General features: G+C 47.6%; 2 protein-coding genes, 1 long non-coding RNA gene and 1 pseudogene across 3 annotated transcripts; 2 read left to right on the forward strand and 2 right to left on the reverse strand.

The window, feature by feature from the left end:
* Positions 1 to 15,513: 15,513 nt before the first annotated feature.
* LOC147967301 (uncharacterized) lies at positions 15,514 to 17,196 on the forward strand (annotated as a pseudogene).
* A 176-nt stretch (positions 17,197 to 17,372) lies between these two features.
* On the forward strand, positions 17,373 to 32,160 carry LOC147967302 (uncharacterized). The gene is made up of 3 exons (XM_087522434.1): positions 17,373 to 17,772; positions 31,552 to 31,670; positions 31,771 to 32,160. The coding sequence occupies exons 1-3, from the start codon at positions 17,388 to 17,390 to the stop codon at positions 32,158 to 32,160; spliced, it is 894 nt and encodes a 297-aa protein (XP_087378560.1). The 5' UTR covers positions 17,373 to 17,387.
* A 3,206-nt stretch (positions 32,161 to 35,366) lies between these two features.
* LOC147967303 (uncharacterized) lies at positions 35,367 to 36,026 on the reverse strand. The gene has a single exon (XM_087522440.1). It carries the CDS (start codon positions 36,024 to 36,026, stop codon positions 35,367 to 35,369), a length of 660 nt encoding a protein of 219 aa, XP_087378566.1.
* Positions 36,027 to 37,303: 1,277 nt separating this feature from the next.
* LOC147967304 (uncharacterized) lies at positions 37,304 to 38,385 on the reverse strand. Its single transcript, XR_015603148.1, has 2 exons — positions 38,287 to 38,385; positions 37,304 to 37,553 (listed from the first exon to the last, which is right to left on the reverse strand). It is a non-coding gene; the product is annotated as an uncharacterized LOC147967304 (long non-coding RNA).
* Between the last annotated feature and the right edge of the window lie 33,704 nt (positions 38,386 to 72,089).

The following is a 72,089-nucleotide window of genomic DNA, read 5'->3' on the forward strand; positions in this document are numbered from 1 at the left end:
CAATTATAGGAGTATGCAATGCATCCATGTTCCGGCGGCGAAGTTCCTCCCTCTGATGCGAGGAGAGGGGTTCGGGACGGTACTCCTCGTGAACGCGCGACGGGTCGCCGTTCCCGTCGCCTCTGTCTTCATGGTTGAAGCCAGGATGGCTGCATGGTCCATTAACCATCAAGACTTCCGCCGCCGGGTCGCTGCTGTCGCACTCGGATGCGGTCTCTACGGAGCCAGTCGACAGATCGAACAAGCCGTAGAGAGTTTCGTCGAGCTCGATCGCCGTGACTTGAGGGGTGGCCGACTGGCGGGCCACCGCATGCTTCACCCACCACTGAAGCCTCGACCGACCGGAGTGTTTTCTCCGGCGGGCCGTAGGGAGGGGGAAAGCTGCTGGGGTCGACTGATACTGGGTCGACGGTTGCCGCAGGAGGACGCCGCGGATGCACGCGCGAAAGTGCGTCGCCCCACGGGCGGGGAGCGCGTCAGCGTCGACTGGTGCCTCCTAAAGCCAAGCAGAGTCGTCGGTGAGAAACACGAGCGCGCCGAGACGGATCTCGCGGCCCTTAGCCAAACCTCCGCCTCGAACCATGATGAAGGGGATCGGAAAAATTGCAACTTCTCCACCAAGTCGCTAAGACACCTGCCCAAAGGTGGGCGCCAACTGTCGTGGTTCTAAGACTGACAGTAGAATAGGGGGGTAGGAATGTAGAGGCAAGATCCTAGCTATGGAGGAGTTGTACACATGAGTTTTACGAGTTCAGGCCCTTCTCGGAGGAAGTAACAGCCCTACGCCTCGGAGCACGGAGGCGGTCGACTGAATATAGCTCCCCAATAATATTGAGAGACTTAATTGGATCGAAGACCCATACAATTTCTTTAGTTGAGTTTTAAAAAGGGGTTGCATGATGACATGATGCAATGCACATGATGCAAAGATGAATGCAATGAACAAGACAAATCACACGACGGATCTTGCAATCCATGGAAGGCATCTAGAGCGCCAGTCTTGGGGCGTCACAAGGGGAGCACGCGGATTGCGGCGGAGCATTGGTGAGAAAGCTTCCTCACGCTATTTGGCTAAAAGGGGCCTTTGTGGATACCGTCAAGACATGGCACCAGGAGTGGTTCTATATCAGCGAACCCTTTGGCACCAAGTGGGCAGCCACTCCTGCATTTAGATCTGGACCCCCCCTGCAACTCACTTCATGGACCAACAAGGGTCTTGACTAGGAATCGGACGATCAGGTGCTGATGGTGCAAAAGCGCATCAAGAGTATCATAGAGAAGAACACCCGCCTCACTGACGTGATTCAGGTGATGGTCATCCGCCGAACCCTTCCCTACCAGCGACGGCCTCTCTGTTTATGGGAGTTTAATCCGAAAGAGACACGAACCCTACAACAATTCTTCGGCACAACGCACAAAGAGATTTGGAAATTGCTTTTTAAATCTCAAAAGTCGTGGTCGGAGACATCCGAAGACGTTGGTCTTGACTGTAACCATCCGGCGCCCCTGGTAAGGGCTAAGCTTCCGCCTATAGCTTGGTTTGTTAATCCAGGGGATACGCTAACAATTTCATCCTTTAAACAGGTCTAGACAAAGAAGGTGGAGCAGATCAGGTGTCCGACCCCCCTTCCCGAAGGCTCAGCCGATTCCCTCCTAATGAGGATGCTGGTCCCGGCGCCATACCAGGTGCTGGTAAAGAAGGACAAGAACAACAGCAACAACAACAAGGAGGCCGAAAGTGGCATCCACCACGAGGGTACCTTTGACGGTATGTCCGGAGGGACCAAGGCTCCCTCCTCTCACAAGGGAGATGAAAACGAGGATGAGGAGGAGGAATAAGAAGATAACCCTCTTCTTAAAGGGAATAAAAGGGTGGCCTGCGCAGACCCGGAGGCAAGGGCGTCCAAAAGGGCAAAGTTATCCCTTTCGGATGACTCAGATTCGGACACAGAGGATATCCCCAAGCCCCACCCCCAGGCCAAGCCCCTTGCCGAATCATAAGTACCTGAGGATGCTTTACATACATCATCTCCTTTATGAATTGTGAGGATAACATTAAATCATGTGTTTCAGTCTGGCCCACGATCTCCCTCAACATTCCTCCTCGTCAGGGGATTTTTCGCCGGAGATGATGGAGAGCGAGATGCCTTTGCAAGTTTCCTCGCCCCTTAGGGCGGATGACATCGAGGTGTGATTGCAGAGGATTTCTCCAGATCGCCGAGAGGTGTAGGGGACCATCAATATGACACCGGAGGGTAATACCTTAGCCGTTGAGCACATGGGGGACGTGACCCCCGTGAAGACCGAAGATGGGGGCCCTGGATTGTTCGGTCCCTAGCCGAATACCACTCTAGAGACGGATCCGGAGCTGGGTCAGCGGCCCCCTTCAAGGGAGGGGAGCGCCTATTCTTTCGGCGACCTCCTTGAATCTGGAGGCGGCGAACATGCTGAGGGACCAACTGGGATGTGCGTCCATCTCGGAGGAGCACCGTACCTTGATGGGTACGGTGGCTGAGAAGATTCAGTCCGCTAAAAGCGGGCTGCATGAAGCCTTTATGAGCCTACTAACAGGCTTCGAGGTATGCGATGTCATGTCTTTAGCCACTTTCCATATGGAAAATATGCCTGTATATGGATAGTAGCCCCTGAGACTCAGGTCAGCCTAGGAAGAAGGGCGAACAGAGGATCTATATATGCAGGAAATAACATACCTATTTGGCTGGAAAAACAGGCTTCACTGTTAGCGGGAACCGCCCAGGCCGCGGAGGTCTACGAACTGAAACAGTAACTGAAGTAGGCTGATGAGGACATCGTCCTTATTAACAAGCGGCTCAACGAGGCACAAGGTATGCTGCGAACATCCCATTTGTGCCTATATGAATGTGCGAATGCCAAGTGGAAACTTGGACTTTGTTATGCGTGAAATTGCAGATGGCATTGCAGAGGATGAGACCCTCAGGGGTGAACTTGCCCGGGCCAAGGAGCAGGTGAGAGTGAGGAATGCGGCTGTTGATAAAGCGGCTGCAGATTTGAAGGCCGAAGAGGCCACACGGCGCCAGGTCGATGAGCGGGTATCTGTAGTAGATAAAGAGCTAAAGGACGCCGCCCGCAAGTGCAACTCCCTCGAGGAGGAGAATAAAGCCAAGGCGACCGAGCTCGCCAAGGCCCTTTAGGAAGCCAAAGAGGTGCGGTCCGAATCTAGTGTGGCTCGCGAGGAGTGTAACACCCCGGATGTAACTTTCCCAATTTGTACTCCAACTCTTGCCGTTTCCGGCGTTAAGTTAATTTATTTTCTCGGGTTCGGGTTTTTGTCTTCGTGTGTTGTTATCGTTGTCATGCATCTCATATCATGTCATCATGTGCATTGCATTTGCATACGTGTTCGTCTCATGCATTCGAGCTTTTTCCCCGTTGTCCGTTTTGCATTCCGGCGCTCTGTTCTCCTCCGGTGGTCATTTCTACCTTTCTTTCGTGTGTGGGGTTTAAACATTTCCGGATTGGACCGAGACTTTCCAAGCGGCCTTGGTTTACTACCAGTAGACCGCCTGTCAAGTTTCGTATCATTTGGACTTCGTTTGATACTCCAATGGTTAACCGAGGGACCATGTCGCATGTTGGGTTGTCTTTTATTTTGGTGCCGTAGTCGGGCCATGAGTGTTTGGATGATGTAATGTTATTTATGTACTTGATTGACGTGGTGAGTGTAAGCCAACTATGTTATCTCCCCTTTTATTATCTAATATTACATGGGATGTTGTGAAGATTGCCTAACTTGCAACATATGCCTTCAATTCGATTATGCCTCTAAGTTGTGCCTCGACACGTGGGAGATATAGTCGCATCGAGGGTGTTACAAGGAGGTCCGGCAGGCCGGACAGATAGTGGCTGATAAGCCCTTTCTTTTACAGACTGAGTTTGGTGATCAGAGATATGCCTTGGTTAATCGACCGTAGAGTTCTCCAGAGTCTTTTCCGGATCTTCCGAAGAGTGCCGCTGACGCCGCGCAATTCTTCCAGTGTTAGGAGGGACATGCGACGAAGAAGCTATTTTGGTCACAGTTTGCAGCGCAGGAACGCCCGCCGTTGCTGAACGACCAAATGGCGTAATGGGCCGAGCTGCATAAGATGTCTGGAGCGGCCATGAAGGACGTCATAGTTCGACTATGGCCAGCTGAACCCATTCTGAGCAGCTATTTTGATCGGCTGGCGCATCGACTGGTCGATGTAGTGCCCCAAATCGATGCAATCAAGCGGTCGGTGTGCATAGAAGGTGCACAGATGGCCTTCGCCCACGTCAAGATGCACTGGGCAAAGATGAAGGCTCCCAAAGTGGCTGTCGAGGGCCCTCCCGGAGGCAAGAACCACCGCACGCTGGAGCGCTATTTAGAGGACGTCCTAGAGGGTGCCCGCTTGATAGAGAGTCAATGCTCAAAGGACATTATGTTCGAATAATTGTACCCAAATTGTACGGACTTTTTATTATGTATAAAGGCTTTGTAATATAGTTGCGCCTTTGTCTGAAAGTTCTTTCATCCTGTGCGGCGTTTTTTGTATTCCTGAGAGTTTTCCAGTCATCGGCTTAGGCCCGCACGTAGATACTACGGGGGTGTTCAGAATAGCACATGATCACACTTAACCCAACGTCTTGTTCCGTGAAGGAGGTGTTAGTGCGGGAAACCAGGCAATCGGACTGTGCGGCTTTACCACTCTCACTTAGACATAGGAGTTTGATGATGGGGCTAGAAGATAGCCCCTGGTATGTACGTGGCTATCCGGATGCGGATGCATTACGTATGTGAACGGAAAAGTGGTTCTTCGTGTAATACAGAAACAATCTCTGAAGATTTTAATAAGTCACCGAGTGGCTGACCAGCTCTCGCCGCATCATGACAGTCAGTTTTCGGCTTTGTCTACTTAGGTGCTTGACCAGATAAACCATAAACACAATTTCAGTAGTTCTCCCTTTACTACCCTAGCCGAACAAACAGAATACAAGGTAGAAAACACAGGAGCCGGGCAACCCATCTATTGACCAAAGACATGATTCGGAGCCGATGCATATAATGCCAAGCTCGGGACGCCTAATTGTGCTATAAAGCTATTCAGACTTTTGGGTGGCAACACATGTGTGGCCATATAGAGCCCCTATTACTTTATGCGGAGGTGAGTGAGACAACTGATGAGACGGTATACAATCTATGAATAAAGGCGATACTAAATAAAAATTGTTTTCACTGAAATCTGATTGATACATGAGAGCATGATCTTACAGAGGGCACCATCAGCACCAAGGCCATTTTATATGCCATGGGTCTAAGGAGAAGGGGAAAAGCTCTATACAGGTTCTTGAATAAAGTTTTGGTCTACAAAATTCTTTGGACGTCCTGCCGCACGTCTGCGCCACTTTCACCTTGGAGAGATGGGTTCCTTAAGAGGAACGGTCTTCGGCTACTTTTACGAAATCGGGCTAAAAAAGAGACCTTGTAAGTCCATAGGATGAATAGGTTTTAATTCACCTATGGTAAAAGAGAAAAAATAAATAAGGAAAAGGGGAAAGCCGTATAGGGTCGAACTATACTATGTGCATGTACGTATTGTGCCTCCGTTGATGCCCAAGGTATTTTGAGTGCATAATTATGCACACGCTGGATGAATTTCACGGATTTGTGCGACGACCGGCGGAGGCGAAACTGCTAGTCCAACTCTGGAATTACCGGTCTTGTTTAATAAAGTCTGGCGGCTTGATGGCCGATGAGGTGTGCGGCTTGACAGGGCCGCTCTGTACTTCGGCTGCGATGGCCGCAGTTTGCTACTCAGTACGGAGGGACCGTGCCGTGTTTCCATTGATTGTAATGACGCCATGTGGGCCGGGCATCTTGAGCTTTAGATAAGCGTAGTGCGGGACCGCGTTAAAATGGGCGAAAGCAGTTCATCCGAGCAGTGCGTGATATCCACTACAGAAGGGGACGATATCGAAGACCAAGTCTTTGCTTAGGAAGTTATCTGACGAACCGAAGACGACTTGCAATGTTATTGAGCCCATGCAGCGGGCCTCCGCACCAGGTATTACTCCTTTAAAGGTAGTTTTAGTGGGCTTGACTCTTGATGAATCAATGCCCATTTTGCGGACAGTGTCCTTATAGATCAAGTTAAGGCTGCTACCGCCGTCCATGAGGACTCGCGTAAGGTGGAATCCATCGATAATTGGGTCGAGGACAAATGCGGCCGAGCCTCCATGACGGATACTGGTTGGATGATCCTTTCAATCGAAGGTGATCGGACAAGCCCACCATGGGTTGAATTGGGGCAACCGGCTCAACGCCATAGACGTCCCTTGACGCGCGCTTGCGCTCCCGCTTGGAGATGTGTGTGACATATACATATTCACCATTTTTACCTCGGCGGGGGGGGGGGGGGGGGGGGCATTTCTTCCGTCCCCCCCATCTTCAGTGGGCGAGGTTCTTCGTCGTTGTCCTCGCTGGGTAGCCCTTTCTCTTTAAGTTCGGCGTTAAGCTTGTCGGCCTGTTTAAAGATCCAACTGTTTCTATTGGTATGATTGGCAGGCTTATCGGGGGTGCCGTGAATCTGGCAAGGCCGATCGAGTATTCTGTCCAAACTAGATGGACCATCTCCGTTTCCTTTGAATGGCTTCTTTCATTGACCGGATTTAGAGCCGCTGAATCCAGCGTTGACCGTTGTGTCTTCGGTACCTTCGTTGTTGATTCGACACTTGTGCTTGTTGCATCGTGGTTTTCAATTGTCGTCCCTGGTTTTAGAGGTGCCGGGGTCGCTGGTGCTATTGCTTCTGTGGGCTAACCAGCTATTTTCTCCCATGCAAAAGTGGGTCATTAGTGCGGTAAGGGCTGCCATGGACTTCGGTTTTTCTTGGCCGAGGTGCCGGGCGAGACATTCGTCGCAGATGCTATGTTTAAAGGCCGTGAGGGCTTCGGTGTCTGGACAGTCAACGATTTGGTTCTTTTAAATTAAGAACCTTATCCAGAGTTTCCGGGCTGACTCTCCGGGTTGCTGGACTATGTGACTGAGGTCATCAGTGTCTGGGGGCGTACATAGGTACCTTGGAAGTTGTCTCTAAAGGCATCTTCTAAGTCTTCCCAGCTGCCGATAGAATTTTCTGGGAGGCTGTTTAACCAATGTCGTGCTGGTCCCTTAAGTTTCAAGGGGAGATATTTGATGGCATGTAGGTCGTCACCGCGAGCAGTGTGTATGTGGAGAAGAGAATCTTCAATCCAGACTGCAAGGTTCATCGTGCGGTCGTATGAGTCCATGTTTACAGGTTTAAACCCTTCTGGGAACTGGTGCTCCATTACCTCATCGGTGAAGTATAGAGGGTGTGCGGCACCTCTGTATCGGCAATGTCATGACGTAGTTTGGATGAAGTCCGTATGTCATTTTCGGCCCGGGTGAGGTTGTGCTTGCGCTTCGGGTTGCTCCTTATTGGGCATTCAAGGCCGTATTCCTCGGCTGCTAGGACGTTAGTCCATCTGTCATTGAGTAAATCCTGATCAGCTTGAAGCTACTGCTGCTTCTTTTTCATGCTTCTTGCGGTGGCGATTAGCCGGCGCTTAAAGCGCTCTTGTTCGAGGGGTTCCTCCGGCATGATGAAATCTTTGTCACCGAGGCTCACATCTTCTTTGGAGGTCGGTAGGTAGTTACTATCCTTCGAGCCCTCATTCTCGACAAGATCATTGGGGTTTATGTGCCAATCCTCCCAATCATCCTGTTCGGATGTTGGCTCTACAGGGGCTTCAGGGTCTTCGGCATTCTCCGAAGTATTATTGTCTTCAGTGCCGATATTGCCGTCTTTGTTGCGACGCGATTTTTAGCGGCGCCGCTACCATCGACGCTTCGGAGGGGCTTTGGCAGGCTTGTCCTCAACCGGATTCTCCTTGCCGCCATCGCCATCCTCTTTGGGTGTGTCCACCATGTACACAACGTATGTGGAAGTGGCCGTCCATCGTCCGAAAACGGAGGGTTTTGGCCTTGTTCGTCTCCAGCATCATCGTCCATATAGTCAATGTCTTCAGATCTGTAGTCGAGCATGTCGGTTAGATCTTCGACAGTGGCTATGAAGTGGGTGGTGGGTGGGACGTAAAATTCCCCGCTATCAGCCCCTAGTCTGGACGGGGCATAATTCGGAAGCGATCCTTCCGTAATGGCGAGCGATAGCATTAAGTCTAGAGCCTCGTTAAAAGGAGAGGGTCAGACGGAGACACGGGAGTCTATGGAGCTGTCTGGAGTTGGAGCCTCCTGGCGACGTTCGCTTGACACGGACCTCGAGAGTATGGACCTAGAGTCTGGCGGAGTGTCCGGCGCTTGTCCGGCAAAAAGCTCCATAAGTGCAGATTGTCCGGCGGGCCCTGAACTCCCGTCTTCGGATCCATTGGCCTGCTCTGGATCTAAGGCCAGAGCGGTAATCAGGGCCACGAACCCTTCAAAGATCAAATCTCCTCGGATATCAGCGACATAGTTTAGGTTCCCGAAACTGATCCGATGACTAGGGGCGTAGCTCTCGATCTGATCGGGTGGCCAATCGAATTGGCACATAGCACGAAGCTGCCGAATACAAAAATTTGGCCGGGGGGGGGGAATCTCCCCCAAAACAACATCATTATGGATGATTGAACAAGCCATCGAATCCTTTGTTGATAGCACAGAGGAACTCTCAATGAAAGCACCAATGTCGGTGTCAAAACCGGCACATCTCAGGTAGGGGGTCCCGAACTGTGCGTCTAAGGGTCGAAGGTAACAGGAGGTAGGGGACACGCGATGTTTACCCAGGTTTGGGGCCTCCTGATGGAGGTAAAACCCTACGTCCCGCTTGATTGACTTTGATGAGTATAGGGGTTACAACAGTTGATCTACCACGAGATCGTAATGGCTAAGCCCTAGATGTCTAGCCTGTGTGATTATGACTGCCCCTGCGGACTAAAGCCCTCCGGTTTATGTAGACACCAGAGGGGGCTAGGTTTTGTATAGAGTCGGTTTATGGAGAAAGGAATCTTCATATCCGAACGCCAAGCTTGCCTTCCACGCCATGGAGAGTCCCATCCGGACTCAAGGGAAAGCCCCCTATCTTGTATCTCCACAACCCACCAGTCCTGCCCATGTCACATAGCCCGAACGCCCAAGGACCCCATAATCCAGGACTCCCTCAAACATCGACCTCCCAAATGTCCTACACAGTCTCCCGGCTGCCCGGGCATCTTTCCCCATAAAATATTTGGGACTTCCACTCTCGGTGTGGCAGCTAAGGACAGTTGATTTTCAGTTCCTCGAGGATAAGGTGGCGTCCAAGTTAGTCACTTGGGATGGGAAAAACATCACCGCTATTGGACGGGCAAACCTTGTCAAGTCTGTGCTCTCTTCCCAAGTAACGTTCTTACCCCCCTTGTTGTCCCCCTGGGCACCATCCAAAGCCTTAACAAGCTTCAGCGGGCCTTTCTTTGGGCAGGCAAGGACAAAACAACGGGCGCCAAATGTAAGATGAACTGGGACACTGTTTGCCGCCCACTCGAATATGGTGGCACTACTAGGAAAAGTGCTATAGCCAATATGGACATTAATGGTGCACCATGCATGTGGTGTGCCACTGCTATATAGCAGTGGCGCACCAGATACAGGTGCGCCATTAGTGTCCTCATTACTAATGGCGCACCACACACACGGTGCGCCATTACTAGCAAATTTTTCTTTTTCATTTTTCCAAAACTATTAATGGCGCACCAGGGCACAGTGCGCCATTAATAGTTTTAACTAGTAATGGCACACCACACACACGGTGCGCCATTACTAACAATTTTTTTAGTTTTCCAAAACTAGTAATGGCGCACCAGGGTACAGTGCGCCATTACTAGTTCAAACTGGTAATGACGCACCACAATCAAGGTGCGCCACTACTAACAATTATATTTTTTTTGTTTTGCAAAACTAGTAATGATATTTCTTTTGTTCTAGTCCTCATGAATATTTATTTATGTGCTTATTCTGGTATTGAATTTCTAACTCACAAAAAGTATTGAATTTGTTAATATTTTTTGAACTCATGAATATTTTTAAATTTCATGGGCACTTTTTGAATTCATGAATATTTTTTCAAATTTGATGATGTTTTTTCATATTCATAAATGTTTTACCAATTCACAAATGAATGCAATTAAAAATCCAAAAAAACAAATTTGATGATATTTTCAAATAACAAATTTGATGATATTTTCAAATAACAAATTTGATGATATTTTCAAAAATAAAAAAAAGTTACTAATGGTGCACCCCTTGGTGGTGCGCCATTGCTATGGATGTACTTATGGCGCACCCCTGGGTGGTGCGCCATTGCTATTCTTCCCCCCTCTATCCATTTTCCCCTCGCCCCCCGCGCCAGATCCCCCTCCATCTCGATCCCCCTCGCCAGATCCCCCTCTCCGCCGACGACCCCCCGCACCCTCCCCCGCTCCACCGCCGCTGACGACCCCCCGCACCCTCCCCCGCTCCAACCTAGGTTAGGCTAGGTCGCGTCGCGCCACAACCCCATTCGCCGCAGCCACCCCACCCCACCCCACCCCACCGGCAGCTGCACCTCGTTCCACCGCCGTGACGAGGAAGCCGGAGCCCCGAGGTGGAGACTTCGGCGGGGCTACTCGCAGTCCATCGATGGCTGACAACGAATACCGACGCGACGCGACGAGGCCGGCCGACGACCACGACCACGACCGGCGTCCTCCTCCTTCTACAGTCTGCATCTCCGATGCGATGCTAACCACCGCCTCGTGAACGAATGTAAATGCTCCCTCCCTCCCTCCCTCCCTCCTCTACTCCTCTCCTCTATATAGTGTAATAATTTTTATCAATAAAAAAATAATTAAAAAAGTTACTAATGGCGCACCAGGAGAGGGTGTGCCATTGTTATCAATAAAAAAAGTTACTTATGGTGCACCCCACGGTGGTGCGCCATTGCTATGGATGTACTTATGGCGCACCCCTGGGAGGTGCGCCATTGCTATCACTTTCCCCCCTCTATCCCTTTCCCCCTCGCCCCCCCCCCCCCGCGCGCCAGATCCCTTTCCCCTTCGCCGTCGATGACCCCTTTCCAGCGCGCCCCGCCCCCACATCCAGCGCTCCTCCACCCATCACCACCGCAGCTCTTCCACCCCTCACCACCGCAAGCCGCCGCCACCCCCGAGCATCCACCGCCGCCGCCGCTCCCAAGCATCCACCACCAACGCCGCCGCCCCCAACCAACCATCTACCGGCGCCGCCACCCCTCCCCCTCCTCCCAACCATCCACCACCCTCCACTGGACCGCAAGCCACTGCCGTTGTCGCCGAGAATCGTGTGTTTCCTCCCTGAGAAGGCTTCACCGAGTACGGGTCCGCCTCCTCCAGAAGCCCCTCTGCACCTGGTGCCCACGGCGCCTCTGTCCTGAAGCTGCAGATCATCCAGTCCTCCACTCCTCCACGGTGAGCATCTAAATGGCTGCAATGTGTTCTTTTGAGAGAAAAGTGCAGAGTTGCATAAGTTACAAACTGGTCCAAGATCACTCTGCTCGCCACTAGTTCCAAGTACTATGGGATTGCTACGTTGTCTGCATTAACACCATCATTTACACTGAGTGAACACACTTAATTTGGGGAGACAGTACCCTAGCCAAAACTGAAACAAAACGCATCGAAGTTCTGAATCAAAAAACTCTTTTCAGCTCATATTTGGGCAGACAGTGGAAGGATCAGTGTGTCTTCAGATTGAGGGTACTCTGAAATGTTACACTGGTTGTTGTTTATCTTCATATTTTTTTAACTCTAGCTTTAGAGTATCATGCGAAGCTACAAGATGTGTGATCTATTGTCAGAATATTTTGTTAGATCTTTGGTGTGCTTACCAAGAACGAAATAAAAGATGATCCTTCAGATTTATTTGTTGAGACAAGCATCTCATATATGTTCAGCACCTGGGTGGGTTCTGCTTTAGTAAATCAAATCATACATAGCATCGCTGGATTGTCAGTTTTTTGAGAGAATCCTGAATGGCTGTATGTTGTGGGAGGTCGGCGCCCACGCAGCAAGTTGATTGGGCCGGGAAAGTTTTTTGAGGGAAGAAAAGGATGGGAAAGATGTACACACGGCTGACTGACTTTGGTTTTTTCTTTTATCTCTTTATTATTATTGTCACACACACGGCTAGCAAAGTTTTTGGATGGGCTGCTATGTACAGTATATATAAAATTAAACTTGTGATGATGTTGTACTTGTGATGATGCTACTTGTGATGATGTTGGCAACAGTTAGTGTTTATGAAGAAGAAGAATAAACCTGCTGCTGCTGTTATGCCTGTATTCACTGCTGCTGCTGCTGTACTTGTGATGATGCTACTTGTGATCTTCTGAAATGACACATTCGCGACTTCATTACGCGGGGATAATGATTTTGCAGGTACCCTGAGAGACCCTTGAGTTTGCCGGAATGTCGATTAACTTCCATTTCAGCAAATTCAGGTACTCCATATGTCCTATTTTCAGCAAAGGTCATGCTGAAATTTTCCATGAATTTTAGCATGACTTTGCTAAAAATAGGACATATGGGGTACTTGCGACTAATGCATGGGCCGGGGTATCTTAGTACTTAATTAAGTAGGATCAACTACCTCTTGTGTTATACATATAGAAGTGTGATATCAACTCATATTATTACTAATGTCAGTTGCTCCTCATTGATAAACCCTAATCTGGTAGGATGACCTACTAAAAAAGCCCATACCACATATTCTATTTGTATGGCCCTGCTAACCCTTGACCATAAATACTTGAGATGGATGTAGCAGGCTTAAAGAAAGAAATGTTTTTAGGCCAACTCCACTGGGCCTGGCTGAAAATGCACAAGTGTGCATGACTAACAATATTCAATTGTAAAGCTAAACAGGAAAGAGGAACCACTCATCCTAACCATTTGCTCTCAAAATTACCACTTCACTTCTTACTACTAAAAATCTTAGACCATCTCCATTCACCAATAGCTCAAACCAGTTCGAAGGGCGTGTTTTCACCACACTGTGGATTATCTTATTGGACCCAACAGATATTTGCAGAAGTAACTTCCTATTCACCTAAAGGAGTGAATTATCCAAATCTTGATTCATCCTCATTAAAGCTTTCCATCTAAATGGATTCTGCTACCTATCTATCCTCTACAAGACCCTCCACCTATGTTTCTAATTAGATACCTTTCTTTCAACTCTTAACCAGTTCCATTTCTCCATTTCTCCACCCTCCATTTCTAATTAGATACCCATCGGGCGCTATGGTTCTAGCTGTACTAGCGATGCTATTTGTATGATAGTATTCGAGGTGTATTAGTGATAATATTCGACGATGTACGGACGCAAGAGATGATGTAGTTTTGAATTATGAACGTAGGAAATGTCGTCATCGGACGACGAAAGTCTCCCGGGGGAGTGCTGCTGGTGCCACGATGATCGAGGTCTGTGCGATAGGCCTCACCTGGACGATTATCGGCGCTTCAGCATTAAGCTCAAGGAGACCTTCGAAGTTGAAACGGTACGCAACGATGACAAGTGTTTTTTTTCATAATTAAGCATGACTTCAACTATTTCAACGTGTAATTTTCATATTTTACAATTCGAGTATAGCTTATCCCATGCCATGGAAGACGCTATGTCTTGGAGAGGATGGATTTTGAAGACCATGAAAATTATTATAAAACAAAGAAAATTCACCTAAGGACTCATCATGATGTGGATTTTGAAGTAAATCTGTATAATTCTGGGAGCGTAACCCATTTTGGTTGCAAAAATTGGGAAGCATTTTGCAAGATGTATGGTTTTGATGAGGGTATGCTTGTAACCATGGATCTTGGTGATCCTGACATCGACCAAGACAATATGGACATTTGGGTCCTTGTTGATACGCCTCCAGTTCTACCGCTATGTGAGTTTCTCAAACATAGTTAATTATTAACTAATTTATATTGTTCATTTCAAAATAGTTGACATCTTATTTCCATTGAAAGCTTATTTTGATTGTTCAAACAATGTGCGGAACATGGTAGACAAAACCCACTACACCGATGGCTCCGAGTTAACTTATCAGGAGAAAAATCATCTGGTCGGATTTTGTACTGATCTTGAGAATTACAATATCTACAATCAAACTCCTCAACATTATGGTCAATACGTGCCACTAGTGCACGTGTTGAACTACGGTAACTACCATGGAGATACCCTGGTAAGATTTTTTACTATTATGACATTCATGCATCTTTTGCATACTTCTAAAACTAGTACATCATTGCTAACTATGAAGTTATTACTATTTTTTTCAACAGAGAATCCCAGAGGATTGTGTGCCTAATTTGATGTATCAGAATGGCAACCTTCGTGTTTTGAACATATATCCAGGTCATCCTACGAATCTCAATTGTCCATGCCGGATTTCTAAAAGAAGTGGAGACATGCTAATCAAAGAATGGAAAAATGTATGGACAGTCGTAAGGAGGTTCTTGGAAGCAAAAGGAAGTGCCGCGCAAGAATTGGAGACAGGATGATCTCCATTCTCCATAATTGAGAGTCAGGGTCTATATTGTTTTATGCTATTTTACCTTAAATAGGGTATTTAGGTCCTGCCTAATACTGATGATCATGTGCTAAGAACAATTAAGTAGGGTTGGTTCGATGACTATCAGGATGATGATCGTATGACTTGTTATTAATAACGAGTAGAAGTTGTATGATGATGATTAGTAGGACTTGTTATTATGATGATGCATGATGCGAGCATGAAGAGTTATTATATATCTGTGGGTGAAATGAACATGGATTGGATTGAAGTGAAGGCAACATGCATGTGGTGCATGTCGAAATTAGTACAATCCAAACTTGATCAAGTTAGGATTAGTATTGCTTTCGACATGCACCACATGTTGCCTTAGTTCAATCTAAGTCATGTTTAGGCATAGCAGTAGCAGTAGCACAGAGATAAGAGAGGACACATCTCTCAATTATCTCTGAATGCAGTATTACTTTCGACAAACTCACTACTCGCGGTCTCGAGACCAAGGAAAAAATAGGACGCTATAGCATTTCTGGAAACTAAATGCTACGCTATGCAGATTTCACTCGCTACAGCGCTATTCGCGCTAAATACGGCGATTGCGCGCTATAGCGCATATCGGTGCTATTTTTTCGACGACGTTTTTTTTCAGACGAATTTTCCATCAGCCCACTATACTTTTGGGCTTTCTGTCCCAGTAACCAAGCTTATCTTCTCCTCTAGCCGAGTGAACCCTAACAAACCTACCGAGCGAGCCCTTCCCAAATCGAACGAGGCGACGGTGGCAGCAACGGCCACCGATGCTTCACCCGTCTGCTCCGGCCATAGCTGGTCGCCTCTTGCCGCCTCCTCGGGTCGCCGCATCGCCTCCTCGGGTCACCGTCGCCTCCTCCAATCCTCTTCTCGGGTCGCTGTCGCCTCCTCTTCCTCCACAACTCGATGTCGGCATCAGCTTCAGCGGTGGCGAACCAGCAACCAGGTAAGAGTTGCTTCAATTCACAAATCTGAAATTCTTAATTAGTCAATCTTGATTCTTGATGAACACCGATCCAAAAATAGTCAATCCTAAATTCGTAATTAGTCAATCTTAAATTGTCCATGACTTGTGTAGTTGTGTCTACTATCTAGTACTCTACTTTCTAATTAAATCATCTCCATGTTAACTTTGTTATTAGTAAGCTAGTAAGTACTTGTTGATTGCTCTCAGTCTCAGACTCTCAGTGCTTGTACCTTGTAGTTAGTACAACCAAAGTTAGTACTTTCCAAATTTGGTACTAGTAAATGTAAATAAATACTTTGCTGCAATCATATGTTCCTTATTTGCAAGCCAGTTAAAATTTCTGAAATACTTTCCTGTATTCATGAATGTAGGCGGTGCTGTGTCAAGCACAACATCAACAGCTACACAGGGAGAAGGAGCACAGATTGTTCCTATATCAAAAGATCCAGCATGGAAATATTGCACATGTCCGGACATCAGCAAGAAGAACTGTCTAAGATGCATATTCTACGGTCATTTCTCCAGCAATGGCACTAGTTGAATCAAATTACACCTTGCATGCATTCCTAAGTCTGGTGTGGATCACTGTGAGAAAGTGCCAGCTGATGTCAAAGAGGAGATCCTTCAGTACTTGACAAAGAAGGGTGACAAAAAGGCAGCCAAGCTTATGGAGCAGAAGAGACGCAGAAATGGAGTTAACTTGAGCCACTCGGAGGGGGAAGAACAAGCTAAAAGTGATGAAGATGGCCTAAACCATTCGGTAATTGTGCTTAAGCCATCGAGATCAACAAGAAATAAATCTAAATCTTCAAGTGGCCATATGGACAAATACTGTGAATTAACTCCCGAAGAGCTTGTTGCCGCAAGGAAGAGGAAACGTGGTGCTGACACGATCCAGGGGAAGCTGAAAACTGAGAAGAGAGAACAAAAAAGGGCTCGTGCTTGTGAGTATATCTGCCAGTGGTTCTATGAAGCTTGCATTCCATTCAATGCAGTCACACTTCCCAACTTTGACCTCATGCTTCAGTCAATTGGACAGTATGGTGAGGACTTGGACGGTCCTACTCCTTATGAAATGGGTGGCCCAATATTGATGAAGAGGAAGAAAAGAGTTCAGGAGTCCTTCAATGCACACAGGAAGACTTGGGAGCTTACTGGATGTACAATCATGACAGATGCATGGACTGACATAAGAGGAAGAGGGGTAATGAATCTTGTAGTTCATAGTGCTCATGGTGTGGTGTTTCTTAATTCTGTGGACTATTCAGCCGTGAAGAAAGATGGGAAGTACATCTTTGAGCTTGTTGATAGATGCATAGAAGAGGTTGTTGAGAAGCATGTAGTTCAAGTTGTGACTGATCATGCAAGCGTTAATCAAGCGGCATCAACCTTGTTGAAAGCAAAGCGGCCCAACATATTTTGGAATGGTTGTGCTACCCACTCTATTGATCCGATGTTAGAGGATATTGGCAAGCTTAAAACAGTAGACTCTACTATTACACAAGCTAGAGATGTCACTGTTTTCCTTTATGCACACACTAGAGTTTTGTCACTAATGAGGGAATTCCTTGGGAAAGATATGGTGAGGGCTGGCATTACAAGGTTTGCTATCGCTTAATTGAACTTGAAAAGCATGTTGGACAACAAGAAAGAACTGCAGAAGCAATTCAGATCAGATCAGATGGATGAAATGGGTTACTTAAAAAAGGTGAAAGGGCGTTATTCAATCCGAAGTGTGCGCTCTGAAAATTTTTGGACAGGAGTAGAACGTGCTGTCAACTTCTTTGAGCCTTTGGCTAATTTGCTGCGGTGAATGGACAATGATGTACCAGCTATGGGTTTAATATATGGCGCTTTTTTGGATGCGAAGAAGGAGATTGCAGCTAGATTTGACAATGAGGAGGCTAGTATCCAGGAAGTGCTACACATTATTGATAAGAGATGGGACAACAAATTGAAGGGGCCCCTACATAGGGCTGGATACTTCTTAAACCCATACTACTACTATGAAAATAAGCTGGAGATTGAGTTGGATGGAACATTTAAAGATGGCCTTGTTGCTTGCATGGAGAAGATGGTTAGAGATGGTAAGAAGGAAGATATAATGACAGCTGAGTGTCAGGCATATCAAAATGAAGAGGGGTCGTTTGGAAGGGAGGGTGCTAAAATGCAGCGGAGAAACAAGAACTTTGATCCTGGTAAAGAACTAAATATTTACATTGTTGAAATAAGATGTGTAGGCTGCAATGCGAATTAGATGTTGTAGCTTTGTTAACTCTTTGTCGGAGTAAATAGCCATGGGTAACCTAGCCGGCTTCCCCTGGCCCTTCTGAAAAAATTACGAGCCCGTCCAGCTCTCAAGAATCCAAGACATGGGGCCGCCTTCCCCTTGCTGGCTGTCACCCAGGCCGGCTTTAGGAAGGCGGCCCGACTTTAACCCTCATGAAGAAAGCCACAGGAGGGCCGACTTCGAGAAGCCGGCCGCGAGAAGGCCGACTCCAAGAAGCCGGCTCCCATAAAGCGGTCGAGACCGTACCCTCAAAGTTTGCATCCACCTAGCGGCGATGTGACGGGGCGTGGCTACAGTGAAGCCTGCCACCCCCGAATCCCGGAGCACGCCCGGCACAGTGCGCCGTACGGAGTGGGCATGACCTGTCCGGTGCAGCACTGTTGCCATGTTGACCCTGATGTCACCCCCGATGGGCCGCCAGCGCGGCCCATAGACGGTGGGCCCCTTTGGGCAGAGAGACACCCGAAGGCGGCCACGCCTCCCCCAGTCGGCCCAAGACAGAGCCGGCTCCCCACAGCTGGCTTGCCACCTCCCTCGAAGGAGACGCCCCATTAAGGAGACAAGACGTGGTTAGACTACAGCGATCACCCGACGGGCGGTGGCACTGTAGCCGCGCCTACCACGACGAAGCCCACGTCACCAAGATGGAACAACAGTAACCAGCCACCGACCAGGTCCTGGACGGTGTGGCCTGCCTATCGACCAAGGGGCCGGCAGCCGGCGGGGCCCACCAGTCGGCGGGCCCCAGCAGCCGGCGTAGAAGCCGGCGAGCGCAGTCACAGACGGATGGGCCCCGCGCCCAGTTGGATTACCATTGTACCCCCGGGGGTAGGCCTATATAAACCCCTCGGGGCACCCATGCAAATGGTTCGACCCTCAGCTAGTTTTAGACACCACACAAGGAGAAGAAGTAAGCTAGCCATGCCCTTCTTCCTCCTCCCACCGAACAGCTCAAGGAGCATTGTGTAGCCACTTGTCCATCTAGAGATCATGCGGAGACCCCGCAGAGCAGCAGTAGGGGTGTTATCTCCACGGAGAGCCCCGAAGCTGGGTAAGATTCGCCGGCGTGCATGTCTTCGCCTCATCCCGTTTCCAGGCACCGGTGACGTCTTACTGGCTCCCACAATGATAAGCCACCCGTTGGCATATGTCGCACCTACCACCCGACATTTGGCGCCCACTGTGGGGCCAGGTGCACCGTCATCCGGAGACCTGTTCTGGACGGGAACCCTCTTCCTCCCCAGCGAGCGTAGCCAGCCCGGCACGCCCGATGGCGCTTGCCACGACGCGCTGCAAGGCGTCACCAGGATCTGCGCGGCGAGCAGCCTCGCCGATCTCCTCGACAAAACCCTCATCTCCGACGAGCTCGCCTCCGACGCGGGCACCGACCACCTCGCCAACCTCCTCGGCCAGCTCCATGTCTCCAGCGAGCCCGCTGTGGACTTGGAGTCGGTCGGCTCCACCGATCCGATGCCTGTCGACTCCGACACGGCCTCGTTCGACACCTTCCCCACCAACGTCGCGATCTACAACGACCTGCTTCCTCGGACCGACGGCCGCGATACTGTCACCGCCGAAGTGATGGTCGTCGGCCACGGCGGTGCGGCCGACGAGAGCGCCCACGACGCCCTGCACGCGGCGGCCCACGACTTGTGCACCCCCTCCCGGCTAATGCCGACGACGAAGCACTGGAGGCACGCCACCTCGCCCTCCTTGCAGAAGGCCGGAGGCTGGCTTCCGTGAGACGCCTCACAGAGGCCTACCAGCGCGAAGCTGACCGCGCCGCCTTCGGCACGCCGGCCGGGCGGGATAAGCCGGGCCGGCATTGTCAAGCGACACGGCACCGTCATCGCCGACACGCTGGGAGTCGACCGCCCGGTCTATGCCACTCCGCTCGAGAACTTGCGTGCCGCCCAGGCGGCCGTAGACAAGTTGAACGGCTTGGAGGCCGAGGACCTCCCCCACATGACCCGGCACATCCAGCAACTGATTGACGCGGCCGCACGGCGGCACGAAGCCGACGCCCGCGCGGGAAGCCCTCCCCCGCGCCGAGATCACGGCGCGACGTCCCGGACACCGACTACGAGCAATGCCCGCGCGCGGCGCGAGAAAGAGCCGGTGGCCAGCCGAAGCCAGACCCGGATCTCCATCAAGCGAGACGCGGACGGCCATCCCCGAGCCATGGAATGGCGGGGCAACCCGCCTCCGCCTCGACCCCATGGAGAGAGATATCCCACCCCGCCGCCAGTGGCGCACCCGACTCTCAGCGGCCGACTAGGTCGCCGCGAAGGAGTCGGCGAGAACGACACCCACCATCGGATCGACCGCCTGGCGCGATCCCTGGCACTAGAAGAAGACGATGCCGGCCCGCCCTGTTTCGGCCCCCGCATCCGTGACGAGCCTTTCCCCAAAGGGTTCTCGCTCCCAAGAGACACGCCCAAGTACAACGGCTCCGTGAAGCCAGAAGATTGGTTGATCGACTACTCCACGGCGGTCAGCATAGCCAATGGCAACCGGCGCGTTTCCGTGAAGTACGTGCCCCTCATGATGCAAGGCACGGCGCGGACCTGGCTCAACAGCCTCAAGCCTCTCAGCATCAACAGCTGGCTAGATTTCACCGAAGCTTTCATCCGCAACTTCACTAGCACCTACAAGCGGGCTCCCAAGCCCAGACAGCTCTCCTTGTGCGTACAAGGCCCCTCCGAGTCCACTCGTGACAACCTCACGCGTTGGGCCAAGCTCCGCAATTCTTGCGAGGGGGTGCACGAGGTGCAAGCCATGGAATACTTCACAGCTGGATGCCGAGAAGGCACCCTCCTCAAGCACAAGCTCCTCTGCGACGAGCCCACTACCCTCGACGAGCTTCTAGACATAGCAGACAAGTACGCCACCGCCGACTCCTCGATGAAGACCGAGCTTTGGGTAGACGCGTCCGGAAAAGTACTCAACCCGGCGCCCAAGACGCCGGCTGGGGACTCCGGCCGATGCCCACACTCAAACGACCACAAGCGCAAGGGCCCTGCGCCGCCTTCCGCCAGTCGGCAGGTGGCCACGATCGAAGACGCCCTGCCTGAAGGGCGACCTGCGCCCAAGAAGCCCAAGGGCGGCTGGCCGGCTTGGCAGCCGGCCTTCTCCTACGAGCAAACTCTCGATGCCCCGTGCAAATTTCATAGCGGCGTGAAGCCGTCCAACCACACAACCCGGAAGTGCCATTGGCTCACCCGAATCTCTAAAGGAGAGGGGCTCGTGCCGCCTCCGCCTGCCGGCCCGCCGCCTCCGCCTCCGCCACCTCTGGCCACTCGGCCCGCAGTCGGAGCCGTGCATGACGAATTCCCTGACGAGCAAGCAACCTACATCATCTTTACAAGCCAGCTCGAAGACCGGCGCATCAAACGCCGAGAGCACCAGGAAGTCAGCGTGGTCGCTACCAACCCCGCCGGACACATGCATTGGTCAGAAAAGCCCATCAGCTGGAGCTGGGCCGACCATCCAGAAGTGATGCCGTCGCCCGGCTCTTATGCGTTGGTCCTGGAAGCCACCCTCGCGACGGACAGACGCGCTGCCCGCTTCTCCTGCGTGCTGATAGACGGCGGGAGCAGCATCAACATCCTGTACCGTGACACCCTGGAGAAGCTAAATGTCAAGATGAAGAAGCTCATGCCGACTCGGACGGTGTTTCATGGCATCGTGCCCGCCTTATCCTGCGCCCCCATTAGCAAGATCAAGATTGATGTACTCTTTGGGGACAAGGAGCATTTCCGCCGGGAAGCAATCTGGTTTGAAGTGGTGGACCTGGAGAGCCCCTACCACGTGTTGCTTGGCCGACCCACCTTGGCCAGATTCATGGCAGTTCCCCACTACGCATACCTCAAGATGAAGATACCAAGCACCAAAGGCGTCATCACCGTAGCCGGCGATTACAAGAAGTCTTCCAAGTGTGCTGCCGCCAGCAGCCGGCTGGCCGAGTCCCTTGTGATTGCCGAAGAGAAGAAGATGTTGGACCGGGTCGTGGCCTTGGCCAGCAAGCAGCCAAACCAGTCCCCCGACCCCAAGGAGTATGATGCCCAAGGATCTTTCCAGCCGGCCAGAGAAACCAAGAAGATACCCCTTGACCCCGAGCACCCCGAGAGGTTTGCCGTCATCGGGGCAAGCCTGAACACCAAATAGGAAGGCGAGCTCGCCGATTTCCTCCGTGAGAATCGGGACATCTTTGCATGGTCCCCCAAGGACATGTCGGGTGTTCCGAAGGAATTCGCCGAGCACAAGCTAAACGTCCGAAAAGACGCGAAACTAGTCAAGAAGCCCCTCCGCCGACTTTTAGAGGAAAAGAGAAGGATTGTAGGGGAGGAGATAGCCCGGCTTCTGGCAGCCGGCTTCATCATGGAGGTGTTTTTTCCAGAGTGGCTTGCCAACCCGGTCCTCGTGTTAAAGAAGAACAACAAGTGGCGCATGTGTATAGACTACACGAGCCTCAACAAGGCCTGCCCCAAAGATCCCTTTGCCCTGCCGAGGATTGACCAAGTGATAGACTCCACGGCCGGATGCGAGCTGTTGAGTTTCTTGGATGCTTACTCAGGATATCACCAGATAAAGCTAGATCCGGACGACCGCCTGAAGACCGCCTTCATCACGCCATTTGGAGCCTTCTGCTACCTGACTATGACATTCGGCTTGAGAAATGCCGGTGCCACTTTTCAGCGTTGCAAGCAGAAGTGCCTCCTCAAGCAACTCAGCAGAAACGCTCACGTCTATGTGGACGACATTGTGGTGAAGACGGAGAAGCGCGGCACCCTGCTGGAAGACCTCAGAGAAACATTTGAGAACCTACGCCGGTTCCAAATCAAGCTCAACCCCGAGAAATGCGTGTTCGGAGTGCCAGCCGGCCAGCTCCTAGGCTTCCTGGTCTCCGAACGCGGCATCGAATGCAACCCGGTGAAGATCAAGGCCATCGAGAGAATGGTGATCCCCACCAAGCTTCGAGACATCCAAAAGTTCACCGGATGCTTGGCCTCCTTGAACCGCTTCATCAGTCGGCTCGGAGAGAAAGCTCTCCCCCTCTACCGCCTCATGAAGAAGAGCACCCACTTCGAGTGGAACGACCAGGCCGACCAAGCTTTTCACGAGCTGAAGAAGATGCTGGCCACGCCGCCTGTCCTAGCGGCGCCGACTGAGAAAGAGCCCATTCTCCTTTACATTGCCGCAACCAGCCGGGTGGTCAGCACCGTCATCGTAGTCCAACGCCCAGAAGAAGGCCGAGCCCAGCCGGTCCAGAGGCCGGTGTATTATTTGAGCGAGGTGCTGTCCGCTTCAAAGCAGAACTACCCGCACTACCAGAAGATGTGTTACGGCGTGTACTTCACCGCCAAGAAGCTGAAGCCCTATTTTCAAGAGCACCCCGTCACGGTCGTATGCACCGCCCCACTGGCCGAGATCATAGGCAGCCGGGACGCATCCGGCCGGGTGGCGAAATGGGCCATCAAGCTGGCCCCTTACACAATCTTCTACCAGCCCCGCACCGCCATCAAGTACCAAGCACTGGCTGACTTCCTCGTCGACTGGGCCGAGACCCAGTACCTGCCGCCGGCTCCCGACTCCACCCATTGGCGCATGCACTTTGACGGGTCCAAGATGCGCACCGGCTTGGGAGCCGGCGTCGTCCTTACCTCTCCCAAAGGCGACAAGCTCAGATACACGCTGCAAATTCACTTGCCGCCTCCAACAACGTGGCCGAGTACGAAGCGCTCATACACGGGCTCCGGCTTGCCAAGGAACTCGGCATTCGCCGGATCCTATGTTATGGCGACTCGGACTTGGTGGTCCAGCAATCATCCGGCGACTGGGATGCCAAGGACGCAAATATGGCGAGCTACCGCTTCCTGGTTCAACAACTCAGCGGATACTTTGAAGGATGCGAGTTCCTCCACGTACCGCGAGCCGACAACGAGCCAGCCGATGCCCTGGCTCGAATAGGCTCCACTCGGCAAGCAATACCAACAGGCGTCGCTCTACAACGCTTCCTCAAGCCGTCTATCAAGCTGTCTCTAGAGTCCGATTCCATCTTCGTACCACCTGACCCCGACGTGGCCGGGTACGGCTTGAAGAACCAAGTAGTCGGCCCGGGGACTTCGGCAACCGGCCCGGGGACTACACCAGCACAACAGCCGGCGGCCGACTCCAGCATTTCACCACCCGGCCTGCCCACCCTGGTGGCTGTAGCCACATTGGCAGTAGGAGAAGTCGCGGCTCCGTCATGGGCTCAGTCCATCCTCAACTTCCTAGTAAACCAAGATCTGCCAGCTGACGAAGCAGAGGCAAGACAAGTCCAACGTCGAGGCGGCGCATACACAATCGTCAACAGAGAGCTCGTCAAGCACAGTGTCACCGGAGTCCTCCAACGGTGCGTCGAGCAAGAGAAGGGCATTGCAATCCTCAGAGACATTCACCAAGGAGAATGCGGCCACCATGCGGCTTCAAGATCACTCGTCGCCAAAGCTTTCCGCCATAGTTTCTTCTGGCCGACTGCTTTGGATGACGCCAAAGAATTAGTTAAATATTGCAAAGGGTGCCAACTCTTCAGCTCCAAGCAACACATGCCGGCTTCGGCACTCAAGACCATTCCCCTCACCTGGCCCTTCGCCGTTTGGGGACTGGACATGGTGGGCCCATTCAAGACGGCGCGCGGCGGCATGACGCATTTGCTCGTCGCCGTGGACAAATTCACCAAGTGGATTGAGGCAAAGCCGATCAAGAGGCTGAATGGGCCGACTGCTGTGACATTCATCGCAGACATAACAACTCGGTACGGCGTGCCACACAGCATCATCACCGACAATGGCACGAATTTTGCCAAAGGAGCCTTGGCACGTTTCTGCGCAGCCCAAGGTATCCGGCTGGACTTAGCGTCCGTCGCCCACCCGCAGTCAAATGGCCAGGTCGAGCGAGCCAACAGCCTCATCCTCTCCGGCATCAAGCCCCGACTGGTTGTACCTCTGGAGCGTTCAGCCGGCTGTTGGCTCGATGAGCTGCCGGCTGTCCTCTGGAGTCTGCGCACTACACCAAACAAGTCAACCGGCTTCACCCCTTTCTTCCTTGTGTATGGTGCCGAGGCGGTCATCCCAACTGACATCGAGTTCGACTCGCCTCGAGTAACCATGTACACGGAGGCGGAGGCCAAGGAAGCACGAGAAGATGGCGTCGACCTGCTGGAAGAAGGCCGGCTGTTAGCCCTCAGCCGGTCTGCCATCTACCAGCAGGGATTGCGCCGCTACCACAGTCGGAAGGTCAGGCCAAGATCTTTCCAAGAGGGCGATCTTGTGCTCCGGCTGATCCAGCAAACAGCCGGCCAGCACAAGCTCTCGGCCCCTTGGGAAGGCCCCTTCGTCATCAGCAGAGCCTTAGGCAACGACTCCTACTACCTGATCGACGCGCAGAAGCTGAAGGCACGAAAGAGAGACGACTCTGGCAAGGAGTCCGAACGACCATGGAACGCCAACCTCCTTCGAAGATTTTACAGTTGAAATGCAGTATGTATCACGCTAACTTTTGTATTAAGTACGAGACAATAGGCCCCCCGAGAAGAGCTCGGGGACTGCCATCTCTTATCTATGAATGAAAAATATCATGCTTATGACCTTGTCATTTCATTTACTTGTTCCGTCCGGCACCGGGTTCGACTAGTCGGCCCGGGGACTGGCCGCCTGGAGTTATATTAGAAGTCCTACCCGCAGTCAGACAAGTAATGTCCCAGCTCCCAAGCCTTCTCTTGCCAAAAGTCGCAGTTCGAAGAACCGGCTGTCCAGCTGGCAAGAGCTAAGAGCAGGAACGGGCGCCCACACGAAAAATGGCCAGGGACCAATGGGCTAATATAACGAAAGCCGGTTTGCCGCCTACCACCGACCGACTACCAGAGTAGCCGGCCGGCCGGTTTCCATTCACTTCAATTCAATCCAAGAAAGCTCGGGTACTTGCCTCCCCAAAGAGGGAAGGCGGCAAAGGAAAAAGCCCAAGGATAAAAAGCATACGCGAATGGAAACCAAACATGCACGCAATAATATTTACATAGAAGACCTCCAAGAGGCCAGCATTCAACATAGTTTGGATACACCCCCAGTGGGTGGAACTGCGAAAGCTTAATAAAGATTGTTCAAAACACAACAAGCAGGAAAAATAAGAACTGCAGGTCAAGCTGGCGGAGCGACCGACGAGCCGGGCTGGCTGGCGGAGACGGTTGTGCCGGCTGAAGGAGCGGCCGGCTGGCGAACCTCGACTTGATCACCGCCTCCCGTAGAGGGCGCGCTTCCACGCGCCTCGTTGCTGGAGGCACGCTCGGCCTGAGGTCGGCCGGTTGTTCCACCAGCCGGCTCGACGTCTTCACCGTCCTCTTCTTCGTCATCCTCGCCCTCGTCGCTAGAGGCGATCTCCTCTGCCGAGTCCTTGCCTATCGCCGGGTTCAGCCCGAACCACTCCTCCGGTTGGGCAATGCCGTCATCATCAATTTCGGGTGCAAAAACGCTGATGTCGATGCACTCGGCGATCGTCAAAGCACGCTGGGCGATAGCCGGCCTCACCTCCTCCAGCTCCGCGTCGGCCTCCATCCGCCAAGTGCGCAGCTGGTCCAGGCTCAGCCCTAGGTACCAAGCCCGAACGAACTCCAACGCCCGCCCGGCTCCGAGGCGGGCCGCCGACGCCTTCCAAGCCTCAAAGCGACCGACTGCGACCTCCAGCCAGTCGGCAGTCCGGCTTGGGGTGCGGGGGATCGTCTCGCCGGGCCAGAGGGCGGCCAACACCTGCACCCGGGCACGTTGGAGCCAGCGAAGCATCCGATGAGCTGGCTGCAGCCGCGCCTGGACAGCCAAGAGCTGCTCCTAGTGCGTCCGGTTCGCGTCCGGCGCGATGTTGGCCCCCGCCTGACGGCGCACCTCGCGATGGGCCTCGATGGTTTGGGCGGCGAAGGCGGAGTATCCGGGAAAGTAGTCTGCAGAAGAAAATAGGCAGCAGCACAAGTCAAGCCAAAAACCCAAGCGGCAAGGGGCAGGAGAGGAGCGAGGAAGACGGCTTACCGTCGATCAAGTCCTCGATGCGGCCGAAGCCTTCATCCAGCGCTCGCCGGGTCTCAGCCCAGCTCGCCGCCTCGGTCTCAAACTCTGCCTTCAGGGCGGCCTCGCCATCCTGCGCTTTCTGTAGGGCCGCCTTGTGGCTCGCCTCCTGGTCAGCTAGCTTCTTGGCCAGGCGGTCACGCTCCTGGACCAAGGCAGCGTACTCAGCATCCTTGGTATGAAGGGCGGCCTGCGCTTCGCCGAGCTCCTTCCTCAAGTCGGCGTTGGCCCCTGAAGACAAAGAAAAAGAAAAACCAATAAGGAAAAAGTCGTCAAGGAAGATCCGACCCGACTGCTCAGCAGTCGGCCCGAATCTCGGGGACTACACCCAGTGCGTGCGCTGACGCGCCCCCACAGGAGACAGACAGGATACTTACTTCGGCTGTCGGCCAGGTCGTTGGTCCTCCGACCCAACTCCCGAGCCTGGGAGTTGAAGGCGGCAGCACGCGAGTTATGATATTCCTGGAGGTTCAGACAGGAAGCAAAAATAAGGTAGTCGTCAAGAAAGATCCGACCCGACTGCGCAGCAGTCGGCCCGAATCTCGGGGACTACACCCAGTGGGTGCGCTGACGCGCCCCCACGGAAGAAATCAAGAGACCAAAGCGGCCAAGAATGAAAGACTCACCTGGATGGCGGCCCGCGTCGACAAGAACTCCTGGGTGTACTGCTGCAGCAGGGCGGCCTGGGCTTGAAGCCGGCTCCGGACCTCTTGAGCCGCCACATTCAGCTCGCCAGTCCCCCCGCTGGGAGTCCACTCGGACGTGGCGGTGCTGGCCGTCTCGAGAGCCTCCGCCGACTGACCGGCGCCCGCAACTCGGCGGGACTCCGGCGGAGTGGCGCCTCCCCCTGCGTGCCGACGCGTCACCGGCTCCACCTCGAGGCCGGCTCTGTCCTCCGGCTCACCCCCGGCCGGCTCCTCTGGCGCCGCTGACGATTGGCCGCCTTGGCCCGCTCCGGTTGGCGCCGCCGGCGGCGCTCTCCCCGCGAAGACCACGGGGTCCTCCCTCCTCTCCATCAGCGGAGGGTCTTGGACGATTTCCTCCGCCAGGGGCAATGGTGTGTCGGGGGCCACGGCTCGGAGGGGAATGGCAAGCAGCGGGGGCTGGTTACGCGAACCCTTCGCCCCCGTCTCCGCGGTTGCCGCCTCCGCCCGAGCCTTGGCTGCCGCGTCGGCCTGCTCCCTCGCCGCCTGTGCGGCCGCTTTCTCTGCCGCCTCACGCTCCTCCCGCGCCTCACGGGCATTCCGCTCCGTGGCCTCCCTGAGGTCGGCACGGGGGTCCACGCGGCGGGAGTTCGAAGACCCTCCAGTCGGCCCAACTACGGAGCCGCCCGGACCCCACTCAAGGGAAAGCGGCGCCCTGTCCAGCAAGCGGGAAAAGGTTAAGAAGAATGTTCGAACAAGAGAGAACGATGAAAAGCATGCGACAAGGCAGTCAACGACTTACGCTGAGACCGCCTGAGGTTGCTTCACCGCCTTGTGGAAGCGGGCCGCTTTCGCGGCCGCCTCGTCTCATTTGGTCGCCGTGGTGGAGGCTTTGGACTTCTTCGGCCGACTGACGAAGAGGATTGACGCGGCCCGGCGCTTTTGTGCACCGCCGCTGGCAGCCGGCACGGTGGACGAGCCCGCGCCTTGATGGTCGGCCGCCGACTGGCGACGCGGGGCGACTTCGGCTTCGGCGTCATCCGGCCAGTCCTCGAAGCTGGCGGTGAGCCTTGTGCCTCCGGGCTCGGCATCGTCCCCCACGACGGCGTCTTCCATGGAGGCCGCCCCCAAATCCGGGTCGTCGATGTCGTCCGCCGTGCGGTCGGGGGCGTACTGGCGTTCTATCCCCGCTGCCCCGATCAACGGCGGGAGAAGGGGGTTTTGCTAAGAAGAACCGACCAATCAAAAGCCGGCCATCATAAAGCCGGCTACCAACGAAAAGAAGAAAGAGAGGAAAGCTTACCACTGGCGGAGGGTTGGCACGAGAATACGGCGCCTTGCCGTATCGCCAGTCCACGGCGAGCTTGCAATTGGAGATATAATTTACCATGTACGATACCTCCGCATGAGGCATCTCCCTGGTGCTCAGCCGGCTTGGGTCGAAGCGGCCGCTCATCTGACACATCATGTGGGGCCGGCTTTGGAGAGGAGATATCCGGCACTCCACGAAGGCGGCCACCAAGTCGGCCCCGCTCAGGCCTTCCGACTGGATCATCACCCGAAGCCGGGAGACGGCAGCGTTCCCGGCCTGAGACAGTGACCGGGACTGGAAACTCCATGAGGCTGCCTCCCAGCCGGCGGGCCGGCTACGTAAGCCGGCAGGTTGACGTGGTCTCCTTGCTCGGCGACGTTCTTCACGTAGAAGTACGACTTCTGCCAGATCTTCACCGACTGGATCAGGGGGATGGGCGGGAACGTGTTGTTCTCGCCCGCCCTCCTCATGGCGATGAAGGCCCCGCAGGGGGCGGGCACGCCTGCGACGACGGTGCCGAGTTTGCTCTGGAAGAATTCCCCCCAGAGCTCCAGCGTGGGGAGCAGCCCCAAGAAACCTTCGCAGAGGGAGACGAAGGCCGACAGCAGCATCACCGCATTGGGCGTGAGGTGATGCGGCTAAAGGTTGTAAAACTCGAGGAAGGAGCGCAGGAATCCACTCGCCGGAAGGCCGAAGCCGTGCAGGAAGTGCGAGCGGAAGACGACCCGCTCGCCCTCCTCCGGTGCCGGCGAAATCTCCGTCTTCGGCGCCAGGCGGACCCGCACAAGGTTGGCGTCGGGCAGGCGCCGAGTCTGGCGGAGGAACTCAACGTGGTCCTCATGGACGTTGGAGCCGTCCCACGAGCTCGACAGCGCCATGGGAGCAAGACGATGTGGCGGCGCGGCGGCGCTGAGACGGGAGGCTGCGGCGGCAACGAAAGGAAGAAAGGAGGGCGAGAAGGGGCGGAGCGAGAGAGAGCGTGCGAACCTCTGTCGCTCCCCCTCCTCCCCCTACTTATAGGCTCGCGTGGCGGAGCCGAGGAGGCGCGGCGTGGGGAAACGTGAGGATCGATCGTTCCCACTCCCCCACGTCCCGCGTTTATTGCGCCTTAACGGTGAAATAAAATCGCCACGAGAAGGTGAGCGGTCCACCTGGGCCGCAGAGGATCAGTGTTCGGGCCGAGGCCTAGGAGTGGCGGGCCCGGGCCTGCAGCGGCGTCCCGTCGTGCGCGAGCGCTGACAGAATCTCGCTGCCACGTGGCCCGCGGGAGGGCCCGCGGTCAACAAGCGGGTCGACCACTTTCCCGCCTGCCAGACGCAGGGCTCCCCGAAATCGGCATACACCCGCAAAGCCGGCTCTTCAGGATAGGAAGCTGACCAAACTTCTCGCCCCTTTGACCGCCTCGAAGCTCGATCAGCTTCGGGGACTACTGTCGGAGTAAATAGCCATGGGTAACCTAGCCGGCTTCCCCTGGCCCTTCTGAAAAAATTACGAGCCCGTCCGGCTCTCAAGAATCCAAGACATGGGGCCGCCTTCCCCTTGCTGGCTGTCACCCAGGCCGGCTTTAGGAAGGCGGCCCGACTTTAACCCTCATGAAGAAAGCCATGGGAGGGCCGACTTCGAGAAGCCGGCCGCGAGAAGGCCGACTCCAAGAAGCCGGCTCCCATAAAGCGGTCGAGACCGTACCCTCAAAGTTTGCATCCACCTAGCGGCGATGTGACGGCGCGTGGCTACAGTGAAGCCTGCCACCCCCGAATCACGGAGCACGCCTGGCACAGTGCGCCGTACGGAGTGGGCATGACCCGTCCGGCGCAGCACTGTTGCCATGTTGACCCTGATGTCACCCCCGACGGGCCGCCAGCGCGGCCCACAGACGGTGGGCCCCTTCGGGCAGAGAGACACCCGAAGGCGGCCACGCCTCCCCCAGTCGGCCCAAGACAGAGCCGGCTCCCCACAGCCGGCTTGCCGCCTCCCTCGAAGGAGACGCCCCAATAAGGAGACAAGACGTGGTGAGGCTATAGCAATCGCCCGACGGGCGGCGGCACTTTAGCCGCGCCTACCACGACGAAGCCCACGTCACCAAGATGGACCAACAGTAACCAGCCACCGACCAGGTCCTGGATGGTGGGGCCTGCCTGTCGACCAAGGGGCCGGCAGCCGGCGGGGCCCACCAGTCGGCGGGCCCCAGCAGCCGGCGCAGAAGCCGGCGAGCACAGTCACAGACGGCTGGGCCCCACGCCCAGTCGGATTACCATTGTACCCCCGGGGGGTAGGCCTATATAAAACCCCCGGGGCACCCATGCAAAGGGTTCGACCCTCAGCTAGTTTTAGACACGACACAAGGAGAAGAAGCAAGCTAGCCGTGCCCTTCTTCCTCCTCCCACCGAACAGCTCAAGGAGCATTGTGTAGCTACTTGTCCATCTAGAGATCATGCGGAGACCCCGCAGAGCAGTAGTAGGGGTGTTATCTCCACCGAGAGCCCCGAAGCTGGGTAAGATTCGCCGGCGTGCATGTCTTCGCCTCATCCCGTTTCCAGGCATCGGCGACGTCTTACTGGCTCCCACAATGATAAGCCACCCGTTGGCATATGTCGCACCTACCACCCGACACTCTTATTTGTTACTTGTTGATGCAGCTGAATGGTGGTCCAATCATGGATCAAGTGCACCAAATCTCAGGGTACTGGCTATGTGGATTTTGAGCTTGACATGCAGCTCATCAGCTTGTGAGAGAAACTTCAATGTTTTTCAGCAGGTAAGAATGTAGTACAAAGTACAAACTGTCAACATATCCTTTATATGCACATATGTTTCTTTTTCTTATTGATGTTTATTTACTTGCAATGTACAATCAGGTTCAAGGCAGCAAAAGGCGCAACAGGCTACTTCATGACAAAATGAGAGATCTTGTCTTCCTCAAGGCCAACTCCCAACTTGAACAAAAGAGAATGAACAAAGACAGGGATCCACTTGTGGACAGAACACATGCAGATGTTGTGGAAGACGAAGATAACGAGTGGATCACAAGAATTGTGCCGGTTCCAGTTGTGGATACTATAGATGAACCTAAAGAACAACCAATACCACAACCGAGAGCAAGAGTTGCTGCATCAAAAAGAAATAAAGCTCGTCAGCCTAGGAAGAAGTTGCTCCCAGTTTTTCGTGATGATGAGCTGCAATCTGTGGGTTCTTCTTCTGATTCAGATGATGATGCCATGGCAGCAAGTTCGTCTGATTCTTATTGAGCTTCTGCATCATTGTTGGCTGGCTCCTAAAGTCCTAAGTCCTTATTTTTGCAATTCTGGACCTTGCTTGTAGGCTGTTTAATTTATCCGTCTACTTTGTTTGTCTGAAATCTGAATGTATGAACTCTGAACAGTGCTATATGCCTATATCTGGACCATGCTTTGTTATCTGAACAATGTTTTAGCCTTGGTTTTAGCTGCTGAAATCTGTCATTTGTGTTGATATATCTGTCATTTGTATGCTACATGCTGAAATCTGAATAATGTTTTGTGAAACGCTATTTTGCAAAATAGCGCGCTATTAGCATGCTATTTCGTTTATAGCATTTTTTTGAAGGCTGCGGTATTTCAAATAGCGCGCTATTTTTTTCATTGCTGGAGACTTGTAATGTTCTAACTTTGTTCGGTCTTTTGAATTCAGAGACTAATATGATGAATTGTATTCGGAGACTAATCTTCTATTGTATTTGATGAATCTGCTGTTTATATGTTGTGTTGTCTATATTCTGTGTAGTAATATATTTTGTAACCTGTGCAAATATCAGAAAAGAAAAAAAATTCCTAATATTCATACTAGTGGCGCACCATACCGCACATTAGTGGCGCACCGCTATAAAAAAATACTAGTGGCGCATTATCTGTTAATGCGCCATTAGTAACCCAGAGCACAAGGTAAATATGGCCCCCTTGAGAGGCATACTAATAGCGTACCGTGTGACTTACTAATGGCGCACTGCCCGGTGCGCCACTATAGTCTAGTATACTAATGGCACACCAGGGGTGCGCCATTAGTATATGTTACTAGTGGCATGATGATAGTGGCGCACATGTAGTGTGCCATTAATGGCCAAAACAGGTGCGCCACTAATAAGCCTTTTCCTAGTAGTGTGGGCTTGGTGTGCTCAACACGGACAAGCTTGCAAGGGCACTCACGTTGCGATGGTTATGGCTTAAGTGGAAGGAGCCGGCGAAACTATGGATCGGGTTTGGTAACCCATGCGACGAAGCTGATCGTACCTTCTTCTATGACTCCACGACAATTACAGTAGGAAACGGTGCTCGCACGCCCTTCTGGGAAGCCCCTTAGGTGATGGGTCGGAAGCCCAAAGACATTGCACCGTTAATTTTCAAGGCATCCAACCGGAAAAATTGGAAAATTAGAGAGGCTTTGAAGGATGATGCTTGGATATCTAGAATCAACATGACAGCTAACTTCACCATCACGCACTTCGCGGAGTTTCTGGAGCTTTGGGCCACTCTGTGTGACTTCCAGCTTCATGAAGACATGGAGGATGACATCACCTGGAAACACACCACCAACGGGCTTTACTCGGCGACTTCCGCCTATATGGCTCAATTCCTAGGTTTGATACGGTCCCCAATGCCATGCACGGTTTGGGAGGTCTGGTCACCGCCTAAGGTCAAATTCTTTGCTTGGTTGGCAATGCAAAATTGGGTGTGGACTGCGGATAGATTGGCTAAGAGGCGGGGGCCAAACTGTAGGCTATTCCCTCTCTGCAAACAAGTGCAGGAACAGTGGATCATCTTATTTTTCAGTGCAGGTTCACGCTCATGCTCTGGGGCATGGTCAAGGTTTGGCTGCAACTGGAACACCTTGATACTTCCACATGGCTACAACTACGATCCCCGAAGGAATGGTGGATTTGCTTCTCTGACACTGTTGTTCCTAACAGGATGGCCATGGCCTTGCTTGCAATGCTAATCTCATGGGCCATTTGGAAAGAGTGGAATGTTCGCGTCTTCCACCACAAGTGCATGCCACCAATGGTCAGACTCCAGAATAGCAAGAAAGACGCGGCTCTATGGGTGGCCGCCGGTGCAAAAGTATTGGGTTCAATCATGGAGCGAGAGTAATTTTTTTGTATCTTCAACAAACTCTATTATCCTCTATTTTTTTGTATCTTTTGCCACGGTTTCAAAAAAAAATTAAAGGCAGTTCTCCAAGAATATTATGAACGTGGGCGGTAATCCACAATGAATCAAATTACTGATGAAACCACAGCAAATTAAAGATCAGGCGTCATGATTCTCATGTCTACAGCAGCGGAATAATTAACGAGTACAATAAATAACCTCAATCTGTATTCACGTAGTTCAACAAAATATATGAATTAAGAGGCCTGGTTCAGAGAGACCCCAAATCATTGGTATTTTAATCTATCGTTCACACATGTCCGACCTGAACCAAAATTCGATAACGCCGGTAGTAACATAGATAGAGTATATATATAAATACTGAGCAGAACTGAAACCAAAATAACCAACTAGCGAATTGTGGCTCAATATAATAGGCCCCACTTCCGTTGTCTTCCTTATGTTTCTTGATAATGTCTTTTAACACCTACAAACTGAACGCATTTCCAGCTCGCTCCAGGTCTGCAACAAATGGGTAGGGAAAACCGATAATTGCATCACTAGATTGTTATTATCAAAAGCTTAATTGCACAGAAGCTGTTGCGAAAAGTTAATCAGTCAATGAACATGAGGGAGCAAGGATATAAGATACATTATACGCGCACACACACATAGGGAAAAAACAAATCTAACACTGCATCAATCAGATCATGAGTGTACAAAAGTCAATTGGATGTTTCGACTGCTCAGTTTTTAAAACAAATAAATACCAACAGCATAAAGTTTCCATCACAGAAGGGAAACATACTAATTAAGATAATCCAATCAGCAGACTTGCTAAAATAATAATTTCACTTGCTAAAAGGGGCATGTAATGGCGTTTATACAGCGAGAAACATTACAGCCTTTGACGATTGCAACAAAAAGCTGGTAACGCAGTTTCAGTTGACAGAGCATTAGGTTTGTCTCCCTTTGCTTGGAGCCGATGGCACCTAAAAATACGGACTTTCACCAATTCAATATTTTAACGGTGTATGTTATATGTTAGACAACAAGCTACACGCTCACATATCCTGAGAAAGTAGGTATTTCCACAGAAATAAATAACCGGGGTAGATCTAAATTCTACATGAGCATTATGTATGTATATACTATATACACTATATACTAATGAAGTTTATTAATTAATTTTACCTAAGATTCATGGTCCCTGATTCCCCATAGCTAGCTAACAAAGAAACTAATTCTGGACAATCAACTATGAGCCCAATGCAAGCATATATAACTAGAGTTACAGAAGTTTTGTCAACTGACCTATATATATCGTGACTTCAGTCCACCAAATTGATGAGGGAGTTTGTCACCTCCTTTATGATATTACCCAGCTGTATCGATGCCTTTAATTTTGCAATGTGGTGCTGCTGAAGTTTGGCATTGAGTGTCCCGGCCTTCTCTTCAGGAAGCTTCACGAAGGGAGACTTGAACAACCCAGGATATTTCTTCTCTAGGGCCAACACCTCTTGCCCAAGGTGCTCATAAGAAACGATCTTGTCTTGGAATAGCTTCTCCACATCGCTCTTAGTCAGAGCATGCTCACCGACCACAGGTTGAATCTGAGCAACTTCAGCGACCTCGGATTGCATCCTCGGCTGCGGCGACTCGGCCATCCTCATCCTCTTTGGCTTGACAGGTTCGGCATCCACGGCCTTCCTCTTGGGTTGGGACTTGGGCGGCGACTTGTCGGACTCAGACTCGGAATCTGGGACCGTGTCGCCTTGCAGTGGCGGCGGGTGGAGGTTATTGTCGTCGGGCACCACATTCTCCTCCGAGGATTCTTCAATATCCCCGGTTTCCTCCGATTCTTCTCCGTTAGAGGAGTCGTGGTGCGCCAATGATTCGTTTAAAGGCAGCTTCACCACCTCTTGGTGGTCAGAGCCGTCGGAGGAGGTGTGTTCCTCGGATGAGCCGTAGGGGGATTGCGGGGAGGCCATGGAAGCAACCAACAGTGGTTAGGTTAGGGTACGTCTTTCGGAATCGGGTATATCCCTCTCGACAGACGGCTTTGTTTTGTTTTATTTATATATAGATAGAAGATAGATAGACAAGAGATCGTTACCTGCCCTCGTAGGAAGGGTGATAATCACGCCAGAATCCTGCCCTTCCTTGTGCGCCGATATACTACGGAGTAGTATAAGGTAACGAACCTTATTACAATCGTAAACATAATTATTCGAAAATGGTAATATCCCGAACATCAGTTTTTTGAGTTCTCGTCCCGAACTGTCTCATTGCCGTCCATCGCGGCGTACGAATCTTAAAGCCAGTTGCAGTGTCACGTCAGATGTTGTCTCGTTTACTGTAGCATCACCCTTCCCGGACGCCCACTCCCTCCGCAGGCCCCCTTCTCTCTCTCCTCCTCCTCTCCAACCAGCTGCGCTCGCAGTTTTCCCATTGCCCCCTCACTCTCGCTCGCTCTTGGCTGGTCTGCGGCGACTCCGCGGCGGAAGGGCCACGGTCGTTTATTTCCAGTCGCCGGAAGTCGGCGCCATGTAGCCATCTACTCCACCACACTGATATTTTCGTCTGCGGATGGTTTTGCCTACACTCTCCCCCCTGTCCTCCTCCACCTTTCGTTGCTAGGTTGTAGTGCTGAAACCCTCGACTTTGGGCGAGCGGTGACAATGGCGAGACGGCCAGCGTCTCTTAGGATAATGATGACTTAACCGTGCATGCACATAGTTGTGTGTACAAACTAGCTATGTGTGCCTCGACTGACTCGTGTGCGTGCGTTTGTTAGATGCATGCAGGTTGTTAGCTAGCTAGCTTTGTGGAGTGGTGCTCGTGGCCGTGGTTCTTAACTTCTTATTAGTAGTTGGTTAGTGGGGTTAGTGGCCCCGGTGATCCATTCGTGCGTGTGTTAGTGGCCGGTGTGTGGTGGTGGCCTGGTCATGCGTGCTGTGTGTGTATCGGGTATAAAAAGCTCCCCGTGTACCGCTTGAAATTGCGTAGGAATGAGCCGAGCCTTTTTTTTTTTGCGGGGAGGAATGAGCCGAGCCTAATAGAACCAGAGATGAGCGTAGTCTCCATCAGGACCGTGGTGTGTGTCTGATCGGCAGGCATAGTTTTAAATAGCCGGCTATAGCGAAGCTATAGCCCGCTCCGCTAAATGGCCGCCTTCACAAATAGTCCGCTATAACCCGGTTTAGCCCTGTCACGCCCTTAAGTGGGTCTTAGCCATAACAATCGCGACATGCTTATAAATCTCAAGTTTATATGCATGTTAGGCTACTAAACAAATTATTTTCCAGTATTTACAAGAGCCAACTTTATTAATTACTAGCTATTACAAAGGTCGTGATACTACATGCAACTTCTTTGTTTATTCCTAACCCGTAGAGCTACTCCTATTGTTCATCATTCTCATCAGCACATCCACCATTTGCTATTTTCAACAACAATAGTAAGAGTGAGTATGATCTCATACTCAGCAAGCACATTGGTACAAAAGGAACTTCTCACTGCCAAAGTGACAAAAACACAAGGGTTAGTTGTATAGAAAGCATTTGATGGAAGAGGAAGATAATGGAGATTTACTTTAAAGGAAAGAAAATAAATAACTGGCATTACATATGACAGCAAGCTTCCTGACCCGGAATTCACAAGGGTGAAAATTCACACTTTTACACTTTTAAGAGGGGTGCTCCGACATCGACAGCCTAGATTAGAACCACAGAGGCTCTAGTAGAGCAGAGCTCTTTGATCCTCTAAGAACCGATCACCCGACTTACTAGTGTTGATTGCTCCTACAAATTCATCACAGACACGCTTCCGAACGAGTGTCATTCTTAGCGAAGAACTCAGACAGTCCCATACCTGAATTGTGACCGGTACAATATGTTTGCCGTTGTGACACCAGATTTTTATAAATTCACTAGACAAGGATTAGCAAGAGTAAATACATGCAAGACCAAGAAAAATCTCTCTAGGCTTTTCACAGAACCAACCATACATGCATGAGCCATTAATCCATGTGCTCACATGCACGTGCCAAGGATTTCTCCACCGTGATCATAAACCAAAAGGTAGTACTGTGGTATGCATGCTAGCTTCAAGAGATGTACACGAATCAAATCACACGAACACTGCACATTATAGAGCTTCAGAAGTACTACTAGCTATAGAGCATGGCATGAACAGTGAGACAAACAAGGAATAGGACAGCTAGAAAGACTAGATGGAACGCATGCTTGCCTGACTCGCTGACTCGCTGCTTCCTCCGAGCGCTCTTGCCGATCAGTGTGATTCTACTCCATGCAAAGCTAGCTAGTGAACTGGTTTGTACGTTGGGATGAGTACTACAGCGTGCTCTTGCTCCTCTATTTATAGGCATGGTAGGGAATGATGGAGCCAGATAAGTATGTAACTTCGAAATATCTACAGCCTGCGTGTCCCTAAATTTTACAGCTGCTTGTACTTTTACATCACATGTGCCTAGCTGACTCAACTGAACAATAAATGCTACAGATAAGTGCAAGTTTGAGCTGCAAAATATCTTGACCACACCCACACGTGGCCCTCCTACCCGAAGGCTCTACAAGCATGTTCCTCTAATGCATATCCTTCCACACTAAGGAATTTAGTTGACTACTCTTACTTAGTACTAACCAATGATTGCTATTTATCGGCTGCAGCTCCGTGAGTGATAATTCTACTGTTTCCGGAGGAAGTTCAAACCTCTTTAAAGTGGATACATGGAACACGTTTTGTATCCCGGATAAATTTGGAGGTAATTCCAGACGATAAGCATCAGCTCCAACTTCATTACTGATTTGAAATGGCGCGACGTATCTTGGACTTAATTTCCCACGTAGGCCAAAACGTTTCGTTCCTTTCTTTGGAGAAACTTTTAGATAGACACAGTCTCCTGCCTTAAACTCAACTTCTCTGCGCTTCTTATCCGCTTGAGTCTTTTGTCGACTTTGTGCTGCCTTTAGGTGCTCACGAATAATTCATAATTTCTCCTCCGCCCGTTGAACTAAATATGGGCCTAGATATTTCCTTTCTCCTATTTCTTCCCAGCAGATTGGAGAGCGACACCTCTTGCCATATAATGCTTCATAAGGAGCCATTTTAATACTTGACTGATAACTATTATTCTATGCAAATTTGACAAGAGGAAGCGATTCATCCCTTTTTCCTTAAAGTCTAACACACTTGCTCGCAACATATCCTCCAATATATGTATAACTCGTTCTGACTGTCCATCAGATTGAGGTGTTGGGGAACGCAATATTTCAAAAAAATTCCTACGATCACGCAAGATCTATCTAGGAGATGCATAACAACGCGAGAGGAGAGTGTGTCCACGTACCCTCGTAGACCGAAAGCGGAAGCGTTTAGTAACACGGTCGATGTAGTCGAACGTCTTAACGATTCAATCGATCCAAGAACTGAACTTACGGCACCTCTGTGTTCAGCACACGTTCGATGACGTCCCTCGAGCTCTTGACCCAGTTGAGGACGAGGGAGAGTTCCGTCAGCAGGACGGCGTGGCGACGGTGATGATGATGTTACCGGCGCAGGGCTTTGCCTAAGCACTACGGAGGTGGTAAACTGTGGAGGGGGGCACCGCACATGGCTAGGAGATGTCTGTTGTGCCTTTGGGGTGCCCCCCTGATTCGTATATAAAGGGGGGGAGGTTGCCGGCCTAAGGGGGCGCGCCACTAGGGCGGAGTCCTACTTGGACTCCTAGTCCAAGTAGGATTCGCCCCTCCATCCTTCCACCAGAGAGGGAAAAGGGGAAGGGAGAGAGAGGGAGAAGGAAAGAGGGGGGCCGACCCCCTCCCCTAGTACAATTCGGTTTGGGCAAGGGGGGGCCTATCACGTGGTCTTTCTCCTATCCACCAATAAGACCCAATAGGCCCAATACTTCTCCCAGGGGTTCCGGTGACCTCCCGGTTCTCCGGAAAAATCCCCAAACCACTCGGAAGCATTCCGATATCCAAATGCAACCTTCCAATATATGAATCTTTACCTCCTGACCATTTCACGACTCCTCGTCATGTTCGTGATCTCATCCGAGTCTCCGAACAAACTTCGTTCATGAAATCACATAACTCATAATACAAATCGTCATCGAACGTTAAGCGTGTGGACCCTACGGGTTCGAGAACTATGTAGACATGACTGAGACACATCTCCGGTCAATAACCAATAGTGGAACTTGGATGCTCATATTGGTTCCTACATATTCTACGAAGATCTTTATCGGTCAAACCGCATAACAACATATGTTATTCCCTCTGTCATCGGTATGTTACTTGCCCGAGATTCGATCGTCGGTATCATTATACCTAGTTCAATCGAGTTATCGGCAAGTCCCTTTACTCATTCTGTAATGCATCATCCTGTAACTAACTCATTAGTCACATTCTCTAATGATGTGATCCCATTCATCAAATAACAACACATTTCTATGGCTAGGAAACTTAACCATCTTTGATTAACGAGCTAGTCAAGTAGAGGCATACTAGGAACACTCAGTTTTGTCTATGTATTCACACATGTACTAAGTTTCCGGTTAATACAATTCTAGAATGAATAATAAACATTTATCATGATATAAGGAAATATAAATAACAGCTTTATTATTGCCTCTAGGGCATATTTCCTTCAGTCTCCCACTTGCACTAGAGTCAATAACTCGTAGGTGACCGTGAAGGGACTGACAACCCCTTTATCGCGTTGGTTGCGAGGAGTTTATTGGTTTGTGTAGGTGCGAGGGACTCATGCGTGGCCTCATACTGGATTGATACCTTGGTTCTCAGAAACTGAGGGAAATACTTACGCTGCTCTGCTGCATCACCCTTTCCTCTTCAAGGGAAAACCAACACAGTGCTCAAGAGGTAGCAAGAAGGATTTCTGGCGCTGTTGCAGGGGAGTCTACGCAAAAGTCAACATACCAAGTACCCATCACAAACCCTTATCTCCCGCATTACATTATTTGCCATTTGCCTCTCGTTTTCCTCTCCCCCCACTTCATCCCTTGCCATTTTATTTGCCCTCTCTCTCTCCATCCTCCTCCTCTTTCTCTATTCGCCTCTTTTTGCTCGTCTCTTGTTTGCTTGTGTGTTGGTTTGCTTGCTTGTTGTTATGGCTAGTCCCCTATCTTCTCCGTTGTCTCCTGAAAATGAAGTTCTTAATTTTAAGAAAAGGGACGGAGAAAACCTAAAAGACGCTTGGTATAGAATTTGCAATGTTCAAAATAGATCTACCATGAAACAATCTACTTCTATTCTTCTCCGCAATTTTTATGTAGGTTCTATTCCTTGGCACAGATATGTCCTTGATACCATTACCAGATGGAACTTCTTGGGTAGCCACACTTTTGATTCCTATAATCCTATGATAGATTTGTTTGGCTCACCCCCACTTTTGGTTAATGGAACTATGTTAACTTTGGAGCATGTAATGCAAAAACTTGAAATTATTGAAAATAAAGTTTCTACCGTAGAGTTAATTGAAAATTTCTATAAAAAGATCCACAACCAAATTACTCAATATGGATCTAAAGTAGGAGTCACTTAGAAAAATATTAAGGAGAAGGAACCCATAGTTAATGAAAGAATAAATCATAATTCCACTAGAATCGATAAACTTGAGGGTATTATTACCAACTTGGGAACCACTTTTTCTTCCGTAAAGAATACCCCAAGTCCTCCAACTAAAATTGCCAAGATTATGTATATTCCTAAAAATAAGGGTGAATCCTCTAGCAAAGAAACTGCGGATCTCAAATCTATAAGTATTCATCCTAATCTTTTTACTATCATTAAGGAACCATTTGCTACTAATGATTTTCTCAATTTTTTGCCTAGACGTTTGATTATCGATAAAAGGAAAGAAACTCCTAAAGTTGATAGATGTCTCTGATGGGTTTCGTAGTAATTTCAAAAAATTTCCTACGCACACGCAAGATCATGTGATGCATAGCAACGAGAGGGGAGAGTGTTGTCTACGTACCCAACGCAGACCGACTGCGGAAGCGCTGACACGACGTAGAGGAAGTAGTCGTACGTCTTCACGATCCAACCGATCAAGCACCGAAACTACGGCACCTCCGAGTTCGAGCACACGTTCAGCTCGATGACGATCCCCGGACTCCGATCCAGCAAAGTGCCGGGGAAGAGTTCCGTCAGCACGATGGCGTGGTGACGATCTTGATGCACTACAGCAGCAGGGCTTCGCCCAAACTCCGCTACAGTATTATCGAGGACTATGGTGGCTGGGGGCACCGCACACGGCTAAGGAATAGATCACGTGGATCAACTTGTGTGTTTCTGGGGTGCCTCTGCCTCAGTATATAAAGGAGCCAAGGGGGAGGGGGGCGCCGGGCAGGAGGAGGGCGCAGGAGGAGTCCTACTCCTTCCGGGAGTAGGACTCCCCCCCAATCCTAGTTGGACTAGGATTCCCCAAGGGGGAAAGAGGGAGAGGGGGGCCGGCCACCTTCTCCTAGTCCTAATAGGACAAGGGGAGGGGGGAGGTGCGCAGCCACCTTGGGCTGCCCCTTTCTCCTTTCCACTAAAGCCCATTAAGGCCCATATGGCTCCCGGGGGGTTCCAGTAACCTCCCGGTACTCCGGTAAAATCCCGATTTCACCCGGAACACTTCCGATATCCAAACATAGGCTTCCAATATATCAATCTTTACGTCTCGACCATTTCGAGACTCCTCGTCATGTCCATGATCACATCCGGGACTCCGAACAACCTTCGGTACATCAAAATGCATAAACTCATAATATAACTGTCATCGTAACCTTAAGCGTGCGGACCCTACGGGTTCGAGAACAATGTAGACATGAACGAGACACGTCTCCGGTCAATAACCAATAGCGGGACCTGGATGCCCATATTGGCTCCTACATATTCTACGAAGATCTTTATCGGTCAGACCGCATAACAACATACGTTGTTCCCTTTGTCATCGGTATGCTACTTGCCCGAGATTCGATCGTCGGTATCCAATACCTAGTTCAATCTCGTTACCGGCAAGTCTCTTTACTCGTTCCGTAATACATCATCTCACAACTAACATCTTAGTTGTAATGCTTGCAAGCCTTATGTGATGTGCATTACCGAGAGGGCCTAGAGATACCTCTTCGACAATTGGAGTGACAAATCCTAATCTCGAAATACGCCAACCCAACATCTACCTTTGGAGACACCTGTAATGCTCCTTTATAATCACCCAGTTACGTTGTGACGTTTGGTAGCACCCAAAGTGTTCCTACGGCAAACGGGAGTTGCATAATCTCATAGTCATAGGAACATGTATAAGTCATGAAGAAAGCAATAGCAACATACTAAACGATCGGGTGCTAAGCTAATGGAATGGGTCATGTCAATCAGATCATTCAACTAATGATGTGATCCTGTTAATCAAATAACAACTCTTTGTTCATGGTTAGGAAACATAACCATCTTTGATTAACGAGCTAGTCAAGTAGAGGCATGCTAGTGACACTCTCTTTGTCTATGTATTCACACATGTATTATGTTTCCGGTTAATACAATTCTAGCATGAATAATAAACATTTATCATGATATAAGGAAATAAATAATAACTTTATTATTGCCTCTAGGGCATATTTCCTTCAGTCTCCCACTTCCACTAGAGTCAATAATCTAGTTCACATCGCCATGTGATTTAACAGCAATAGTTCACATCACCATGTGATTAACACCCATAGTCCACATCGATATGTAACCAACACCCAAAGGGTTTACTAGAGTCAATAATCTAGTTCACATTGTTTTATGTGATTAACACCCAAAGAGTACTAAGGTGTGATCATGTTTTGCTTGTGAGATAATATTAGTCAACGGGTCTGTCACATACAGATCCGTAAGTATTTTGCGAATTCTATGTCTACAATGCTCTGCATGGAGCTACTCTAGCTAATTGCTCCCACTTTCAATATGTATCTAGATCGAGACTTAGAGTCATCCAGATCTGTGTCAAAACTTGCATTGACGTAACTTTTTACGACGAACCTTTTTGTCACGTCCATAATCCAGAAACATATCCTTATTTTACTAAGGATAATTCTGACCGCTGTCCAGTGATCTACTCCTAGATCACTATCGTACTCCCTTGCTAAATCAGTGCAGGGTATACAATAGATCTGGTATACAGCATGACATACTTTATAGAACCTATGGCCAAGGCATAGGGAATGACTTTCATTCTCTTTCTATCTTCTGCCGTGGTCGGGCTTTGAGTCTTACTCAACTTCACACCTTGTAATACAGGCAAGAACTCTTTCTTTGACTGCTCTATTTTGAACTACTTCAAAAATCTTGTCAAGGTATGTACTCATTGAAAGAACTTATCAAGCGTCTTGATCTATCTTTATAGATCTTGAAGCTCAATATGTAAGCAGCTTCACTGAAGTCTTTCTTTGAAAAAACTCCTTTCAAATACTCCTTTATGCTTTACAGAATAATTCTACATTATTTCCGATCAACAATATGTCATTCACATATACTTATCAGAAATGCTGTAGTGCTCCCACTCACTTTCTTGTAAATACAGGCTTCACCGCAAGTCTGTATAAAACTATATGCTTTGATCAACTCATCAAAGCATATATTCCAACTCCGAGATGCTTGTACCAGTCCATAGATGGATTGCTGGAGCTTGCATATTTTGTTAACACCTTTAGGATCGACAAAACCTTCTAGTTGCATCGTATACAACTCTTCTTTAATAAATCCATTAAGGAATGCAGTTTTGTTTATCCATTTGCCAGATTTCATAAAATGTGGCAATTGCTAACATGATTCGAACAGACTTAAGCATAGATACGAATGAGAAACTCTCATCGTAGTCAACACCTTGAACTTGTCGAAAACCTTTTGCGACAATTCTAGCTTTGTAGATAGTAACACTACTATCAGCGTCCGTCTTCCTCTTGAAGATCCATTTATTTTCTATGGCTTGCCGATCATCGGGCAAATCCATCAAAGTCCATACTTTCTTCTCATACATGGATCATATCTCAGATTTCATGGCCTCAAACCATTTTGTGGAATCTGGGCTCATCATCGCTTCCTCATAGTTCGCAAGTTCGTCATGGTCTAGTAACATGACTTCCAGAACAGGATTACCGTACCACGCTGGTCCGGATCTCACTCTGGTTTACCTACGAGATTCGGTAGTAACTTGATCTGAAGTTTCATGATCATCATCATTAGCTTCCTCACTAATTGGTGTAGGTGTCACAAAAACCGGTTTCTGTGATGTACTACTTTCCAATAAGGGAGGAGGTACAGTTACCTCATCAAGTTCTACTTTCCTCCCACTCACTTCTTTCGAGAGAAACTCCTTCTCCAGAAAGTTTCCAAATTTAGCAACAAAATTCTTGCCTTCGGATCTGTGATAGAAGGTGTACCCAACAATCTCCTTTGGGTATCCTATGAAGACATATTTCTCCGATTTGGGTTTGAGCTTATCAGGTTGAAACTTTTTCACATAAGCATTGCAACCTCAAACTTTAAGAAACGATAGCTTAGGTTTCTTGCTAAACCATAGTTCATACGGTGTCGTCTCAACGGATTTAGATGGTGCCCTATTTAACGTGAATGCAGCTGTCTCTAATGCATAACCCCAAAACGATAGTGGTAGATCGGTAAGATACATCATAGATTGCACTATATCCAATAAAGTACGGTTATGACGTTCGGACACACCATTACATTGTGGTGTTCCAGGTGGCATGAGTAGTGAAACTATTTCACATTGTTTTTAACTGAAGGCCAAACTTGTAACTCAAATACTCTTCTCTACGATCAGATCATAGAAACTTTATTTTCTTGTTACGATGATTTTTCACTTCACTCTGAAATTCTTTGAACTTTTCAAATGTTTCAGACTTATGTTTCATCAAGTAGATATACTCATATCTGCTCAAATCATCTGTGAAGATCAGAAAATAATGATACTTGTCGCGAGCCTCAATATTCATCGGACCATATACATCAGTATGTATGATTTCCAACAAATCCGTTGCTCGCTCCATTGTTTCGAAGAACAGAGTCTTAGTCATCTTGCCCATGAGGCATGGTTCGCAAGCATCAACTGATTCATAATCAAGTGATTCCAAAAGCCCATCAGCATGGAGTTTCTTCATGCGCTTTACACCAATATGACCTAAACGGCAGTGCTACAAATAAGTTGCACTATCATTATTAACTTTGCATCTTTTGGTTTCAATATTATGATTATGTGTATCACTACGATCGAGATCCAACGAACTATTTTCATTGGGTGTGTAACCATATAAGGTTTTATTCATATAAACAGAACAACAATTTATTCTCTTACTTAAATGAATAACCGTATTACAATAAACATGATCAAATCATATTAATGCTCAACGCAAACACCAAATAACACTTATTTAGGTTCAACACTAATCTCAAAATTATAGGGAGTGTGCGATGATGATCATATCAATCTTGGAACCACTTCCAACACACATTGTCACTTCACCCTTAACTAGTCTCTGTTTATTCTGCAACTCCCGTTTCAAGTTACTAATCATAGCAACTGAACTAGTATCAAATACTGAGGGTTTGCTATAAACACTAGTAAAGTACACATCAATAACATGTATATCAAATATACTTATGTTCACTTTGCCATCCTTCTTATCCGCCAATCACTTGGGGTAGTTCCGCTTCCAGTGACCAGTCCCTTTGCAGTAGAAGCACTTAGTCTCAGGCTTAGGAACAGACTTGGGCTTCTTCACTTGAGCAGCAACTTGCTTGCTGTTTTTCTTGAAGTTCCCCTTCTTCCCTCTGCCCTTTTCTTGAAACTAGTGATCTTGTCAACCATCAACACTTGATGTTTTTCTTGATTTCTACCTTCGTCGATTTCAGCATCACGGAGAGCTTGGGAGTTGTTTCCGTTATCCCTTGCATATTATAGTTCATCACGAAGTTCTACTAACTTGGTGATGGTGACTAGAGAATTCTGTCAATCACTATCTTATCTGGAAGATTAACTCCCACTTGATTCAAGCGATTGTAGTACCCAGACAATCTGAGCACATGCTCACTCGTTGAGCGATTCTCCTCCATCTTTTAGCTATAGAACTTGTTGGAGACTTCATATCTCTCAACTCGGGTATTTGCTTGGAATATTAACTTCTACTCCTGGAACATCTCATATGGTCCATGACGTTCACGTCTTTGAAGTCCCGATTCTAAGCCGTTAAGCATGGTGCACTTAAACTATCAAGTAGTCATCATATTGAGCTAGCCAAACGTTCATAACGTCTGCATCTGCTCCTGCAATAGGTCTGTCACCTAGCGGTGCATCAAGGACATAATTCTTCTGTGCAGCAATGAGGATAAACCTCAGATCACGGATCCAATCCGCATCATTGCTACTAACATCTTTCAACACAATTTTCTCTAGGAACATATCAAAATAAACATATGAAAGCAACAACGCGAGCTATTGATCTACAACATAGATATGCTAATACTAACAGGACTAAGTTCATGATAAATTAAAGTTCAATTAATCATATTACTTAAGAACTCCCACTTAGATGGACATTCCTCTAATCTTCTAAGTGATCACGTGATACAAATCAACTAAACCATAACCGATCATCACGTGAGATGGATTAGTCTTCAATGGTGAACATCATTATGTTGATCATATCTACTATATGATTCACGCTCGACCTTTCGGTCTCCGTGTTCCGAGGCCATATCTGCATATGCTAGGCTCGTCAAGTTTAACCTGAGTATTCTGCGTGTGCAAAACTGGCTTGCACCCGTTGTAGATGGACGTAGAGCTTATCACACCCGATCATCACGTGGTGTCTGGGCACGACGAACTTTGGCAACGGTGCATACTCAGGGAGAACACATCTTGATAATTTAGTGAGAGATCATCTTATAATGCTACCGTCAATCAAAGCAAGATAAGATGCATAAAAAGATAAACATCACATGCAATCAATATAAGTGATATGATATGGCCATCATCATCTTGTGCTTGTGATCTCCATCTCCGAAGCACCGTCATGATCACCATCGTCACCGGCGCGACACCTTGATCTCCATCGTAGCATCGTTGTCGCCTCGCCAATCTTATGCTTCGACGACTGTCACTACCGTTTAGTAATAAAGTAAAGCATTACATCGCGATTGCATTGCATACAATAAAGTGACAACCATATGGCTCCTGCCAGTTGCCGATAACTCGGTTACAAAACATGATCATCTCATACAATAAAATTCAGCATCATGTCTTGACCATATCACATCACAACATGCCCTGCAAAAACAAGTTAGACGTCCTCTACTTTGTTGTTGCAAGTTTTACGTGGCTGCTACGGGCTTAAGCAAGAACCAATCTCACCTACACATCAAAATCACAACGATAGTTTGTCACATAGACTCCGTTTTAACCTTCGCAAGGCCGGGCGTAGTCATACTTGGTTCAACTAAAGTTGGAGAGAAAGTCGCCCGCAAGCCACCTGTGTGCAAAGCACGTCGGGGGAACCGGTCTCGCGTAAGCGTACGCGTAAGGTTGGTCCGGGTCGTCTCGTCCAACAATGCCGCCGAACCAAAGTATGACATGCTGGTAGGCAGTATGACTTATATCGCCCACAACTCACTTGTGTTGTACTCGTGCATATAACATCAACATAAATAACCTAGGCTCGGATGCCACTAATGGGTTTCGTAGTAATTTCAAAAAAATTCCTACGCACACGCAAGATCATGTGATGCATAGCAACGAGAGGGGAGAGTGTTGTCTACGTACCCAATGCAGACCGACTGCGGAAGCGCTGACACGACGTAGAGGAAGTAGTCGTACGTCTTCACGATCCAACCGATCAAGCACCGAAACTACAGCACCTCCGAGTTCGAGCACACGTTCAGCTCGATGACGATCCCCGGACTCCGAACCAGCAAAGTGTCAGGGAAGAGTTCCGTCAGCACGACGGCGTGGTGACGATCTTGATGCACTACAGCAGCAGGGCTTCGCCTAAACTCCGCTACAGTATTATCGAGGACTATGGTGGCTGGGGGCACCGCACACGGCTAAGGAATAGATCACGTGGATCAACTTGTGTGTTTCTGGGGTGCCTCTGCCTCAGTATATAAAGGAGCCAAGGGGGAGGGGGGCGCCGGCTAGGAGGAGGGCGCAGGAGGAGTCCTACTCCTTCCGGGAGTAGGACTCCCCCCCCCCAATCCTAGTTGGACTAGGATTCCCCGAGGGGGAAAGAGGGAGAGGGGGGCTGGCCACCTTTTCCTAGTCCTAATAGGACTAGGGGAGGGGGGGAGGTGCGCAGCCACCTTGGGCTGCCCCTTTCTCCTTTCCACTAAAGCCCATTAAGGCCCATATGGCTCCCGGGGGGTTCCGGTAACCTCCCGGTACTCCGGTAAAATCCCGATTTCACCCGGAACACTTCCGGTATCCAAACATAGGCTTCCAATATATCAATCTTTACGTCTCGACCATTTCAAGACTCCTCGTCATGTCCATGATCACATCTGGGACTCCGAACAACCTTCGGTACATCAAAATGCATAAACTCATAATATAACTGTCATCGTAACCTTAAGCGTGCGGACCCTACGGGTTCGAGAACAATGTAGACATGACCGAGACACGTCTCCGGTCAATAACCAATAGCGGGACCTGGATGCCCATATTGGCTCCTACATATTCTACAAAGATCTTTATCGGTCAGACCGCATAACAACATACGTTGTTCCCTTTGTCATCGGTATGCTACTTGCCCGAGATTCGATCGTTGGTATCTAATACCTAGTTCAATCTCGTTACCGGCAAGTCTCTTTACTCGTTCCGTAATACATCATCTCACAACTAACATCTTAGTTGTAATGCTTGCAAGGCTTATGTGATGTGCATTACCGAGAGGGCCCAGAGATACCTCTCCGACAATCGGAGTGACAAATCCTAATCTCGAAATACGCCAACCCAACATCTACCTTTGGAGACACCTGTAATGCTCCTTTATAATCACCCAGTTACGTTGTGACATTTGGTAGCACCCAAAGTGTTCCTACGGCAAACGGGAGTTGCATAATCTCATAGTCATAGGAACATTTATAAGTCATGAAGAAAGCAATAGCAACATACTAAACGATCGGGTGCTAAGCTAATGGAATGGGTCATGTCAATCAGATCATTCAACTAATGATGTGATCCTGTTAATCAAATAACAACTCTTTGTTCATGGTTAGGAAACATAACCATCTTTGATTAACGAGCTAGTCAAGTAGAGGCATACTAGTGACACTCTGTTTGTCTATGTATTCACACATGTATTATGTTTCCGGTTAATACAATTCTAGCATGAATAATAAACATGTATCATGATATATAAGGAAATAAATAATAACTTTATTATTGCCTCTAGGGCATATTTCCTTCAGTCTCATTAAATAATTACCAACTAAAGATACCTAGATCTATCTTCGTGTTTATGCCTAGCTAGGGGCGTTAAACGATAGCGCTTGTTGGGAGGCAACCCAATTTTATTTTTATTCCTTTCCTTTTTGCTCCTGTTTAGTAATAGATAATTTATCTAGCCTCTATTTCGGTTGTGTTTTTTGTGTTTAATTAGTGTTTTTGCCAAGTAGAACCGTTAGGAAGACTTGGGGAAAGTCTTTTTAATCTTGCTGTAAAAAAACAGAAACTTTAGCGCTGATGAGAATTGCTGTCATTTTTATTTGTAAAGTGATATTTAGTTAATTATTTTTTTAGATGGTTAATAGATAAATTCCTCACGTTCAGCAATTTATTTTAGAATTTTTGGGGTTCCAGATCTTGCGTTAGCTACAGATAACTACAGACTGGTCTGTTTTTGACAGATTCTGTTTTTCGTGTGTTGTTTGCTTATTTTGATGAATCTATGGCTAGTAAAATCGTTTAGAAACCATATAGAAGTTGGAATACAGTAGGTTTAACACCAATATAAATAAATAATGAGTTCATTACAGTACCTTGAAGTGGTGTTTTGTTTTCTTTCGCTAACTGAGCTCATGAGATTTTCTACTTTAAGTTTCGTGTTGTGAAGTTTTCAAGTTTTGGGTAAAGATTTGATGGATTATGGAACAAGGAGTGGAAAGAGCCTAAGCTTGGGGATGCCCATGGCACCCCCAAGATAATCTAAGGACACCTAAAATCCAAAGCTTGGGGATGCCCCGGAAGGCATCCCCTCTTTCGTCTACTTCTATCGGTAACTTTACTTGGAGCTATATTTTTATTTACCGCATGATATGTGTTTTGCTTGGAGCGTCTTGTATTATTTGAGTCTCTATTTGTTAGTTTTCCAGAATCATCCTTGCTGTACACACCTTTTGAGAGATACACTCATGATTCGGAAATTGTTAGAATACTCTATGTGCTTCACTTATATCTTTTGAGTTATATAGTTTTTGCTCTAGTGCTTCACATATATCTTTTAGAGCACGTTGGTAGATTTCTTTTATAGAAACCATTGTTCTCTCATGCTTCACTTAGATTATTTTGAGATTCCTACAAAACAGCATGGTAATTTGCTTTAATTATGTTAGGCATTCAAGATTAATAATAAAATTTTCTTATGAGTGTGTTGAATACTATGAGAAGTTTGAAACTTGATAATTGTTTTGAGATATGGAGATGGTGATATTAGAGTCATGCTAGTTGAGTAGTTGTGAATTTGAGAAATACTTGTGTTAAAGTTGGTCATTCTCGTAGCATGCACGTATGGTGAACCGTTATGTGATGAAGTCGGAGCATGATTTATTTATTGATTGTCTTCCTTATGAGTGGCGGTCGGGGACGAGCGATGGTCTTTTCCAACCAATCTATCCCCCTAGGAGCATGCGCGTAGTACTTTGCTTTGATAAATTGTAGTTTTTTGCAATAAGTGTATGAGTTCTTTATGACTAATCTTGAGTCCATGGATCATACACACTCTCACCCTTCCACCATTGCTAGCCTCTCTAATACCGCGCACCTTTCGCCGGTATCATACACCCACCATATACCTTCCTCAAAACAGCCACCATGCCTACCTATCATGGCATTTCCATAGCCATTCCGAGATATATTGCCATGCAACTTACCACCGTTCCGTTTACTATGACACGCTCCATCATTGCCATGTTGCTTTGCGTGATCATATAGTTGACATTGTATTCGTGGCAAAGCCACCGTTCATAATTCTTTCATACATGTCACTCTTGATTCATTGCATATCCCAGTACACCGCCGGAGGCATTCACATAGAGTCATATTTTGTTCTAAGTATTGAGTTGTAATTGTTGAGTCGTAAGTAAATAAAAAAGTGTGATGATCATCATTTTTAGAGGATTGTCCCAAGTGAGGGAAGGATGATGGAGACTATGATTCCCCCACAAGTCGGGATGAGACTCCGGACTAAAAAAAAGAGGCCATAGAAAAAAGAGAAAAGTCCCAAATAAAAAAATGAGAGAAAAAGAGAGAAGGGACAATGCTACTATCCTTTTACCACACTTGTGCTTCAAAGTAGCACCAAGATCTTCATAGAGAGTCTCCTATGTTATCACTTTCATATACTAGTGGGAATTTTTTATTATAGAACTTGGCTTGTATATTCCAATGATGGGCTTCCTTAAAATGCCCTAGGTCTTCATGAGCAAGCGAGTTGGATGCACACCCACTTAGTTCTTTTTGTTGAGCTTTCATATACTTATAGCTCTAGTGCATCCGTTGCATGGCAATCCCTACTCACTCACATTGATATCTATTAATGGGCATCTCCATAGCCCGTTGATATGCCTAGTTGATGTGAGACTATCTTCTCCTTTTTGTCTTCTCCACAACCACCATTCTATTCCACATATAGCGCTATGTCCATGGCTCACGCTCATGTATTGCGTGAAGATTGAAAAAGCTTGAGAACACCAAAAGTATGAAACAATTGCTTGGCTTGTCAACGGGATTGTGCATGATTTAAATACTTTGTGTGGTGAAGATGGAGCATAGCCAGACTATATTTTGTAGGGATAACTTTCTTTGGCCATGTTATTTTGAAGAGACATAATTGCTTAGTTAGTATGCTTGAAGTATTATTATTTCTATGTCAATATTGAACTTTTGTCTTGAATCTTTCGGATCTGAATATTCATACCACAATTAAGAAGAATTACATTGAAATTATGCCAAGTAGCATTCCACATCAAAAATTCTGTTTTTATCATTTACCTACTCGAGGATGAGCAGAAATTAAGCTTGGGGATGCTTGATACGTCTCCAACGTATCTACAATTTTTGATTGTTCCATGCTATATTATATCCTATTTTGGACATTATTGGGCTTTATTATACACTTTTATATTATTTTTGGGACTAACCTATTAACCGGAGGCCCAACCCAGAGTTGCTGTTTTTGCCTATTCTAGAGTTTCGCAGAAAACGTATATCAAACAGAGTCCAAACGGAATGAAACCTTTAGGAACCTGATTTTCGGAACAAAGGTGATCCAGAGGACTTGGACCCTACGTCAAGACATCAACCAGGAAGGCACGAGGTAGGGGGGCGCGCCTACCCCCCCAGGCACGCCCTCCAGCCTCGTGGGGCCCATGTTGCCCCACCGACATACTCCTTCCTCCTATATATACCTATGTACCCCCAAACTACCAAATACGGAGCCAAAACCCTAATTCCACCACCGTAACTTTCTTTATCCACGAGATCCCATCTTGAGGCCTTTTTCGCAGCTCCGCCGAGGGGGTATCGATCACGGAGGGCTTCTACATCAACACCATAGCCCCTTCGATGAAGTGTGAGTAGTTTACTTCAGACCTACAGGTCCATTGTTATTAGCTAGATGGCTTCTTCTCTCTTTTTGGATCTCAATACAAAGTTCTCCCCCTCTCTTGTGGAGATCTATTTGATATAATCTTCTTTTGCGGTGTGTTTGTTGAGACCGATGAATTGTGGGTTTATTATCAACTTTATCTATGAACAATATTTGAATCTTCTCTGAATTATTTTATGTATGATTGGATATCTTTGCAAGTCTCTTCGAATTATCAGTTTGGTTTGGCCTACTAGATTGATCTTTTGTTGCAATGGGAGAAGTGTTTAGCTTTGGGTTCAATCTTGTGGTGTCCTTTCCCAGTGACAGTAAGGGCAGCAAGGCACGTATTGTATTGTTGCCATCCAGGATAACAAGATGGGGTTAAAATCATAATGCATGAGTTATCCCTCTACATCATGTCATCTTGCTTAAAGCATTACTCTCTTCTCTTGAACTCAATACTCTAGATGCATGCTGGATAGCGGTCGATGTGTGGAGCAATAGTAGTAGATGCAGGCAGGAGTCGGTCTACTTGTCTCGGACGTGATGCCTATATACATGATCATACCTAGATATTCTCATAACTATGCTCAATTCTGTCAATTGCTCAACAGTAATTTGTTCACCCACCGTAATACTTATGCTCTCGAGAGAAGCCTCTAGTGAAACCTATGGACCCCGGGTCTATTTTCCATCATATTAATCTTCCAATACTTAGTTATTTCCTTTGCCATTTATTTTACTTGCATCTTTATTTCTCTTTATCATAAAAATACCAAAAATATTATCTTATCATATCTATCAGATCTCACTCTCGTAGGTGACCGTGAAGGGATTGACAACCCCTTTATCGAGTTGGATGCAAGGAGTTTATTTGTTTGTGTAGGTGCGAGGGACTCATGCGTGGCCTCCTACGGGATTGATACCTTGGTTCTGAAAAACTGAGGGAAATACTTACACTGCTCTGCTACATCACCCTTTCCTCTTCAAGGGAAAAGCAACGCAGTGCTCAAGAGGTAGCACATCATAATGATTATGAGCTTGCGCGCATGAAAAGAATAAAGCACAACAATGCCATGGCTGTCAAACTTAGCATTAAGGGACTGAAATCAAGTGTGGATGCAATGCAATGCAAACGCTCTCCACCGATAGATTCATACTTAGAATATGATCGTAACAGTGATACTGAGCTAGAGGGAGACCTAAGTCAATGTAGCTCCCTAGTGGAGGAGTCAGAGGAAGATGCCCTATCTTATTCACCCATCAAGGTGCTTGCTCTAACTTTCCAAGGTTATATTGGTTGCACATATCTTGCAATTGATGCTTTGCATTACTTCTACTTTGTTGAACTGCCATTAGCTTAGTTTACAGATCATGTATGTGAATACGCCCTTCCTATCCATTTTCAGTACACATTCCATCTTTTATCATACCATATTTATTGATTCAAATGTTGTTCTTGTGTATCAGACGTTCAAAAGGAAGAGGGCGATTGCTGATCAGGGAGGAGCACAAGCAAAGTATTTGGAAAAGTTAGTGGCACCTGATAAATCAAATAGCCCATTAGGTGTAGTTGCAATATCACCTGACCAACAAAATGAAGGAAATAGGCCCTAGAGGCAATAATAAAGTTATTAGTTATTTCCTTATATCATGATAAATGTTTATTATTCATGCTAGAATTGTATTAACCGGAAACATAATACATGTGTGAATACATAGACAAACAGAGTGTCACTAGTATGCCTCTACTAGACTAGCTCGTTGATCAAAGATGGTTATGTTTCCTAACCATAGACAAAGAGTTGTTATTTGATTAATGGGATCACATCATTAGGTGAATGATCTGGTTGACATGACCCATTCCATTAGCTTAGCACCCGATCGTTTAGTGTGTTGCTATTGCTTTCTTCATGACTTATACATGTTCCTATGACTATGAGATTATGCAACTCCCGTTTGCCGGAGGAACACTTTGTGCGCTACCAAACGTCACAACGTAAATGGGTGATTATAAAGGTGCTCTACAGGTGTCTCCAAAGGTAGATGTTGGGTTGGCGTATTTCGAGATTAGGATTTGTCACTCCGATTGTCGGAGAGGTATCTCTGAGCCCTCTCGGTAATGCACATCACATAAGCCTTGCAAGCATTGCAACTAATGAGTTAGTTGTGAGATGATGTATTACGGAACGAGTAAAGAGACTTGCCGGTAACGAGATTGAACTAGGTATTGGATACCAACGATCGAATCTCGGGCAAGTAGCATACCGATGACAAAGGGAACAACGTATGTTGTTATGCGGTCTGACCGATAAAGATCTTTGTAGAATATGTAGGAGCCAATATGGGCATCCAGGTCCCGCTATTGGTTATTGACCGGAGACGTGTCTCGGTCATGTCTACATTGTTCTCGAACTCGTAGGGTCCACACGCTTAAGGTTTCGATGACAGTTATATTATGAGTTTATGAGTTTTGATATACCGAAGTTTGTTGGGAGTCCCGGATGTCATCACGGACATGACGAGGAGTCTCGAAATGGTCAAGACATAAAGATTGATATATTGGAAGCCTATATTTGGATATCGGAAGTGTTCCGGGTGAAATTTGGATTTTACCGGAGTACCGGGAGGTTACCGGAACCCCCCGGGAGGTATATGGGCCTTAGTGGGATTTAGTAGAAGAGAGGAGAGGTGGCCAGGGCTGGGCCACGCGCCCCTCCCCCCCTAGTCCGAATGGGACAAGGAGAGGGGGCCGGCCACCCCTTCCTTCTCTCTCTCCTCTTTCCCCCCTCCCGAATCCTATTCCGACTAGGAAAGGGGGGAATCCTACTCTCGGAGGGAGTAGGACTCCTCCTGGCGCGCCCTCCCTGGCCGGCCGCACCCCCCCTTTGATCCTTTATATATAGAGGCAGGGGGCACCCCTAGACACACAAGTTGATCCACGTGATTATATTCTTAGCCGTGTGCGGTGCCCCCTTCCACCATAGTCCTCGATAATATTGTAGCGGTGCTTAGGCGAAGCCCTGCAACGGTAGTACATCAAGATCGTCACCACACAGTCGTGCTGACGGAACTCTTCCCCTACACTTTGCTGTATCGGAGTTCGGGGATCGTCATCGAGCTGAACGTGTGCTAGAACTCGGAGGTGCCGTAGTTTCGGTGCTTGATCGATCAGGCTGTGAACACGTACGACTACATCAACCACGTTGTACTAATGCTTCCATTGTCGATCTACAAGGGTACGTAGATCACACTCTCCCCTCTCGTTGCTAGGCATCACCATGATCTTGCGTGTGCATCGGGAATTTTTTGAATTTACTACGAAACCCAACAGTGGCATCCGAGCATAGGTTCTATGTGTTGATGTTATAGGCACGAGTAGAACACAAGTGAGTTGTGGGCGATATAAGTCATACTGCTTACCAGCATGTCATACTTTGGTTCGGCGATATTGTTGGATGAAGCTGCCCGGACCGACATTACGCGTACGCTTACGCGAGACCGGTTCTCCCGACGTGCTTTGCACAAAGGTGCCTAGCGGGTGATAGTTTCTCCAACTTTAGTTGAACAAAGTGTGGCTACGCCCGGTCCTTGCGAAGGTTAAAACAGCACCAACTTGACAAACTATCGTTGTGGTTTTGATGCGTAGGTAAGATTGGTTCTTGCTTAAGCCCGTAGCAGCCACGTAAAACATGCAACAACAAAGTAGAGGACGTCTAACTTGTTTTTGCAGGGCATGTTGTGATGTGATATGGTCAAGAAATGATGCTAAATTTTATTGTATGAGATGATCATGTTTTGTAACCGAGTTATCGGCAACTGGCAGGAGCCATATGGTTGTCGCTTTATTGTATGCAATGCAATCACGCTGTAATGCTTTACTTTATCACTAAGCGGTAGCGATAGTCGTGGAGGCATAAGATTGGCGAGACGACAACGATGCTACGATGGAGATCAAGGTGTCGCGCCGGTGACGATGGTGATCACGACGGTGCTTCAAAGATGGAGATCACAAGCACAAGATGATGATGGCCATATCATATCACTTATATTGATTGCATGTGATGTTTATCTTTTATGCATCTTATCTTGCTTTGATTGACGGTAGCATTATAAGATGATCTCTCACTAATTATCAAGAAGTGTTCTCCCTGAGTATGCACCGTTGCGAAAGTTCTTCGTGCTGAGACACCACGTGATGATCGGGTGTGATAGGCTCTACGTTCAAATACAACGGGTGCAGAACAATTGCACACGCGGAATACTCAGGTTATACTTGACGAGCCAAGCATATACAGATATGGCCTCGGAACACGGAGACCGAAAGGTCGAGCGTGAATCATATAGCAGATATGATCAACATAGCGATGTTCACCAATGAAACTACTCCATCTCACGTGATGATCGGACATGGTTTAGTTGATTTGGATCACGTAATCACTTAGAGGATTAGAGGGATGTCTATCTAAGTGGGAGTTCTTAAGTAATATTATTAATTGAACCTAAATTTATCATGAACTTAGTACCTGATAGTATCTTGCTTATTTGTGTTTGATTGTAGATAGATGGCCCGTGCTGTTGTTCCGTTGAATTTTAATGCGTTCCTTGAGAAAGCAAAGTTGAAAGATGATGGTAGCAATTACACGGACTGGGTCCGTAACTTGAGGATTATCCTCATTGCTGCACAGAAGAATTACGTCCTGGAAGCACCGCTGGGTGCCAGGCCTGCTGCTGGAGCAACACCAGATGTTATGAACATATGCCAGAGCAAAGTTGATGACTACTCGATAGTTCAGTGTGCCATGCTTTACGGCTTAGAATCGGGACTTCAAGGACGTTTTGAACATCATGGAGCATATGAGATGTTCCAGGAGTTGAAGTTAATATTTTAAGCAAATGCCCGGATTGAGAGATATGAAGTCTCCAATAAGTTCTATAGCTGCAAGATGGAGGAGAACAGTTCTGTCAGTGATCATATACTCAAAATGTCTGGGTATAATAATCACTTGATTCAATTGGGAGTTAATCTTCCAGATGATTGCGTCATTGACAGAATTCTCCAATCACTGCCACCAAGCTACAAGAGCTTCGTGATGAACTATAATATGCAAGGGATGAATAAGACTATTCCCGAGCTCTTCGCAATGCTGAAAGCTGCGGAGGTAGAAATCAAGAAGGAGCATCAAGTGTTGATGGTCAACAAGACCACTAGTTTCAAGAAAAAGGGCAAAGGGAAGAAGAAGGGGAACTTCAAAAAGAACAGCAAGCAAGTTGCTGCTCAAGAGAAGAAACCCAAACCTGGACCTAAGCCTGAAACTGAGAGCTTCTACTGCAAGCAGACTGGTCACTTGAAGCGGAACTGCCTCAAGTATTTGGCGGATAAGAAGGATGGCAAGGTGAACAAAGGTATATGTGATATACATGTTATTGATGTGTACCTTACTAATGCTCGCAGTAGCACCTGGGTATTTGATACTGGTTCTGTTGCTAATATTTGCAACTCGAAATAGGGACTACGGATTAAGCGAAGATTGGCTAAGGACGAGGTGACGATGCGCGTGGGAAACGGTTCCAAAGTCGATGTGATCGCTGTCGGCACGCTACCTCTACATCTACCTTCGGGATTAATATTAGACCTAAATAATTGTTATTTGGTGCCAGCGTTAAGCATGAACATTATATCTAGATCTTGTTTGATGCGAGATGGTTATTCATTTAAATCAGAGAATAATGGTTGTTCTATTTACATGAGTAATATATTTTATGGTCATGCACCCTTTAAAGAGTGGTCTATTCTTATTAAATCTCGATAGTAGTGACACACATATTCATAGTGTTGAAACCAAAAGATGCAAAGTTGATAATGATAGTGCAACTTATTTGTGGCACTGCCGTTTAGATCATATCGGTATAAAGCGCATGAAGAAACTCCATACTGATGGGCTTTTGGAACCACTTGATGATGAATCACTTGGTACTTGCGAACCGTGCCTTATGGGTAAGATGACAAAAACACTGTTCTCCGGTACTATGGAGAGAGCAACAGATTTGTTAGAAATCATACATACAGATGTATGTGGTCCGATGAATGTTGAGGCTCGTGGCGGATATCGTTATTTTCTCACCTTCACAGATCACTTAAGCAGATATGGGTATATCTACTTAATGAAACACAAGTCTGAAATGTTTGAAAAGTTCAAAGAATTTCAGAGTGAAGTTGAAAATCATCGTAACAAGAAAATAAAATTCCTACGATCTGATCATGGAGGAGAATATTTGAGTTACGAGTTTGGTGTACATTTGAAACAATGTGGAATAGTTTCACAACTCACGCCACCCGGAACACCACAGCGTAATGGTGTGTCCGAACGTCGTAATCATACTTTACTAGATATGGTACGATCTATGATGTCTCTTACTGATTTACCGCTATCGTTTTGGGGATACGCTCTAGAGAGGGCTTCATTCACGTTAAATAGGGCACCATCAAAATCCGTTGAGACGATGCCTTATGAACTGTGGTTTGGCAAGAAACCAAAGTTGTCGTTTCTGAAAGTTTGGGGTTGCGATGTTTATGTGAAAAAGCTTCAACCTGATAAGCTCGAACCCAAATCGGAGAAATGTGTCTTCATACGATGTCCAAAGGAAACTATTGGATACACCTTCTATCACAGATCCGAAGGCAAGACTTTTGTTGCTAAATTCGGAAACTTTCTGGAGAAGGAGTTTCTCTCGAAAGAAGTGAGTGGGAGGAAAGTAGAACTTGACGAGGTAACTGTACCTACTCCCTTATTGGAAAGTAGTACATCACAGAAACCTGTTTCTGTGACACCTACACCAATTAGTGAGGAAGCTAATGATAATGATCATGAAACTTCAGAACAAGATACTACTAAACCTCGTAGATCAAGCAGAGTGAGATCCACGCCAGAGTGGTACGGTAATCCTGTTCTGGAAGTCATGCTACTAGATCATGATGAACCTACGAACTATGAAGAAGCGATGGTGAGCCCAGATTCCGCAAAATGGCTTGAAGCCATGAAATCTGAGATGGGATCCATGTATGAGAACAAAGTATGGACTTTGGTTGACTTGCCCAATGATCGGCAAGCAATTGAGAATAAATGGATCTTCAAGAAGAAGACTGACGCTGACGGTAATATAACTGTCTACAAAGCTCGACTTGTCGCAAAGGTTTTCGGCAAGTTCAAGGGGTTGACTACAATGAGACCTTCTCACCCGTAGCGATGCTTAAGTCTGTCCGAATCATGTTAGCAATTGCCGCATTTTATGATTATGAAATTTGGCAGATGGATGTCAAAACCGCATTCCTGACTGGATTTCTGGAAGAAGAGTTGTATATGATGCAACCAGAAGGTTTTGTCGATCCAAAGGGAGCTAACAAAGTGTGCAAGCTCCAGCGATCCATTTATGGACTGGTGCAAGCCTCTCGGAGTTGGAATAAACGCTTTAATAGTGTGATCAAGGCATTTGGTTTTATACATACTTTTGGAGAAGCCTGTATTTACAAGAAAGTGAGTGGGAGCTCTGTAGCATTTCTGATATTATATGTGGATGACATATTACTAATTGGAAATGATATAGAATTTCTGGATAACATAAAGGGATACTTGAATAAGAGTTTTTCAATGAAAGACCTCGGTGAAGCTGCTTACATATTAGGCATAAAGATCTATAGAGATAGATCAAGACGCTTAATTGGACTTTCACAAAGCACATAGCTTGACAAAGTTTTGAAGAAGTTCAAAATGGATCAAGCAAAGAAAGGGTTCTTGCCTGTGTTACAAGGTGTGAAGTTGAGTCAGACTCAATGCCTGACCACTGCAGAAGATAGAGAGAAAATGAAAGATGTTCCCTATGCTTCAGCCATAGGCTCTATCATGTATGCAATGCTGTGTACCAGATCTGATGTGTGCCTTGCTATAAGTCTAGCAGGGAGGTACCAAAGTAATCCAGGAGTGGATCACTGGACAGCGGTCAAGAACATCCTGAAATACCTGAAAAGGACTAAGGATATGTTTCTCGTTTATGGAGGTGAAAAAGAGCTAATCGTAAATGGTTACGTCGATGCAAGCTTTGACACTGATCCGGACGATTCTAAATCGCAAACCGGATACGTGTTTACATTAAACGGTGGAGCTGTCAGTTGGTGCAGTTCTAAACAAAGCATCATGGCGGGATCTACGTGTGAGGCGGAATACATAGCTGCTTCGGAAGCAGCAAATGAAGGAGTCTGGATGAAGGAGTTCATATCCGATCTAGGTGTCATACCTAGTGCATCGGGTCCAATGAAAATCTTTTGTGACAATACTGGTGCAATTGCCTTGGCAAAGGAATCCAGATTTCACAAGAGAACCAAGCACATCAAGAGACGCTTAAATTCCATCCGGGATCTAGTCCAGGTGGGAGACATAGAGATTTTCAAGATACATACGGATCTGAATGTAGCAGACCCGTTGACTAAGCCTCTTCCACGAGCAAAACATGATCAGCACCAAGGCTCCATGGGTGTTAGAATCATTACTGTGTAATCTAGATTATTGACTCTAGTGCAAGTGGGAGACTGAAGGAAATATGCCCTAGAGGCAATAATAAAGTTATTACTTATTTCCTTATATCATAAAAAATGTTTATTATTCATGCTAGAATTGTATTAACCGGAAACATAATACATGTGTGAATACATAGACAAACAGAGTGTCACTAGTATGCCTCTACTAGACTAGCTCGTTGATCAAAGATGGTTATGTTTCCTAACCATAGACAAAGAGTTGTTATTTGATTAATGGGATCACATCATTAGGTGAATGATCTGGTTGACATGACCCATTCCATTAGCTTAGCACCCGATCGTTTAGTATGTTGCTATTGCTTTCTTCATGACTTATACATGTTCCTATGACTATGAGATTATGCAACTCCCGTTTGCCGGAGGAACACTTTGTGCGCTACCAAACGTCACAACGTAAATGGGTGATTATAAAGGTGCTCTACAGGTGTCTCCAAAGGTACATGTTTGGTTGGCGTATTTCGAGATTAGGATTTGTCACTCCGATTGTCGGAGAGGTATCTCTGGGCCCTCTCGGTAATGCACATCACATAAGCCTTGCAAGCATTGCAACTAATGAGTTAGTTGTGAGATGATGTATTACGGAACGAGTAAAGAGACTTGCCGTTAACGAGATTGAACTAGGTATTGGATACCAACGATCGAATCTCGGGCAAGTAGCATACCGATGACAAAGGGAACAATGTATGTTGTTATGCGGTCTGACCGATAAAGATCTTTGTAGAATATGTAGGAGCCAATATGGGCATCCAGGTCCCGCTATTGGTTATTGACCGGAGACGTGTCTCGGTCATGTCTACATTGTTCTCGAACTCGTAGGGTCCACACGCTTAAGGTTTCGATGACAGTTATATTATGAGTTTATGAGTTTTGATATACCGAAGTTTGTTCGGAGTCCCGGATGTCATCACGGACATGATGAGGAGTCTCGAAATGGTCAAGACATAAAGATTGATATATTGGAAGCCTATATTTGGATATCGGAAGTGTTCCGGGTGAAATTTGGATTTTACCGGAGTACCGGGAGGTTACCGGAACCCCCCGGGAGGTATATGGGCCTTAGTGGGATTTAGTGGAAGAGAGGAGAGGTGGCCAGGGCTGGGCCGCGCGCCCCTCCCCCCCTAGTCCGAATAGGACAAGGAGAGGGGGCCGGCGCCCCCTTCCTTCTCTCTCTCCTCTTTCCCCCCTCCCGAATCCTATTCCGACTAGGAAAGGGGGGAATCCTACTCTCGGAGGGAGTAGGACTCCTCCTAGCGCGCCCTCCCTGGCCGGCCGCACCCCCCTTTAATCCTTTATATATAGAGGCAGGGGGCACCCCTAGACACACAAGTTGATCCACGTGATTATATTCTTAGCCGTGTGCGGTGCCCCCTTCCACCATAGTCCTTGATAATATTGTAGCGGTGCTTAGGCGAAGCCCTGCGACGGTAGTACATCAAGATCGTCACCGCACAGTCGTGCTGACGGAACTCTTCCCCTACACTTTGCTGTATCGGAGTCCGGGGATCGTCATCGAGCTGAACGTGTGCTAGAACTCGGAGGTGCCGTAGTTTCGGTGCTTGATCGATCAGGCCGTGAACACGTACGACTACATCAACCATGTTGTACTAATGCTTCCATTGTCGATCTACAAGGGTACGTAGATCACACTCTCCCCTCTCGTTGCTAGGCATCACCATGATCTTGCGTGTGCATCGGGAATTTTTTGAATTTACTACGAAACCCAACAGTGGCATCCGAGCATAGGTTCTATGTGTTGATGTTATATGCACGAGTAGAACACAAGTGAGTTGTGGGCGATATAAGTCATACTGCTTACCAGCATGTCATACTTTGGTTCGGCGATATTGTTGGATGAAGCTGCCCGGACCGACATTACGCGTACGCTTACGCGAGACCGGTTCTCCCGACGTGCTTTGCACAAAGGTGCCTAGCGGGTGATAGTTTCTCCAACTTTAGTTGAACAAAGTGTGGCTACGCCCGGTCCTTGCGAAGGTTAAAACAGCACCAACTTGACAAACTATCGTTGTGGTTTTGATGCGTAGGTAAGATTGGTTCTTGCTTAAGCCCGTAGCAGCCACGTAAAACATGCAACAACAAAGTAGAGGACGTCTAACTTGTTTTTGCAGGGCATGTTGTGATGTGATATGGTCAAGAAATGATGCTAAATTTTATTGTATGAGATGATCATGTTTTGTAACCGAGTTATCGGCAACTGGCAGGAGCCATATGGTTGTCGCTTTATTGTATGCAATGCAATCGCGCTGTAATGCTTTACTTTATCACTAAGCGGTAGCGATAGTCGTGGAGGCATAAGATTGGCGAGACGACAACGATGCTACGATGGAGATCGAGGTGTCGCGCCGGTGACGATGGTGATCACGACGGTGCTTCAAAGATGGAGATCACAAGCACAAGATGATGATGGCCATATCATATCACTTATATTGATTGCATGTGATGTTTATCTTTTATGCATCTTATCTTGCTTTGATTGACGGTAGCATTATAAGATGATCTCTCACTAATTATCAAGAAGTGTTCTCCCTGAGTATGCACCGTTGCGAAAGTTCTTCGTGCTGAGACACCACGTGATGATCGGGTGTGATAGGCTCTACGTTCAAATACAACGGGTGCAGAACAATTGCACACGCGGAATACTCAGGTTATACTTGACGAGCCAAGCATATACAGATATGGCCTCGGAACACGGAGACCGAAAGGTCGAGCGTGAATCATATAGCAGATATGATCAACATAGCGATGTTCACCAATGAAACTACTCCATCTCACGTGATGATCGGACATGGTTTAGTTGATTTGGATCACGTAATCACTTAGAGGATTAGAGGGATGTCTATCTAAGTGGGAGTTCTTAAGTAATATTATTAATTGAACCTAAATTTATCATGAACTTAGTACCTGATAGTATCTTGCTTATTTGTGTTTGATTGTAGATAGATGGCCCGTGCTGTTGTTCCGTTGAATTTTAATGCGTTCCTTGAGAAAGCAAAGTTGAAAGATGATGGTAGCAATTACACGGACTGGGTCCGTAACTTGAGGATTATCCTCATTGCTGCACAGAAGAATTACGTCCTGGAAGCACCGCTGGGTGCCAGGCCTGCTGCTGGAGCAACACCAGATGTTATGAACATATGCCAGAGCAAAGTTGATGACTACTCGATAGTTCAGTGTGCCATGCTTTACGGCTTAGAATCGGGACTTCAAGGACGTTTTGAACATCATGGAGCATATGAGATGTTCCAGGAGTTGAAGTTAATATTTTAAGCAAATGCCCGGATTGAGAGATATGAAGTCTCCAATAAGTTCTATAGCTGCAAGATGGAGGAGAACAGTTCTGTCAGTGATCATATACTCAAAATGTCTGGGTATAATAATCACTTGATTCAATTGGGAGTTAATCTTCCAGATGATTGCGTCATTGACAGAATTCTCCAATCACTGCCACCAAGCTACAAGAGCTTCGTGATGAACTATAATATGCAAGGGATGAATAAGACTATTCCCGAGCTCTTCGCAATGCTGAAAGCTGCGGAGGTAGAAATCAAGAAGGAGCATCAAGTGTTGATGGTCAACAAGACCACTAGTTTCAAGAAAAAGGGCAAAGGGAAGAAGAAGGGGAACTTCAAAAAGAACAGCAAGCAAGTTGCTGCTCAAGAGAAGAAACCCAAACCTGGACCTAAGCCTGAAACTGAGAGCTTCTACTGCAAGCAGACTGGTCACTTGAAGCGGAACTGCCTCAAGTATTTGGCGGATAAGAAGGATGGCAAGGTGAACAAAGGTATATGTGATATACATGTTATTGATGTGTACCTTACTAATGCTCGCAGTAGCACCTGGGTATTTGATACTGGTTCTGTTGCTAATATTTGCAACTCGAAATAGGGACTACGGATTAAGCGAAGATTGGCTAAGGACGAGGTGACGATGCGCGTGGGAAACGGTTCCAAAGTCGATGTGATCGCTGTCGGCACGCTACCTCTACATCTACCTTCGGGATTAATATTAGACCTAAATAATTGTTATTTGGTGCCAGCGTTAAGCATGAACATTATATCTAGATCTTGTTTGATGCGAGATGGTTATTCATTTAAATCAGAGAATAATGGTTGTTCTATTTACATGAGTAATATATTTTATGGTCATGCACCCTTTAAAGAGTGGTCTATTCTTATTAAATCTCGATAGTAGTGACACACATATTCATAGTGTTGAAACCAAAAGATGCAAAGTTGATAATGATAGTGCAACTTATTTGTGGCACTGCCGTTTAGATCATATCGGTATAAAGCGCATGAAGAAACTCCATACTGATGGGCTTTTGGAACCACTTGATGATGAATCACTTGGTACTTGCGAACCGTGCCTTATGGGTAAGATGACAAAAACACTGTTCTCCGGTACTATGGAGAGAGCAACAGATTTGTTAGAAATCATACATACAGATGTATGTGGTCCGATGAATGTTGAGGCTCGTGGCGGATATCGTTATTTTCTCACCTTCACAGATCACTTAAGCAGATATGGGTATATCTACTTAATGAAACACAAGTCTGAAATGTTTGAAAAGTTCAAAGAATTTCAGAGTGAAGTTGAAAATCATCGTAACAAGAAAATAAAATTCCTACGATCTGATCATGGAGGAGAATATTTGAGTTACGAGTTTGGTGTACATTTGAAACAATGTGGAATAGTTTCACAACTCACGCCACCCGGAACACCACAGCGTAATGGTGTGTCCGAACGTCGTAATCATACTTTACTAGATATGGTACGATCTATGATGTCTCTTACTGATTTACCGCTATCGTTTTGGGGATACGCTCTAGAGAGGGCTTCATTCACGTTAAATAGGGCACCATCAAAATCCGTTGAGACGATGCCTTATGAACTGTGGTTTGGCAAGAAACCAAAGTTGTCGTTTCTGAAAGTTTGGGGTTGCGATGTTTATGTGAAAAAGCTTCAACCTGATAAGCTCGAACCCAAATCGGAGAAATGTGTCTTCATACGATGTCCAAAGGAAACTATTGGATACACCTTCTATCACAGATCCGAAGGCAAGACTTTTGTTGCTAAATTCGGAAACTTTCTGGAGAAGGAGTTTCTCTCGAAAGAAGTGAGTGGGAGGAAAGTAGAACTTGACGAGGTAACTGTACCTACTCCCTTATTGGAAAGTAGTACATCACAGAAACCTGTTTCTGTGACACCTACACCAATTAGTGAGGAAGCTAATGATAATGATCATGAAACTTCAGAACAAGATACTACTAAACCTCGTAGATCAAGCAGAGTGAGATCCACGCCAGAGTGGTACGGTAATCCTGTTCTGGAAGTCATGCTACTAGATCATGATGAACCTACGAACTATGAAGAAGCGATGGTGAGCCCAGATTCCGCAAAATGGCTTGAAGCCATGAAATCTGAGATGGGATCCATGTATGAGAACAAAGTATGGACTTTGGTTGACTTGCCCAATGATCGGCAAGCAATTGAGAATAAATGGATCTTCAAGAAGAAGACTGACGCTGACGGTAATATAACTGTCTACAAAGCTCGACTTGTCGCAAAGGTTTTCGGCAAGTTCAAGGGGTTGACTACAATGAGACCTTCTCACCCGTAGCGATGCTTAAGTCTGTCCGAATCATGTTAGCAATTGCCGCATTTTATGATTATGAAATTTGGCAGATGGATGTCAAAACCGCATTCCTGACTGGATTTCTGGAAGAAGAGTTGTATATGATGCAACCAGAAGGTTTTGTCGATCCAAAGGGAGCTAACAAAGTGTGCAAGCTCCAGCGATCCATTTATGGACTGGTGCAAGCCTCTCGGAGTTGGAATAAACGCTTTAATAGTGTGATCAAGGCATTTGGTTTTATACATACTTTTGGAGAAGCCTGTATTTACAAGAAAGTGAGTGGGAGCTCTGTAGCATTTCTGATATTATATGTGGATGACATATTACTAATTGGAAATGATATAGAATTTCTGGATAACATAAAGGGATACTTGAATAAGAGTTTTTCAATGAAAGACCTCGGTGAAGCTGCTTACATATTAGGCATAAAGATCTATAGAGATAGATCAAGACGCTTAATTGGACTTTCACAAAGCACATAGCTTGACAAAGTTTTGAAGAAGTTCAAAATGGATCAAGCAAAGAAAGGGTTATTGCCTGTGTTACAAGGTGTGAAGTTGAGTCAGACTCAATGCCTGACCACTGCAGAAGATAGAGAGAAAATGAAAGATGTTCCCTATGCTTCAGCCATAGGCTCTATCATGTATGCAATGCTGTGTACCAGATCTGATGTGTGCCTTGCTATAAGTCTAGCAGGGAGGTACCAAAGTAATCCAGGAGTGGATCACTGGACAGCGGTCAAGAACATCCTGAAATACCTGAAAAGGACTAAGGATATGTTTCTCGTTTATGGAGGTGAAAAAGAGCTAATCGTAAATGGTTACGTCGATGCAAGCTTTGACACTGATCCGGACGATTCTAAATCGCAAACCGGATACGTGTTTACATTAAACGGTGGAGCTGTCAGTTGGTGCAGTTCTAAACAAAGCATCATGGCGGGATCTACGTGTGAGGCGGAATACATAGCTGCTTCGGAAGCAGCAAATGAAGGAGTCTGGATGAAGGAGTTCATATCCGATCTAGGTGTCATACCTAGTGCATCGGGTCCAATGAAAATCTTTTGTGACAATACTGGTGCAATTGCCTTGGCAAAGGAATCCAGATTTCACAAGAGAACCAAGCACATCAAGAGACGCTTAAATTCCATCCGGGATCTAGTCCAGGTGGGAGACATAGAGATTTTCAAGATACATACGGATCTGAATGTAGCAGACCCGTTGACTAAGCCTCTTCCACGAGCAAAACATGATCAGCACCAAGGCTCCATGGGTGTTAGAATCATTACTGTGTAATCTAGATTATTGACTCTAGTGCAAGTGGGAGACTGAAGGAAATATGCCCTAGAGGCAATAATAAAGTTATTACTTATTTCCTTATATCATAAAAAATGTTTATTATTCATGCTAGAATTGTATTAACCGGAAACATAATACATGTGTGAATACATAGACAAACAGAGTGTCACTAGTATGCCTCTACTAGACTAGCTCGTTGATCAAAGATGGTTATGTTTCCTAACCATAGACAAAGAGTTGTTATTTGATTAATGGGATCACATCATTAGGTGAATGATCTGGTTGACATGACCCATTCCATTAGCTTAGCACCCGATCGTTTAGTATGTTGCTATTGCTTTCTTCATGACTTATACATGTTCCTATGACTATGAGATTATGCAACTCCCGTTTGCCGGAGGAACACTTTGTGCGCTACCAAACGTCACAACGTAAATGGGTGATTATAAAGGTGCTCTACAGGTGTCTCCAAAGGTACATGTTTGGTTGGCGTATTTCGAGATTAGGATTTGTCACTCCGATTGTCGGAGAGGTATCTCTGGGCCCTCTCGGTAATGCACATCACATAAGCCTTGCAAGCATTGCAACTAATGAGTTAGTTGTGAGATGATGTATTACGGAACGAGTAAAGAGACTTGCCGGTAACGAGATTGAACTAGGTATTGGATACCAACGATCGAATCTCGGGCAAGTAGCATACCGATGACAAAGGGAACAATGTATGTTGTTATGCGGTCTGACCGATAAAGATCTTTGTAGAATATGTAGGAGCCAATATGGGCATCCAGGTCCCGCTATTGGTTATTGACCGGAGACGTGTCTCGGTCATGTCTACATTGTTCTCGAACTCGTAGGGTCCACACGCTTAAGGTTTCGATGACAGTTATATTATGAGTTTATGAGTTTTGATATACCGAAGTTTGTTCGGAGTCCCGGATGTCATCACGGACATGATGAGGAGTCTCGAAATGGTCAAGACATAAAGATTGATATATTGGAAGCCTATATTTGGATATCGGAAGTGTTCCGGGTGAAATTTGGATTTTACCGGAGTACCGGGAGGTTACCGGAACCCCCCGGGAGGTATATGGGCCTTAGTGGGATTTAGTGGAAGAGAGGAGAGGTGGCCAGGGCTGGGCCGCGCGCCCCTCCCCCCCTAGTCCGAATAGGACAAGGAGAGGGGGCCGGCGCCCCCTTCCTTCTCTCTCTCCTCTTTCCCCCCTCCCGAATCCTATTCCGACTAGGAAAGGGGGGAATCCTACTCTCGGAGGGAGTAGGACTCCTCCTAGCGCGCCCTCCCTGGCCGGCCGCACCCCCCTTTGATCCTTTATATATAGAGGCAGGGGGCACCCCTAGACACACAAGTTGATCCACGTGATTATATTCTTAGCCGTGTGCGGTGCCCCCTTCCACCATAGTCCTTGATAATATTGTAGCGGTGCTTAGGCGAAGCCCTGCGACGGTAGTACATCAAGATCGTCACCGCACAGTCGTGCTGACGGAACTCTTCCCCTACACTTTGCTGTATCGGAGTCCGGGGATCGTCATCGAGCTGAACGTGTGCTAGAACTCGGAGGTGCCGTAGTTTCGGTGCTTGATCGATCAGGCCGTGAACACGTACGACTACATCAACCATGTTGTACTAATGCTTCCATTGTCGATCTACAAGGGTACGTAGATCACACTCTCCCCTCTCGTTGCTAGGCATCACCATGATCTTGCGTGTGCATCGGGAATTTTTTGAATTTACTACGAAACCCAACAGTGGCATCCGAGCATAGGTTCTATGTGTTGATGTTATATGCACGAGTAGAACACAAGTGAGTTGTGGGCGATATAAGTCATACTGCTTACCAGCATGTCATACTTTGGTTCGGCGATATTGTTGGATGAAGCTGCCCGGACCGACATTACGCGTACGCTTACGCGAGACCGGTTCTCCCGACGTGCTTTGCACAAAGGTGCCTAGCGGGTGATAGTTTCTCCAACTTTAGTTGAACAAAGTGTGGCTACGCCCGGTCCTTGCGAAGGTTAAAACAGCACCAACTTGACAAACTATCGTTGTGGTTTTGATGCGTAGGTAAGATTGGTTCTTGCTTAAGCCCGTAGCAGCCACGTAAAACATGCAACAACAAAGTAGAGGACGTCTAACTTGTTTTTGCAGGGCATGTTGTGATGTGATATGGTCAAGAAATGATGCTAAATTTTATTGTATGAGATGATCATGTTTTGTAACCGAGTTATCGGCAACTGGCAGGAGCCATATGGTTGTCGCTTTATTGTATGCAATGCAATCGCGCTGTAATGCTTTACTTTATCACTAAGCGGTAGCGATAGTCGTGGAGGCATAAGATTGGCGAGACGACAACGATGCTACGATGGAGATCGAGGTGTCGCGCCGGTGACGATGGTGATCACGACGGTGCTTCAAAGATGGAGATCACAAGCACAAGATGATGATGGCCATATCATATCACTTATATTGATTGCATGTGATGTTTATCTTTTATGCATCTTATCTTGCTTTGATTGACGGTAGCATTATAAGATGATCTCTCACTAATTATCAAGAAGTGTTCTCCCTGAGTATGCACCGTTGCGAAAGTTCTTCGTGCTGAGACA

This window comes from Triticum urartu, chromosome 5A, assembly GCF_056163025.1.
Source record: "Triticum urartu cultivar PI428250 chromosome 5A, HENAU_Tu73, whole genome shotgun sequence".
Lineage (NCBI taxonomy): Eukaryota > Viridiplantae > Streptophyta > Magnoliopsida > Poales > Poaceae > Triticum > Triticum urartu.

Bases quoted from the DNA above. Each gene is read 5' to 3' on its own strand.
- LOC147967302 (XM_087522434.1), top strand. From the start codon at position 17,388: ATGGACAATGATGTACCAGCTATGGGTTTAATATATGGCGCTTTTTTG. The intron at 17,773-31,551 runs GTAAAGAACTAA...TTGTTGATGCAG, and splicing joins AAACAAGAACTTTGATCCTG to CTGAATGGTGGTCCAATCAT. The intron at 31,671-31,770 runs GTAAGAATGTAG...ATGTACAATCAG, and splicing joins ACTTCAATGTTTTTCAGCAG to GTTCAAGGCAGCAAAAGGCG.
- LOC147967303 (XM_087522440.1), bottom strand. From the start codon at position 36,026: ATGGCCTCCCCGCAATCCCCCTACGGCTCATCCGAGGAACACACCTCC.